General features: G+C 45.6%; 1 protein-coding gene across 1 annotated transcript; it reads left to right on the plus strand.

Moving 5' to 3' along the window:
* Positions 1-2,602: 2,602 nt before the first annotated feature.
* Positions 2,603-31,072, plus strand: LOC119173769 (neprilysin-1). Its single transcript, XM_075884924.1, has 7 exons — positions 2,603-2,746; positions 5,754-5,837; positions 14,639-14,946; positions 21,371-21,884; positions 25,624-26,202; positions 28,594-28,977; positions 30,809-31,072. Exons 1-7 carry the CDS (start codon positions 2,603-2,605, stop codon positions 31,070-31,072), a joined length of 2,277 nt encoding a protein of 758 aa, XP_075741039.1.
* The last annotated feature ends 28,244 nt before the right edge of the window (positions 31,073-59,316 follow it).

Genomic DNA, 59,316 nt, shown 5'->3' on the forward strand with positions numbered 1-59,316 from the left:
TTTCGCATACGTGTGTACGTGTTCACTCATTTAACACCCCCTCCTACAACCACGTTAACCAATTTAGCCATCGACCCAAGTAAGTCGCAATTTAACACCCCATTTCACAACCACGTTAACCAATTTAGCCATCGACCCAAGTAAGTCGCACTTTAACACCCCGTTAACCAATTATATGCTCCGCATCCTCCTCAGTGTTCCCCCGAGGGAAGCTGCGGGCAATTTTTGAGAAGACAGTTGCGTAGCAGGGTGTCTTTGGTGCGGCCGCATCTGACAAGGACCATGACCGAGAAAGTAGAAAGGATGAAACAGTCAGCCGATAAGCGCAGAGCGAAGCTGTGATATTTTGAAGTTGGTGGCCGCGTGTTGGTTCGTCTTGTGCGAGGAGAATCGGTGAAAAGGCTGCCGGGAAAAGTTACTCTAGTGAAGTCCCCAACTACGTATTTGGTTGTTATTGGAAACCAAGTGTGTTTTGTACATGCTGATCATTTACGACATTCTGTGCTGGACGACCGAACCCCACGTCGTGAAATAATGCCTGCCACACGCCTCCGAGGTCGCCTCTTCTCCACTGCCGGTGGTGCAACCAGATCATCAGAGTGAACAAAGGCCGCCAGACCCGGGGTTAACCAGTAATAATAATTAAATTCCTCTGAGACGGATCAACCGGGAAAGGCGACCTCCTGAGCGTTGGGGTTACAACTGTTTTTGATCTAGTGATAAAGAAAGTGTTGCGTTGCTATCTGCATTACGGCGCGTGAAAAGCATCGCCGATGAACAGTGTTAGCGACGTCACCATGTTATCGTACATGCGCCCGTGGCTGGTAGGCGTATATATTCTGGTTCTTGTTCTGTTGCTGTGTGAATTGTTGCTTTTGCTGCCAGCATGCAGTGTCGTTAATAAAGGTGTTCTGTAAAGCCTTGGTCCTTCTCTCTCGGCGGATGCAACAGAGCTCATAATTAAAATATGTGCGCTGGTGTCAATGAGCGCAGTAATGGATAGGCCATCCACATCTGCAGCAAACATGTTGTGGCTCGTACAGACAATTTTCAGATCGGGAATCCAATGCAGGGGAGGGGGGGGGGGGCTTTGAAAGCTGCACTGCTCACTTTTCCGAGTAAGGGCGTCCAGTATACGGGGCAACGAATAGCGACGGGGCCGAGGTGACTTGGAGCGATGATCATGCGGGGACGGCGAACGGCTAGAACGTCCGACCGATGTCGCAGGAGACTCATCGTCTGGTTCACCGCACGGGCGCCAAACATGCAAGGGCCGGTGGTTGTCGTTCCATCGATAGCCAGAAAACGAGCGAAGGGGAGAGGTGTGAGAACGACAGTAGCGGGAGATATATGCTACACCATGGCAAAGAGAACAGATCGGCTTGTCGTCCCGTGTTCTCCGCAGGACAGGGTCATAATAGCGGCAAAATTCTTCCGGTGCACGAGAAGGTGTTATGGTACTGATACGAGATTCTGTCAACGAACATACGGGCTGCAGTCCGGCATTCGCCAGCAAGACCTCAATGAAGTTGATTTAATCAGTAAATCATAGGCTGGCAAAAATTAAACCTCACTAAGATTCACTAATGATATATATCTAGCGCTTTGGACTCATTCGGACACTCCAAAGTTTTCCTGAGCTGAACTCGGCTCGGACTCATACTCTTGAAAATTTTCTTCAACCGGTCTCACTCGGATTCAAACTCACCAAAACACAACCCACATGGACTCACTCAGTCTAGCTCGCAGTTCGGTATGAGTGAGTGGACTGAAGAGCGTTTTTATTTTTAGCTTTTTGGACCATGGTGTGAATTTTTCACGTAATTCATGCTTTTCTCGGCGCCTTTTATTTTGGTTTACTACCTCCGAATACGAGTTATGAGTACTTGCAAGTCAGTAAGACCATTTTTCTTGAAAGAGATGACAAGTTATATTCAACAAGAACTTGCCTGGACGAATTAGTTCGGGGCGGGGTGAGGGGTGGGGTCAGGGCATTTTCTTTTGTAATTCGTGCCTCTGATCAATAAGTATTAAAATGGTATATGTGCCATATACTGCTTTGGATTACTTTTGAATATACATGACTACAAAGCTGAATGCAGGTGAGGCTGGTAGTAATGACGAAAATGAGTAGATGGGACCAAAGGTTGGCCAAAAGGAAAGTGGAACTCGCCCAGATTCACTCCAGAAATATATCGTGCCCTTCAAGCTCACTCGCTTGCGTCTCTCATAATCAGAAGTGGTTTTGGGACGTTAAACCCCACAAATCAATCAATCAAGCTCACTCGCACTCGGACTCACTAAAATTTTCCTGAGTCAAACTCTCACTCACGAAAATTTTCTGAAACCGGGCTCCTAAGACTCGGACCCACCACCATATTATTCACCTGTACTTACTAAGCCTCACGACTTCATTTGATCCTGAGTGAGTTTGCCGAAATATGCAGTCAGTATATCTTCCTGATTGCTATGAGGAAGAAAATGAAGACGTGGACCAGTGCGCGGCCGTGTGCTCGTGGCATGCCAGAAGAAGACAAGAAGCTGAGGAGGCCTGTAGCTCGTCCCGCTGATCTGGCTTGGTTTTCGTAGCGCATTGTCAACTATGGCCAGCGAGACCGAGCAGCGAGCTCGACAACAGGCGGCTCCGAAGGAGTCCCCACCTTCTCAGCACGCAGTCCTGGATCCGGCTGCTCGGTTATCGGACGACACTTCGAGCAAGCAGGTCAAGCTGGCCGAAAGCTCCAACGTGAGTGGCCTCACACCTTTTTCCACACCAAGTAGAGACGCGTGGTAAAAACTGAACTCGGAAGTCTACTGTTTTAAGTGCATCGCATCTTAGGGGTCCGGCTTGTCGATCTACTGTCTCATGTCACGTGCTCACGCAGTGGTCAATACAGGCAATAGAGGAATGAAACAAAGTTAGCAATGTTCCTAAACGGCGTAAAATAACTAAAGAAGGCCGGAAATAATATAAACTACAGAAATGAAAAAAAACTTTAAATACCGTAATTTACCTAAAATTGCGAAAAGTGTACCTAAATCATCCAGTTGATAACCAAGCTGCGCAAGAGATGGCGCCGCTGCCTCTGCGAGCGTGCGATATCAAGGTAATTGCTAAGTTGCCCGTGCTACGCGCTTCCTCGGGTTTCGCACTACATAGTCAAAGCTTATTTAAACACGTGTTTTACAACTACACCAGGACGTACACAATAACAGCGGTGGCTTTTATTTATTTATTTTCTATTTATTTATTTATCAGATACTGCCGGCTGCCTTTTGGGAGCCATGGCAGGAGTGGGTACATCACATTGCATCGTTTCAGTCGACAACCGATATAAAAAAAGAAAGAAAAACAGAACAAATGCACATATGTCTAATGATAACAACACATGCGGCCGAATGTGAACTCAAGACGCGAACATAAAAAACAAGCCTTACAGCATTTGCAATAACACACTGAAGTATGACACAGGAGCAATAACACGCACAGGATCGAGTGATTGAACACCCGAAAGACGCTTACAACATTTCAGAACATGAGTGAAACGGCCAACGAACCAAATAAGCATGTGAACCGAAGGACAGCTTACGTCAACAGAAGAATACCGCGAAATAAATGGTTACCCGCATACATTTCAAGCTGTAAAAGAGAAAGAATGAGAACTTTGAATGAGGCTTTAACTAACGCCTCAGGCCAACATTTTAGCGTCGGATTGACGGCAAAAAGTTTTTTTTCTGAGCACTTTAGGACTTCGGCGTAGCCATAAATTCTCCAGGGATGAGAGTCCCAACCACATTTTTTTTTCGTTGCGCATGTGTTTGTACGTATGCGTACACACATACAGATCCAAACCTGAAATATTTTGGGAGTACGCCTCGGTGGAACAGTAGCTAGTGTGCTCGGCTGCTGACCGCAAAGGCGTGGGTTCGATCCCGGCCGTGGTGGCTACATATGGTAGAGGCCCCTTTACTATGCTATATTATTGCACGTTAAAGAACACCGGATGATCAAAATTTTCGGAGTTCTCCACTGCGGCATCTCCCATAATCACATTATGGTTTAGCGGCGCAAAACCCCAGATCTTGTTATTAAAATTTTCCGTAAGCGAGGTGCATTAGGCAGTCCGAACAGTAGCTGTTGTAAGCTTATTTCCTCTACGGCAAATTACATGAGGCGCGAAGAGTCTTGAGCACTCGAGCTGCCGGAGTTTGCTGTCGTTGTTGCCTTTCACGATTAAGCTAACAGTCCCTTCATTGCTATTGACGTGCACCTGTGGGAAATACCGGTGCTTTTCACCTTCCCAGGTTTCACGTTAACGGAGCTGTTTTAAGGGCGAAGCTTCTTACGGTTTTGGCTTGTCCCTCGTAGTTGTCTGTCGTAGCCACCCCTAGTACTCGCATTGTGCACTAGATGGCGCTGGCATCACTAGTACAGAAATGGCTTCGTAGATGGCGTTGGGGTGCACTTGCTGCGTTGTAAACGCGTGCTTCTATGCGCGCTAGTGTGGTAGGAGATTGCTAATGGCCAGAGCTATAAAATTCGTTCACTCTTGGCGTGCTTTCTTTTTAACCGGCGGTCGGCGCTCTTGGGAGTACGAATGAAGAAGTCAAGGTGAAGCGGAGGCCCCGGAAAGCGGCTGCAGCGCGCGCTAGTCACCGTCAAGACCTAGTATTGGCAAACTTTTCACATACAACCCATCCAGGAACCACTCTCCCTTCATTTTGCCGACCATAAAACCGCTATAATAAAGGGTGAACGAAAAATTTATGGCTCACCGACACCACGTTTCTACAACTATTTACGAAGCAAAAACCACGGCTCTAGGTCTACTTAAGAATAACAAAACATTACGTTATGTATATACAGTGTTTGTCACGTCTTTACGTGATGATCGGCTTGGCACGATTCACGGATTATTCACGGTTTACTGATGTACCTCGGGAGCATCACTCACTCATCATCCTTCACCCCGTAGATATGCTGCGATTTCTTGTTGTAGACACTCTTGCCAGTCGGAGAAGTTCCACGGTAACGGCGGGACGTTGTGCCGCCGTTGCCGCCGTTTTATTTTGCGCCCTCAGGGAACAGTGAAGTTCGACGGGAACACGCAGCGGAAAGTGTGGCTCGAGGCGTCTCATGTAGAAAAGGGGGGGGGGGGGAGAGAGAACTTAGCAGGCGGATGCATCCACAGGTGTGTGTGTGGGGGGGGGGGTTAAGTAGGGTCGCGGCATACAGAACAACGCGCCTTTCGTTCACTACAGTTATACTGACGTGATATGACTAGAAATACTAGTTATAGTGTGTATAGTGTCTGAAATGTTTACTGCAAACCTTGAAGGGAGTTGAGACGGTATTGCACAAACCTGAGTGCGCTAATCAAGCCATGTAGCTTATTGCTACTATATAAAAATGTAGGGAAAGCCGCCACACCCCTGCGCCCTCCTCCATACGTTCATCGTCAGCTGCGAGGAGTTCCCACGACAAATAAGTTCTTAAGAAAAGCAAGTCACGAAGGTGAAAAATTTCATTCTTTTGAACACGGTTGATCTTGAAGATAGGGGAGGGCAGGTGAAAATTTGGGTGGCCGGGGGTGCGGTTGCCCTCCACGTGCGCACTACTGGTGCCGCTCCTACGTGGTATCACGTGCAGATGTGATCATCCGGGCCATCGTATTGTGCTCAAGCGTAGTATGTACGCCAATTTTCAGCCAAGTCTTCATCTACGCCTTGATAATGGGGATCTTTTTGCGCAGGCATCTGACCCGCAAGGCAGGAACACCAGCACCCAATCATGCAAGCCCAAGTGGCAATCGGGAGTCTTGTCGCCCAGGAGAAGTGTGAGTATAGGCGCTTGTTGTATTGCACCTAATTGTGTTTCATACCAAAATGCTTAAATCCATTGGTCTAAGATTGTTCAAAAGAAAAGGTTTACTTTCACGTAATTTTCATGAAGTTTTCTTTTCGGATTTGCAAGTAGTGTCAAATAGGCCATATTTACAAATCTTTAATGCAAGCTATAGATTCAATTATTCCGGCGAAACATGTATATTTTGATATTGACACGAAACCCTTATTCCTTCAGTTAAAAATATAATTTTTACTATCTTGGGGAATAAAATGTTTTTAAAACAAATGACGCAGTACAGTGACACGTATCAGTATTGCTATCGACTCTAGCTTGACGTTGCGGCGTGGTTGTAACTTTGTTCCGGGGTCTGCATCGCGTGGATTGGTCGAGTGAACCTTAGTGCTAAAATTCGCGGTGGAATCGAATGAACGTCAACGCTCGTGTGAATTAAGAATGTTAAAAGAAAACTGTTGCTTACGTGATTTTATACGTGTGCGTATTTCGAGTCGTAACTTCGCGTTTGGTCAGCCCAGGAAATTCCAAATGATCCAAGAGCTGCTCACGCTTCACACGCAATGCGGTGCTTTATTGATAGCACTCAAACAAAACTGTAATGACACGTCATCACGTGTCTAATAGCGGTGGGCTTCGCTTTTAGAGAGTAAAATGCGAAACACATTGTGAGACTGCCGATATGATAAATTGGTTTGGCTAAATGGCCACATTGTGATCCAAGTATAATACGCGGTAGAAAACATGGATGGGAAAGAGACAAAGACAATGACGTCTTCTACCACGTAGTATATTTAGATCATGTATTTCCAATTGGTCCAATCGTTCAGTTTGATTATACACATTGTGGATCCGTAAGCTGCCTTAATTGTGAGTCATTGTGCGTTCACAAAAATTAGTTCGCAAATAATATTCATCCGTGCGATCTGACAATAGCCCCAAACTCTTTCAACTATTTTTTTCAGCAGAATCACACGGAAGTGTCTCTTGCATTTGTCTTCCTCGAAACAGTCCTCTTTCAAGCAGTATAGTTTCGGTCATGCACTATGTCTGCAATCCCGACATCCTTTTGTTTCGTGTAGAAGGAAGCATGAAAACAATTCGTAATTCATAGATTGTGTATGAGAAACATAAACTTTATACTCCATGAAAAGCAAATATTTTTTTTTAGTCGGAGTTGCGCAACTGTTAATTATAGAACGGGCACCCATAGTTAGTCAACCTATGGGGTTCAAATAAAAGCACACCACCTCGATTATTCAAGTGCAAGCACGGATGCCTAGCGTCTGAGTAGCTTATGGTAAATACTACATGTGAGCACAAGTTATTTACCCGATTCTGCTTAAATATAGCACCAAGATATACGCAGGACTGCCTGCTAATAAAGCTGTCTGTTATTGGACAGAAGAGATTGTACTTATTGTGCAACTCACAAGGGGAAAGCGATTAAGGAGCCTTGCGTAAGTTTGCGTATGGCTGTCAGTTCAGTATCCGCTGAGCCTTGTTCTTTAATCGTGGCTAACGGAATCAGAGATTCACCTGACAGTGATCGTAAGATGAAACAAATTCGGCCGATCCTACGTACTTTGGCAGTCCATGTTATGCAAAGCATGTGGAAGAAAAGCGATGTTGTAATTTAGGTACGCACAGACCTATGCTGAGCAGTCGAATAGGTGTTTTATATAACCAGTTGTCTACATTTACGTAACGACGCCAAGAGTAACGTGGGTTTTAGCAACATCAGAAGCAGTGAGCTAATATAGCGCTTGTGCTCGCGAAGATGGTAGCCCTGGACGCTGCTACACAAATAAACTTGAGCGGGTGGCGCTTAATTACATTTAAAATTAACCAGACGTGACACCTGCTAATATAGGAGTATATATGTAGCATTTATAAAGTTAGACAACCAGCACTACAACCACCATTAACTTTTTACCAACATCACGCCTACATTAGGTCTTTTTCCAAAGCAGTCTTCATTTTTTAAACTTGGAATGGCTCTGGTAGAATACTTGATTGTCACACAGAATGTTTGGGCTCGACTCCGGCTGGGACCCTAATATTTATTATTTGCATTCGTTGGGTCATAGCTGCTCATGACAGTTTTTTTAACGCTCTCGTACTTAAATTACCAACGTTCGCACTTTTTCTGAGTACATTTCAACTGTCAATGTCCTGGGGCACATACTCGCTCATGATAAATGGATATATGTGCCACACATGTTAAGCGGAAAAGGTTTGACGACGTACATGACGGGATAGTTACATTACTCATCGCATACTCCTAAACCTGACACAAATTGGGACAGTTTCCCGAGAGGTTTCCCACCATGCAGCTGCCACTGGTGCCAACAGGTGGAAAAAACAGGCTCACCTTAGTTTTACTGCTCTCAAATCAAGCTGTAGAGGTCGGATAATGAATGCTAGAAGCACATCGGCTTAATATACTACTGCAGTGGTGTGTTCAAAGCGGCAGCCATGGATGCCATCGCGCCCCAAATGAACGTGGCTACCTGCCACGCACGGAATGTCGGATGCATCGAGTAGGAGTAAAACGCTGTGCGTCAGTGTACGTTTGTTCGGCGCCTGCAAAGCCAGTGAGATTGTATTAGCTCCAGGAGTGTTCCTTGCTTCCCGAGCTTCTGGCAAAAGAGTAGTTTATCACCAGTTTAGTTTGCACTACTTCATGTTTATGAAATTCAAAAAATCGCCGAACACTGGAATTGTGCTTAGCATAAACTAAACTTTAATTAAGCTAATCTTTATAATGGGCATGTCATTAGCGAAGCCGAAAGGTGACGCTAGAAAGGCATTGGCTAAGTATATAACTGCAGTGATATATTTAGCCGATATACGTTTCTGTATTTCCTCTAACAACCACTAGAATGTTTTTCGTCACATTGTGTCTGCGACCATCGCCTTTCGCAAAGGTGCAATACCCCAGTTAATTTGTTAATCCACGATGAGAACGTTTGCCGTTTATATATTTAAGAAATACTGCCAGCCTCACACACGAGGCCTTAGGCAGGGGTGGGTGATGCATAAAAAATAACTTATAGAAATACCAACAAAAAGAAAACGTACCACGCCTAGCTACACCATCGAGAACTATACAGTGCATCAAAGTGAAACCCCATTATTTAAACAATTATAGAGATTTTTCGCGTACACGCAAGAAAAAATATAAATAGAAAAAATAATAAAGCAACACAAAAGAAATGAGAAGCACCTGCTCATGCAAAAAAACAAAAAAAACGACACTGTCATATAATAGGGCAAAAATCAGCAACGTTTCAGAATACAATGCGTTGATAACAAGCATACCATGATAATATTTTAAGTATGTGAAAGGAGGGTGAAACAAATTAAAGCCTGTTCCGGATGTGTGGCATAGTAATAGAGGGTGAGGAGAAGAGAAAGATGAAAGCCATGTGGGATGCTGGTGTTGTAGTCTTGCCAAGAACTATTGAACATTTTCGTGGTTTACCAAATCCCCAGACAAAGCATTCTAATTAGTGACAGTGGATTTCTAACATGGCTTTCATCGTCATAAGTACACACTGCGCAAAACAAAACCTGTTAAATCTGTTAAGTGATTCGGCGATAGTTTCTTTGCTAGTAACGATAGCCCCATTTACATATAAGCTAAAAAACACTTCTTTTTCGTAGCAAAACGCTGCCACAATTTTGCCAGCAAAATTCTGGCAGAAGAAACAAGTAACAGTCACGTGGCACGAAACGCAGCGCTCACATCTGTCCCTATCACTTGCTTTTAAATGCGAAGCATTTCTTAGTGAACTTCAGCGACATCGAGCGTCTATCTATCTATCTATCTATCTATCTATCTATCTATCTATCTATCTATCTATCTATCTATCTATCTATCTATCTATCTATCTATCTATCTATCTATCTATCTATTTATCTATCTGTCTGTCTGTCTGTCTGTCATCTATCTATCTATCTATCTATCTATCTATCTATCTATCTATCTATCTATCTATCTATCTATCTATCTATCTATCTATCTATCTATCTATCTGTCTGTCTGTCTGTCTGTCTGTCTGTCTGTCTGTCTGTCTGTTTGTCATCTATCTATCTATTATCTGTCTGTATGTCATCTATCTTTCTATTATCTGTCTGTCTGTCATCTATCTTTCTATTACCTGTCTGTCTGTCATCTATCTTTCTATTACCTGTCTGTCTGTCATCTATCTATCTATCTATCTATCTATCTATCTATCTATCTATCTATCTATCTATCTATCTATCTATCTATCTATCTATCTATCTATCTGTCTGTCTGTCTGTCTGTCTGTCTGTCTGTCATCTATCTATCTATCTGTCTGTCTGTCTGTCATCTATCTATCTATTATCTGTCTGTCTGTCTGCCTGTCTGTCATCTATCTATCTATCTATCTATCTATCTATCTATCTATCTATCTATCTATCTATCTATCTATCTATCTATCTATCTATCTATCTATCTATCTATCTATCTATCTATTATCTGTCTGTCTATCTATCTATCTATCTATCTATCTATCTATCTATCTATCTATCTATCTATCTATCTATCTATCTATCTATCTATCTATCTATCTATCTATCTATCTATCTGTCTGTCTGTCTGTCTGTCTGTCTGTCTGTCTGTCTATCTATCTATCTATCTATCTATCTATCTATCTATCTATCTATCTATCTATCTATCTATCTGTCTGTCTGTCTGTGTGTCTGTGTGTCTGTGTGTCTGTCTATCTATCTATCTATCTATCTATCTATCTATCTATCTATCTATCTATCTATCTATCTATCTATCTATCTGTCTGTCTGTCTGTCTGTCTGTCTGCCTGTCTGTCTGTCTGTCTGTCTGTCTGTCTGTCTGTCTGTCTGGCCACCTATGACTTAAAGCTCTCCTGGCCGTTTCGATAATGGTATCGATACCAATCTCGGTATGGCATAACATGACTGTATGAAGAACATATATAACTAGCCATATTATGAAAATTATGACAAGTATATCAGGAATGTCATAATTTACATTTCGTTATCTTGTTGCTGTCGTGGTGCCTTCATTCACATGAAATTTAGGAAAAACCGGTATGGAATGACATGACTGCATGGCGAACACCAGCGACAGAACCTAGCATGAAATTCATGACATGTGTCATGCAATAACATGACTACAGGTGACACACATGATGTGCTCGCTGCCGTTTCGCTAGCTTTGTTTGACTAATTGATATGTGGGGTTTAACGTCCCAAAACCACCAAATGATTATGAGATGCCGTAGTAAATGCTCCGGAAATTTGACCACCTGGGTTCTCTAACGTGCACGTAAATCTGAGCACACGGGCCAACAGCATTTTCGCCTCCATCCAAAATGCAGCCGCTGCAGCCGGGATTCAATCCCGCGACCAGCGGGCAGCAGCTGAGTACCTTAGCCACTAGACCACCGCGGCAAGGCTCGCTAGCTTCGCATATACCAAATTCGGTATTACGGGATGTGAAGGGATGAAGAAGGTATGTGACTGATGCAAACATGATCATTAGATGCGTGTATAAGTACCGTGCGCTAACCAATTGCGCCACTGGGGAATATATATTAGATGCGTGTCATTTAAAAAGATGGCTACGTGCCATGCTCATGATGCGCTTGCGGCTGTTTCGCTAGCTTAACATGTACCAAATTTGATATTACGAGTCGCGAATGCATGACGAAGGTATGTGATTGGTGCAAACATGATAATAATGACATGCGTGTCATGTAACAACATGACTACATGCCATGCTCATGGTGTGCTAGCAGCCATTTCGCTAGCTTGACTTATACCACGTTTGGTATTACGGGACGCGAAGGAATGACGAATGTATGTGACTGGTGCAAACATGACAAACAGGACATGCGTTTCATGTAACAACATGACTACATGAAACACTCAAGGCGCCAAAACACTTAGATGTGACGCGGCGCGCGTGCGCGCCGGCGTTCGTTTCGTCGCGTCACGCCGGTGTTTAAACGCACGGCGGTGATCTGTGCTGCGTTGCTTGAACGCATGCGCGTTTGAGCACGCCCGGCGTCCCTCCATCACGAAGAGAGGCAGACGCAGTGCTGTCTAGGTAATAGAGAGTTTTAGTACTGCGTACGCTGTGTTCGTGGCGGTGTTGCGTACGCAAGGACGCCACGTTCTGCGTAGTGCGCGTGCGCAGACCGCAACGCGCACGTATGGCGTTACGTACGCAGCCGCTACGTACGCACGCATGAGATGCGTGCGTGCGTACGTATGAGGTGATCGCGCCGCTCTCGAACAAGTTCGCGACAGTGCGTGACTTCGTTTTGCAAAATGGCGGCATCGAAGGCAAGCACCGACCGGCTCTGTGGCTTAAAATATGGCCATAATCTGGCTATAACACTTGGATTGGCTCACATTGGCTGTCAACAACACGTGCTTGTATTTTGATCTACCAGATGGCGCAACGCGCTTTACGCGGGTACTACGGCGTACTAAAAGCCGATTAGTGGCAAACGACGCCGCGTATCGCAAGGCGCTTGCGTGATGCGTACGTAGCACCATTCCGCGGTACTAAAACCCTCTAACAACGCGATAGCGTTAGAGAGCTCCTGTCGCAGAAACCCCACCGGCGGTGTCGTCTCCGTTGGTTGTGAGCGAAAAATAGCCTGTGTGTCTGTGACCGAAAAAGCAAGTTGCCGAGATTGCCGCGGGAGGTCACTATTTGTCGACGCGTGCGCGCGTGATCACTCTGAAAAAGCCACACATTCAAAGAAAAAAAGTGCTCAAGGTCAGGTCACGAGGCCTGGTAGTTTTCTGTCCCTGCCAGCACTCCCTGCTTATCTTCCAGCGCTTTCGTAGGGACGAGAGAAGAGATAATGCAATTGCTGCATGCAACAAACCTTTATAATTTCATTCGCACAGGACGGATTCTTAAAATTTTTGCGGTGTTGAATTCGTGGGGCAATAAGCACTTCTAGTGAATTCAGTTCATGGTTAGCTGAAAAAGTGTTTCAGGGCCCCTTTAACGCATTTTGTTCGACAGGTGTCACGACGAAAACGAGACCAATTGGCGATTTGTAGGCCCATTTGGGAAGCCTCAAACTACGTTGAAAAAGGCCGGGATAGTGCAACCATTGCCGCTAAAAACAAACAGGAACTTTCAAAAAGCTCTAAAAATGTACAACTATGTCCATCTAGCGGAGAATATATCATGCCTTTCCAGAGGCGTTGATCAAGGAAACAGCAAACGCTAGATAATGTGCTGTTATCTGTGAGGCATTGTGAGGCTCTTTATGGCCTCCGAGATGGCGAGCACGCAGCGTGTATCTTGGATGCCATGTGACTGTTGCTTTAGAAGAAAATCCTGTATGTACCGTTCGCGCTAACACAACATAATAATTAGTATGCACTTAGTGGTCGAAGGGCACACTAGGGGCCGGATTTCGTGATCTCATTCAACTCTTTAAGGGTCCCCTAATTTTTTGGGCCCTTCATGATGCGTTCGCAGCAATTTCGCTAGCTCCACATATTCCAAATTTGGTGCTACGTGACGTCAATGGATGACGAAGGTATATGACTGGTGCAGTCATGATAATCAGGACACGCGTGTTATGTAGGTTATGTAGGAACATGACAACGTACCATGTTCATGATGCGCTCGCGGCCGTTTCGCTAGCTCCATATTTACCAAATTTGGTACCACGTGACTTCACTAGACGAGGAAGGTAAATGACACGTCCGAACATGATAATCATGATATGCGTGTCATGTAAAGCATGACTACATGCTACGCTAGTGGCATAAAGTGGCATAGCAACCTTCCTCATTCGTGCTTCGCATATCATCGATTCCCACAGTACGTGGCGTCTGCCAATTTTTCTTTTTACACGCCACTGGCGTTTCAGAGTTTCATAATACGAGTGCACTAGAAGGAAATCTTGCTCTAGTGCATTTGGCAGCTGCGCACATGATGCTTCAGCCAGCATGAGAATGATGAGTATAGTACAGACTGATTTGCCTAAGCTTCGTTCTTTGGGCTTCATGGGGGCTTCGTGTGGCCTGGAGCCGCTTTGTCGCATGACAAGGTTTCACAATTCAGCAGTTCCCACCTTGAGTTTTCTAGGCGCACCAATTCAAATTTCAGCTCACGGGGTTCACAACGAGCCACTTTTTTCAATTAAAAGCATGACAAAGCGTGATAAAAGTCGCAAGCGCGTTCGAAACCACAAGCACTAACACTGAGCAAATCAGTTCTAAAGCGCCCCGTACCATGCACCTGAACGCCAGAGATCCTTCTCGTAGAGATTGTAATAACAACAGTATTTTTTTTCTATTTTACGCCCCAAAACCACATGTGGTTATGAAGGAAGCCGTATTGGAGGCATCCGGAAACCTCGATCGCCTGGCGTTCTTCAGCGTGTGCCTAATTCAAAGTGCGTGGGCTGCTAGCATTTCATTTCCTTCGAAATGCAGCCACCGCGGCCAGGATTCGACCCCGCTATACCTTCGGAACAATAGCTTAGCAACATCACTGCTATAAACCACTCTCCCATCCGCTCGCACCTCACTCTCGACCATTCACTGACTGGGCGCCTCTCAAGGCGATTGCAGAAGTCGGCGAAGGCGAATGACTGATGGCAACGGTACCTTCTCTCGGCGCTAAAAATGCATTCGCATTTCCTCATGATTCCCTTAGGGGAGGTGAGGGCATTTTTTTCTCTTTAGTGTCACTAAGTTTGCTGACGACCATACGTCGCTCTGCAGCAGGAAGACACGACCCGGCGCACGTCCGCCGTGGAGCGGGCCCTTCGCTGGCGAACTGGCCTGTGCCTGTTCCTGGCTCTCGTGGTCTCTTTTTCGGCGCTGCTGTTCGCCTACCTGCTGTTCTTCAAGGATTCGCGCCGGCGCGTCGACTACTGCCTCACCGACGACTGCGTGGCGCACGCCGCCGAGCTGCTTAGTACGCTCAACCGTTCGGTCGACCCGTGTCAGGACTTTTACGAGTTTGCTTGCGGGAAGGCGCCAACCGGCAAGGGTGCCAGTGACCCGATCATCGACCGTATGTATCTCAGGTACGTGGTATAAGTTCTGAACTGCATGTGGTGTAACCTCAAACGCTCGTGTGTGAATGCATACACAACAGAACTGGCGGCGTGTTAATGAAAGCTCGTCTTATAACATGTGAAGAAGCGCACGGAGACGCAATATAAAAGGAAGAAACATTAATATGAAATGTCACCAATTTGCTCAACGTTCATTTTTACTGAACTTCACGAAAGTTGCCGTGAAAATGAAAACTCTGCACGGTAAATACATGTTGAGATGAATTTAAAGATTGTACCAAAGTCGCCTCACGGGAGCCATTCAAACCGGGAACTTGTTGTACAGTTCCTACGCCACTACGAGACGACGACATGGCTTAAGTATGACAGCTCTTGAATACGACAGTCTGGGTCCCTGAATTGTTCCGCACTAGGTAAAGGAAAGTTTATTCAACCACTATACGAAAACACTAGACACACACACTAGAACCTTCAAAATCTCGACAGTATAGTTTATACAAACGCTAGACGCAATTTTACAGACTTCAACACACTATTCGCGGCTATGGACCGATGAAAAAAGAAGCATATTACCTTTAAAAAACTGGAGAGAGAGAGAAAGTGGGGAGGGTCGAGCAGCATTGTGAGTTGGAGGATGACTTGTTACAATGATTTAACTCGCTATGCGCGACCAGGTCCAGGTTTCCCCCCACGTAATACGATAACCCAGTGTACCAGTTCCTTGAAAAGGCATCACCGCCTCTTTCATATACCTCGTCAACAATTTACCCAAAAACAATTTTACAAATGTATGCGAAACCGGGATTGCTGTTTGCTGTGACTGTAGACGAGTTTCTGCCTGGTGCAGACGTCCCCCTAGAGATAACGTGCATTGCTACTAAAAGTACCAATCGGGCAAACATGCCGTTAATTCTCTCCGATAGAGATGTAGGCTCAACTCCAAAGGTGCGCCAAACAAGGTGCCGTACAACCTCACAAGCAACGCATTCAAATAGTGCTTGCTTAGTGGTCTCAGATCGTCCAGAATTAGGGAATTGATCATTTGGCACAACGTGCCACTTCGCGAGACGCTGACTTGTCGGTAGCACGCTCCATCCTCTCAGCCAGTAAGTTCGCGAAGCACTTCGGGAACTTTGATGCTTTTACAGGTCTTCCATCTGCTTGGGTTCGTTGTTATTGCGATAGATATTATAAGGACAGTCTCGGCTGGTTTTTGCTGTCACCGCCACCGCCGGTATTCACGTATATGTATAGGTATACATATACGGGAAAGGATGCGGTAACCTCTTTTTTTCTGCGGAGCGATCATCGCTTTTCCGGCCGGGATCGTCTGTGCGTGCACTTATCTCGTGAGCGAACAAATGGGTGGGGGGCACTCATATGGTTCCTATGCTATCGCGGCAACGATCAGCGCGTAGCTCTTGCCCTCACAGCGGGAGAGTCTACGGGCTGCGCTCTCAACACGAAGAAACGGTGCCAAAAGTGTATCTGAAGTGACTGTCCACATATAGATGCGCTCTACACATAAACTGCCACCAGCGGCGACACATGACGTGTAGCCCTTAGTGCAGGCGCTGCGCACGGGAAGCGCTTTTCATCAACGCCGTCACTACACACGAGCCTTGTTGTGGTCATCTACTGTGGCCGCGCCGCAGGAAACTTGGTTACTTAGGAAGCGCATGTTTACTACAATAATTATTTCTCCTAAAATACTAGCCTAGCTTCGTAAAACATTCCAAAACGTTGCTATCGCATTCATCGAATCGCCCTTTTGGCGAAACTGTGACTTTTTTTATCTTCATCATCTATTGGCTCTTCAGTCAGCAAGTAGCTTAAATCTATGGACTCTAGTTCTTCCAACCTTCAACCCTCGGTTTTTCGATCTTCTGTGAGTTTAACGTCGCGTGCAGTCTTGTGAATGTCTAGTGGTATCTCAGGTTGCGATCCGGTGTCTCTCTGTGGCAGTTCATATGGGCCCTCAGACACAGAGTAAGGAACAAAAACATTTATAGACACTTACCAAAACACAAATACACACACATATACTTGCTGAGTACTGCTATATACAATTACTCTTCTCCTATGCTTCAGTCCTTACAGTCCGGTACGCATACGCGAGTATCTCTGCGTCTTGTCTGGTATGGAGTCTATGGGTCCGTAGACGTCACTCACGGTACTGACGGCAGTGCCGCTGACGCAAGATTGTAGCAGGGACGACTCGACGAGTGAGTCACGAGGCCACGAGCAGACCCGGAACAGTTCGCTCAGGCATGCGCAACACAGTGCGCTGGCGTAGCACCAAGGCCCCACCCTCCGCAGGCGGTTGCACGGCACGCACGCCAACTCGGCACCATGTCTATGGCTTCGGTCGCTGTTTGCGCTCGGAACGCCACCCACACAGAATCAGCTGCTCCCTCTGGCTCGCACGCTGGAACGGCCCGCAAGACCTAGACCGGAACACTCTCTCGCTGCAGGGAACTGCCAAGCTCGTCCCGGCTAGTCTGGTGGCACTAGTTAGGTCCGTTTGGTTCCCTCAGGCTGAGCGTACTGCGCTTCACGGTTCACCGACCATGCTGGCTTCGCCCATCCGCGTTCCAAAGCTCACACGCTTCACGTTGGTCTCGCTCTCGCGCGCACTACTTCGTTTTATTCAGTTCTGATTTTGGCTGTGAGTCACTGTGGTCACTGTTGGTCACTTTTACCGCACAATCTGTCGTAAAAGTATCCTTCAGAGTACTTGTCCAGTACACTAGAAGGCTCCTAACTAGGTATTCTGGATCACTGAGAGACATTTCTTTATTTAAAAAATTATACCATCTTCCACTAAATTTACTTGGTGATGCTCCTCAAATCTCTCGTAACACCTGCTCAAACGCACGAGGGCAAAATATAACGGTAACTAAAAGTTGCAGGTGTGTACGACACCATTCGCGTAACTAGACAGCCACAAACTCGGTACAGCGAAACTAATGATAGAGCGGTCGTTCAACGCTGCGCGTCCTACATACTTGGACATATAGGTTCATGTTTGAACCACATTTAAAGTCATTTAAAGAATAAATAAAAAATCCTAGCATATTTACGGAGTGCAAGATGATGAGTGGGGCGAAGCGTCCATCAGTCCATCCGCGCGTCCATCCTTGCATCCGTCTGTCTGTGTGTCTGTCCAGCCGTCCGTCCGTTTGCCCGCCTGTGTACTTGTCTGTCTGTCCGTCCGTGAATCCGTCCGTCTGTACTATCTCACATCTTTTCATCATATTGTGATCATATAAAAGTACCGCCATCTAGCGGACATTGCAAGAACTAAACTCTCCTGTGGCACATACCAAAGAGAGGTTGTTACTACAGAGGACAATCTGGAGACGCCTTAAGGAGCTCCGGCCGTAAAAGGAAATGGGGGTAAAATATGGCGTACTGCTGGAGAAAGCCGAACGCACGTTACATGTGCCATACGCTTTACCAAGTAAGGTAAATAACGCCGTATAGGATTACCGATGTGCTTCGGCGTGTGACATTTGCGCATGCCTGCGTGGGAGCGTCAAGTAAGTATGTTTTGGGAACAGCAAACTCGCCAATATAAGGTCATTGTTGGGTTTATGCTAAGCAGGGCGTCTCACGTTGAACGTTATTGTTCTTTTTTTTTGGAATCACCGGTGGCATGCGGCATAAATCTATAGCGTTGTATGAATCGTAGATGCGAACGATACTCACACTGTAGGTAGAAATTGATCTATTTACCTACAAGTGAATCTCACTAATATACGCAAGAAGCCAATCAATGAGCTATAGCACTGAGAGGGAAAGTACAGGAATTCAGAGTGTCACTGCAGAACAGGTACTCGGCTCTTAGTGAGGAAACCAACCTTAGCGTAGATACAATGAATGATAATCTGACGATTATCATTACAGAGTGTGCAGTGGAAGTTGGAGGCAGGGTAGTTAGACAGGACACTGGCAAGCTTTCTCAGGAAACGAAGAACCTAATTAAGAAGCGTCCAATCGTGAAAGTGTCAAGTACAACAGACAAAATAGAACTGGCAGAGCTTTCGAAGTTGATTAATAGACGTAAAGTATGCGATGTAAGAAGGTATAACATGGAGAGAATTGAACACGCTCTGAAAAACGGAGGAAGCGTCAAAGCAGTGAAGAGGAAACTTGGGATAGGCAAAAGTCGGATGTATGCCCTAAGGGACAAAAAAGGCAAAATAACTACCAATATGGATAGGATAGTTAAAATAGCGGAGGAGTTTTACAGAAATATGTACAGTAGCCGAGACAACCACGACCTTAATACTGTAAGAACTAGCAGTAGCCCAGATGACCTCTTCTATCATTACACCCCACCAGTAATGATAGAAGAGGTCAGAAAAGCTTTGTAGAGCATGCAAAGAGGCAAAGCTGCTGGTGATGATCAGGTAACATCAGATCTGCTGAAAGATGGAGGACAGATTGTGTTAGAAGAACTAGCCACCCTGTTTACGAGGTGTCTCCTGACGGGTAGGGTACCAGAGTCTTGGAAGAACGCTAACATCATCTTAATACATAAGAAAGGAGATGACAAGGACTTGAAGAATTACAGGCCGATCAGCTTGCTCTCTGTAGTATACAAGCTATTTACAAACGTAATTGCTGACAGAGTAAAAAAAACACTAGAATTCAATCAGCCAAAGGAACAAGCAGGATTTTGAACAGGCTCCTCAACAATTGACCAGATTCATACTATCAATCAGGTATTAGAGAAATGCTCAGAGTATAACAGACCACTATACATAGCCTTCATAGATTACGAGAAGGCGTTTGATTCAGTAGAAACGTCAGCCATCATGCAGACACTGCGGAATCGGAGCGTAGATGAAGTATATATAAACATTCTGGAAGAAATCTACAGGGGATCAACTGCTACCATAGTGCTTCATAAAGAAAGCAGCAGAATACCAATCAAGAAGGATGTAAGGCAGGGGGACACAATCTCCCCAATGCTATAAACCGCGTGCTTACAGGAGGTTTTCAGAAGCCTAGAATGGGAACAGTTAGGGATAAGAGTTAATGGAGAATACCTTAGTAACCTGCGCTTCACCGATGACATTGCATTGCTGAGTAACTCAGGGGACGAATTCCAACTCATGATTACGGAGTTAGACAAAGAGAGCAGAAAGGTGGGTCTTAAAAGTAATCTGCAGAAAACGAAAGTAATGTACAACAACCTCGGAAAGGAGCAGCGCTTCGAGATAGGTAGTAGTGCACTTGAAGTTGTAAAAGACTATGTCTACTTAGGGCAGGTAATAACCGCAGAGCCTAACCACGAGATTGAAGTAACTAGAAGAATAAGAATGGGGTGAAGCACATTCGGCAAGCACTCTCAAATTATGACAGGTAGATTGCCACTATCCATCAAGGGGAAGGTATATAACAGCTGTATCTTGCCGGTACTTAGCTACGGAGCAGAAACCTGGAGACTTACAAAGAGGGTTCAGCTTAAATCGAGGACGACGCAGCGAGCAATGGAAAGAAAAATGGTAGGTGTAACCTCAAGAGACAAGAAGAGAGCAGAGTGGATTAGGGGACAAACGGGGGTTTAGGATATCATAGTTGAAATAAAGAAGAGGAAATGGGCATAGGCCGGGCATGTAGCGCGTAGACAGGATAACCGCTGGTCATTAAGGGTAGCTAACTGGATTCCCAGAGAAGGGAAGCGGGTTAGGGGGAGACAGAAGGTTAAGTGGGCAGATGAGATTAAGAAGTTTGCGGGTATAAATTGGCAGCAGCAAGCACAGGACCGGGTTAACTGGCGGAACACGGGAGAGGCCTTTGTCCTGCAGTGGACGTAGTCAGGCTGATGATGATGATGATGAATCTCACTAATATGGTTTTACCGAACTATATATATATATATAGATATATATATATATATATATATATATATATATATATATATATATATATATAATGTGTGTGTGTTTGTGTGAATGCGATGCAAGAAAATAGTCCAGTAGTCCAGTAGATTTCAAAAGACCCATGAATCTGCAAAAATTTCGATACTAGCACGATAATTGTTGCGGTGAAAATGCACTTGTTGCAGTTCTTTAGGAAATTGTGCGTTTTCAAACTTCCCAAACGGATATATCGTGTAATTAGCCGGTGCCATGCTACTTTCGAAGTTGCAAAGTTCGGGTCGGGGCTGGTAATGCATCGTTAAGCAATAGACTGTACACGTTAATTAGCTATGCTTCATTTTTTTGAAAAGAAAGTCTTGCTTATTTTCTGTACAATAAATATCACCCGTCCCTCAGAAAGTAATCTCGCTAAACAATAGCACTCAGCTTTCTTACATATGCCACGTGGGATACTTTGAACCTTCCGTTAACTATTTAAAAAGAAAAGGCATCCTACAAGCATTTCCTTCAGGTGGTATCTGTGGCGACCCTTGGCGTAGGACTCTCGCCAGTGGCGTCAGTGCGCTCGAGGGAACAGAAGCCGTGGGTTCGAAGCTCACAGCCCAGCTACTCTACCAGAGCTGCGTCAACCCGGACCGCAGTGACACTGAACGCAACCTCGTCGAGTTCCACCAGTTTCGTGCAGCCCGTGGCATGCGCTGGCCCGAGGAAGAGCAGCTTGCCGACGGCGTGGACCCGCTAGAACTTATGCTCGACCTGGCCGTCAACTGGAACCTCAACTTCCTCTTCGACGTGCGCGTCATCGGTCTACCGACGGCTGCGACCATGGACGTCGCGCTGATGCTCTCACGTGGCAGGCTGAGTTACGTCTGGCGAGACGATGTCCACAGGTTCACGTCAGCGGCCGAAGAGTACGAAAACTACGTGAGCGAATACTGCCAGGTCCTGTCGGTGCCACCGCAGTCGTTGAACATTACGGCGGCGGTGCTACGGCACCTGGAGGACACCATCCTGAAGGCCAAGCGTAACGTGATTGCCGATGGTTCTCAGCAGGTACGAGGGATTAGGACGCGGGCTACTCGGGAACCATACTGCTAGTGGTCACAACAGAAAAGGAAGTGGAAGGTTCCAGCAAGTTAAGACATCAGCAGAACAGGAAAAATGCGCCAGTCCTGGGCGTTCTTCGTTTGTTGCTCGCGTCGTAACGTGCAGGAAACCTTCACTTTTCAAGTATAAACCAAGTGGCCCATAAAATCACCCTGCTGAAAGACAGAGATTGATTGATTGATTTGTGGGGCTTGGCGTTCCTCTAAACCACCATATGATTATGAGATACACCGTAGTGAAGGGCTCCGGAAATTTTGACCACCTCGTAGTTGTAAGTTGTAGTAGCCACTTCTAGTTTTAAGACTTGCTCACTAGATGGTTTTGTGTGTATATGTCCTTAAAATAATGGCGTTAGTTGTTTTCGATGATGAGTAGAGGGAAGCGTCCATCCGTCCTTACGTTGCGTGCTCTAGAACGCACGGACGGACGCTTTGCCCACTCATCATCATTCCATCCATGAATATGCTGTGAATGTTATTTTATATGTATAATGGCGTTAGTGCTGAAAAGCGACCTGTTGCTTGGCGCTCTCTCGCAGAACACACACACGCCCACACACGCTGGGCGAACGCCGTGTACATCTGTCAACCGAAAGTTACTGAAAAAAAACAGCATATCCACGGAGTGAATGGTGATGTGTGGGGTAAAGCTTCGGAGGGTTTTATCGGTAAACCGTTAATTTTCCGTTCGTCCATTCATCCATCTGTCTGTCTGTCTGTCTGTCTGTCTGTCTGTCTGTCTGTCTGTCTGTCTGTCTGTCTGTCTGTCTGTCTGTCTGTCTGTCTGTCTGTCTGTCTGTCTGTCTGTCTATCCGCACCTGCTGAGTCAGTCATAGAACTAGGCGGTCACGTACCAAGAGAGACATGCATGAATCCACCCACGGCTTAAGTAGCTTCGCCCCTAATACTAGCTAGATTGCAGTAGCCTATTGACGACTTCTATGCGCCTATAATGTCATCACACGAACGGTGGTATGGTGAAACATTAAAATACTTTAGGGACTTTAGGGGTGAAGCTGCTTAGGGTGTGGGTCGTTCTCCTGTTTGTCGTCGTCATCGTCGTCATCGTCGTTGTCGTCATCGTCGTTGTCGTCGTCGTCGTCGTAGTGGTAGTAGTAGTAGTAGTTGTGGTTATAGCAGCAGTAGTGAGTAGCCTTTCTAGTATATGAATCGCTCAATAGATCACGTTGTGTGCACATGCCCTTGGAGATAACACTAGATAGCGTTAGTGGTTTTCGTATAGTTGAAAGACACATATATACAGACAGATGGACGGACGAACGGATGAACGGATGGACGGAGATGACAGACTGATAGATAAACGAATGGACAGACGCTTCAGCCCACTCATCATCATTCATTCCGTGGATATGATGTGCATTTTTTTAAATTCAGGCCTGATCCGGCAATTCCAGGCCTGGCCTTGAAAATGTTGCGGGGAGGCTTACTCGAAGTGTTATTCATTGTTGTGAGGTAGAAAAAACAAATCCCCAGGCTGCATCTTAAATATACAGCAGGTAATACCAAAGAGGACAGAACATCGAACAGGGCAAAGCGAATTGAATATTTGAGGGGGAAGAATAAGCAGTAGAAGCGGACTCCACCCCAGACGAATCCAGGAAAAAAAAACTCTTGTTCTGTTTTAGAATGTTGTTCTTGCTGCTAACATATTTGGCAAAGTTTCATTCTTGGGTGTTGAATTCTCGCGATTGGTAGCTTGGGGCCGTTCTTGGAGTTTCTTGATTTTCTTGTTGAGTGTTGATTTAAACTTCTTTTCCGAAATGTGTGCTCTGCAAAAATAAGACTTTAGAACTAGAACTTGGGATTACTGCCCCCCCCCTTCCGCGCCGTTACTGTCAAGTTGGATTGGATAGTAGCTTGATGTGGAGTAGGTACGCGGAGTTGGAATTATTCTGGCGTTTTGTTTCGTGTTTTATTATATAAATATTTATATAGTGGATTTTAAAATAGATAGAATGTCGAGTTACTTTTAATATTTGTGGTTGATTTGTCAGTATTCAATAAAATTTTCCTAAACTTGGGAGATGTAATGGCATTATTTTGATTCTGAGAAAGAAAATTTTACGATCCTTGATAGAGTTCGGCTCTTCGTGAGTGCACAATGTATATAATTTTTTACTTAGAATCAAAGTTCACAGTTCTTGCTTGAAATTTGTGTTTTTTTTTCCTGTTTTTTTTTACTTTTTTTATTTAATTCTTTATATCTCAATTATTCTTGGCGGAAATGTTGTAGGCCCGTGTGCTCAGATTTGGGTGCACGTTAAAGAACCCCAGGTGGTCTAAATTTCCGGAGCCCTCCACTACGGCGTCTCTCATAATCATATAGTGGTTTTGGGACGTTAAACCCCACATATCAATCAATCAATTATTCTTGTTGTCTCTTTTTGTTTTTATTTTTATTGTTCTTGTGTCGTTCTTTTCTCGCTCTCCTGTTGTTTCTCTCTCTTTACTCTGAGTGATAACGGACTCGCAACCAAATAAGTGACTATAGTAGTTACCCCAATAGACGTGACTTGCATACGTGTCAATGCGAACGAGCCACTGATTGAAGACATGGTTTCTTAAGGCGCGCGTTTTGAGATTATAAGCTGTTGGAAATGTTACCGCAGTGCTTCACGCATGTTTTCTTTGTTGTGGCCTCACTCAATTTTGTCATATTCTAGGCATAAAAATGCAGACGCTGAAGACGCAAAGGACAGCACCAACGCGCTAATATCTCTGGAAAGAACCGTTATCAGTGTTAAGGATGTAGTTTGTCTCGCGCGCCTTGTGAATCGATGCCCTTGTTTACGCTGAATATACAGCGACACACTAAGATCTGCGTGGCCATTTTATTGACTTCTTGTGTGCTGCATAGCTTGACAAGCAGACAATCTACCCTATCACGTCACTGTAAACCACACAGCAACATACTGACGCCTATTTTGCAGAGCTAGATTGTACAGTCGTCAGCAAGCTTGACTTGTCTGCTGCGAAGCGTGTCCTGAAACTGTTTGATCTACACCAGCGCCGCGTAGCTTTGAGTATCGTCTATGATATGTTACGAATGCGTCTACATATTATCCAAGCAAACCAAGGTATATTCACGCCAGCAGCGCCCAGCTCCTCGCGACTGGTATCAATCAAACCAGTCGAGGTCCCACTTCGAGGTGTTCGAGTTAAACTTGATGACAACTGCTCTTAAATTTTTGAACAATTTCGTCCAGCGCCAGCCAAGAGCTCATCGCTAGAGGTTGGTGATTTTATTACATCAGTTTACGAACTGAGTCATTGACGAATCATTCTCTTCGGTAGTGCTACGCTCTTCCATGAACTGAAACTCTGAAGTGCGAACCGTAAAGGTAATCCAGCTGAAGGAAACACAGAGATGGAGAGGGCACTCATTCAAGTTCATCGGCGAGAAAATTGAGTGGCCATGGTGAAAAGCCTGCTTTGCGAGGGTCTCCATTCCAGGTTTGGTTGCACGATTCACGTTCTTCATTTGTGGGCGAAGTGTTGTATACTTAAAAAGTGACACCACGCATTTCCGTTGTATCTTCCTACTACATGAGGATGATGGCAGCTTTATTTCGCGAGCATTAATCCGCCTTGCGGGGCTGCACGAAACTGACTCGCCCAGATCATTCCACCAGTACAATTACATCGCGCCATTTCTTTTCGAACAGACTTGGTTCCAGTTTATCTCCCTGGGGAACGAGACGCCCTCAGCCGATCCGAGTGCGTGGCTGACGCTGCTCAACAAGCACTTCGCAGGTCAGTTCGTTTGGACCAACGAACACTGGGTCATCGTCGACGGACCGGCGGTGCTCAACCACGTCGAGCAACTGCTGAAGATATACGGCAAGCGCCTGCTAGTCGTGGGCCTCGCCTGGGTCTTCGTCCAGTCGCACCTGTGGGCCGTCTCAAACAAGCCCGAGCTAGTCTTCCGGGAGAAAGGCGTCGGACACCGCAGATACGCCTGCTTCGAGTACGCGGAGTCGCGGTTCGGTCTGCTGAGCGTGGTCGAGCTCCTGGCCGATTCGTTCGGCACGGAGGACTTGAGACGCCGCCTTACCCAATTCGAGAACACGTTGAAACTCGCCGCTTCTAGGAAGCTGCGTGATGCCGCATGGATCCAAGACCAGGCAAAGGAGAAGGCGCTACGCAAGGTGGACAGGCTGTCGCTCGTGCTGCTGCCACCGACCAAGTTCTTCGACAGCAGTTGGCGACAGATACTGGAAGACGGCTACGCTGCGGCGGAAACGGTAGGCTCCCTTTCCGGAGTAGTCACGAGGCATATATTGGGCGCGTGTCAAAGTCGCGTGGACGCATACATTAGCTAGGTGTGAAGCGAAACGCTGAATCAGTTTAGACCTGGTGATAAATTGCTCTTTGAGAGCTATGTTGCTGCTGGCTTCGCAGTTGTAGGCTCATCACGAAATGAGATGATCAAATTCACTGTGCCATTTTCGCATTTCGAGCCAGAACCACCTGTAAGGCTAATGCGACATCATGAACTTCAGTCTTGCCTCCCCCCACGTATATTTACTAGTTCAGATCAATGAGGTTGTGTTAAATGTCTGGCCCCTGGGAACACAGTACCGTTTATTTTTACGGATCAATAATTCAGTAGCCTCCAGAAGGTCCTGATCTTTATCGCGTCCTGGTGAGGTGGTGAGGGATATCAACGAAGCGTTGCCTCTGCATTTTCTTTTTGTGCATCGTCTGGCTTGCCATGCTTCTCGCTGAAACAATGGCAATTTTGCTATTGTGAAAGTCGCTAGAGTGCGCGTGGTTCCTTATTAGGATTGGTGCGAAATGTTACCGTCCCTTGACGTCATAGGTTCGGCCCCGGTGATATAGTTTTTTGAGTTTTTATTTGCTACCTGTTAGTGTGCATTTTACAACGTCCCATTCATAACGGGAACACGCCAGTGGAGCCGCGCTGCACTCCGGCACAAAGTATGTTCCTGTTAAAAAGCGAACAAAAAAGGCGATGACGTGCTTTCAAAACTTTCTGAGGGTGAAAATGGGAAGGCAACAGCTCTAGAATTACAGATACAGTAGTCGCCCTGGGCTGCCAGTATCTCATGTGTACAAGTGTATTTGACGCTCCGTTTCTATGTTTCAAGGTAAACCGTAAATTGTTGTGACAGTGTTACGGCCCCGCTAAGTGATGGCGGGGAACAAGCATTACTCTGTAAAGGGAGACTTAGCGCCTCCTTTAAATCCACCAGGAGAGGGGGGCACCTCTCCCCTCCTGGCACCCCTTGTGCGCATGACAATGGTGAAAGCGTAGTTCAGCAATACGAGAGAAATGGTGTTTCTATTCAATGTCCTTTCCCATAATCTAGAATAACGCTTGGGCTGTGTAGAGTACACGCACATAGTGGGTAATGCGTAGGTTCCTTCCCGTTAGAGCGGAAAGTGCGCGTTCCGTATGTGTAGACGGTTTCAAGGTCACGAACGTTGTACCCCCAAAAAAACTCCCTGCCATCTCATTTACCAGCTAATAACGGCGAAACTGAAAGCACGTTTTCAAGTTTTTTCCTCTTTTTTTTCAAGGAATAAAAATGTATCTCATGTTAGGTTCAAGGGAATCTCTTATAGTTTTTATGTAGCTCAAAAGAACATCTATTTGAATATATTGTGCCAAATAAGTGGAGAAAAGTGTATAAAATGAGCGGGATATTTTCTAAAGCTCTTCTTGCACATCGATACTCTCAAGGCACATGAATGGACGAAACCGGATGCCATCAAGAGTGTGTGTTTGTAAACAGGGAAAGGGTCTATAGAAGGCAAATGAGCATTAGGACCCTGATGTTGGGCATACTGTTCTAACTATTGCATTTGCTCGGCGGGGAGCGGAAATTGCCACTAAGGAGAAAGACCACGTGCGGGGGCATGCAGGGTTGAGTATGGCATATAAAGAGTACGATGGCTAACCCCGCGAACCTTGGCAGCATGGCTAATTGAGTGCCAGCTTTAGTAATACCTTCATTCTTATTGTGCACCTTTAACAGCTAATCGTTCCCCTCAGTTGGCACTGTTTGCTTAAATAGAAGGGCTGCACAAAACCTAATAAGTGCTGCTTTTTACGTACCGAAAATCCCGATGGCAATATGATGTTCGCAGTCCGGACGTGTGTATGTATATATATATATATATATATATATATATATATATATATATATATATATATATATGTGTGTGTGTGTGTGTGTGTGTGTGTGTATACATATATATATATATATATATATGTATATATATCAAACATGTGCTGTTCTTTAGCTTGCAGCTAAACTCAAATATACGGCCATCTAGAATTTCACTTGCTCCAAAATACAGACGCCATGGCCGCTATTTTTCCCCGTGACCTAGGCTCAGCACTGAAGCACCTTATGATAAGCATTAGACCAAACTCAGAGGCACTTTAATAGATTTATATTGTAATATTCATATTATAGTACGTATATTATGCAAACCTTTCCAATCTCGCAACTACCATTTTTGTGTATTTCCAATCATCTTGAAGTTACTTAGTTCCCCAACTTTTCTACAAAAGTACAGCGTCGTCATACTCGCATTTTCAGTGCGCTGAGTTTTTTTCAGCCTTCCTGCTTTACCCCAACTTTTCAATTTTCACGATCCCGCAGAATTTTTTCAGCAACCTCCTAAACGCCTCGCGCTCCTACCGCGCCCTTCGCTCGGAGAAGTTCCCATTCGACGAGGTCTACAGCAGGCGCATGTTTCCCAGCGAGTGCCCGGCCACCTACGTGTACCTCGCCAACCGCGCGGACGTATCGCTGGGTTCGGTCGCGGCGCCGCTCTACTACCCCAGAGGAACGTTCGCCATCAACTACGGCGCTCTGGCCTCGGTCTTGGCGGCTCAGTACGCCAGCAGCTTTGATCCGCGTGGCAGCGGGCTTGACGAATCCGGAACGCCAACGCGATGGTGGAAGCAGGCCGAGTACGACGACAGGGCGGAGTGCGAAATCGGAGCCTACGAGGACAACCACTCAGCGCTCCACGCGTTGCACGTAAGGGATGCGGCCGTCTGCGCGATTGCTAATTGCGATAGCAATTGTAAGCGAGAGTCGAGGCACGTTTGCCAATGCTGTCATGTTCCGTAAATGTGCAGCGTACATACATACATACATGCATACATACATACATACATACATACATACATACATACATACATACATACATACATACATACATACATACATACATACATACATACATACATACATACATACATACATACATACATACATACATACATAGCCCCGCCACGGTGGTCTAGTGGCTATGGTACTCGGCGGCCGACCCGTAGGTCGCGGGATCAAATCCCTGCTGTGGCGGCTGCATTTACAATGGAGGTGGAAATGTTGTAGGCCCGTGTACTCAGATTTGGTTGCACGTTAAAGAACCCCAGGAGGTCAAAATTTCCGGAGCCCTCCACTACGGCGTCTCTCATAATCAAATAGTGGTTTTGGGACGTTAAGCCCCACCAATCAATCAATCAATCAACATACATACATACATACATACATACATACATACATACATACATACATACATACATACATACATACATACATACATACATACATACATACATACATACGTACATACGTACATACATACGTATATACATACATGTGAACGAACTGGCGTCGCTTCAGCAAGGATGTATCGTACCGCTCGCTTTTGTCAGCATGGAGGACTGCCGGTGGGGGGCTGCGTCACTCGGGAAGCAACTGCGAACCTTGACCAAAAGAGCTTGGTCACGCGCGCTATAGACCCTTTCACTGTTTACCAACACAGGCCCTTGATAACATCCGGTTTCATCCACCAATGTGTCTTATTAGTATCGGGGGGCAAGACGAGCTTTAGAAAATACCCGGTGATTTTCAACAGTTTTCTTCGCTTATCTGGAAAATATTTTCAAATAAATGTATTTTTGAGCTACATAATATCATAAGATACTCCATTGCGGTGGGCACGAATGGCGGGCGCTGGCTCGTTCAGTTGTTCATTTGACCTTGAACGTAGCCAGACGATTCGGTCCGGGTCCCCTTCTTCGCTTCCCACACTTCGTTCTGGTTCCGAAACCTGGGAACGAACCAGGTCCCTGGTACCGAAACCCACCTGGTCGTCTGGCCCTCGACTTCGACAATGGACCAACTTCGAGTACAGCGCGGCTTCTACCAGAAAGCAATCGCAAAGGACATTTCGATGCTCGACGCCATTATGGCCGACTCAATGAACCCCGCTTTCAGGCTCCAGAAGCTCCTCGCATTTATCGTCCTGAAACACGCCCACCTTACGAACATCGACAGAAACATCCAGTTTACCTTCACTACGAGTACTTGGAAGCGGACCTTATCACAGCCAGCGACTTTCAGGACAAAGTAGTTTGCGCTCAAGAGAGAGATCGCCGCGCAACCGAGTCGTTTGTGCTCAAGGAAGAGCTCACCGCGCAACCAAGTCGTGGCCGCCAAACCCATCAGCATCGGCTGCCGTCACTAACACTGCACTCTGTAAGCCTCTCGCATTCACATCGCAGCCCGCCGCGACGTCGTCCTCGATCAGGCTTTCTACCCATTTCGCCTCGACATCGAAGCTCGCAGCTACTTCGTCTTCGTCTGGTCTGTCGACTCGTATCGCTTCGACATCGGAGCAGGCCACAAGTTCGCCTTCGACCAACCTCTCGGCTCCTCTCGTTTCGACATCGGAGCAGGCCACAACTTCGCATTGAGCTGACCTTTCGACTCCCCTCTTTTCGACGTTGGAGCAGGCTTCTTGACTCCTCTTGACTCCTCACAACCTCTTGACTCCTCTTACTCCTCTTGACTCTCACAGCCTCTTGACTCCTCTTACCTCGTCGTGGCAGCAGGCGGTGACTTCACCTTCGACGATATTCTCCACCTTTTTCGCTTTGACGTCGCAGCAGGCTGCAACCTCGCTTTCGACCTGCATCTCGACCACTCTGGCTTCGATGTCACCACGGGCCGCAACTTCACCGTCGACCACAATCACGATTCTTCTCTCCTCCTCGTCGCCCTAGGCGGTGAATTTGCTTTTGACGGGCGTCACGACTTTAACGCCAACTACAACTCCAATTAGTTTTGGGTACACGCTGAAAAACCCGTCACTTTCCACGTGATCTACTGCGCTTCAGTGTCAGGATTCGCCAGCAAGTCACGTCGTGGAGAGTTCGATGGCCGAGGGAAGCCCCGAGTTCGCCATGCGGATCGACTACAAGGACTCGGTTTCCCGCAGTCTGAACTGCAGCTTGCCAAGGCAATCCCTCGTTTCAGGTGAAGAGAGCAAAGTCACGTACTGTCTGTCGCACGGCCCCATGTGCCTGCAGGATTGGCCTAGTGAGCAACAACGCACGGAACCTTACTACTGGCCCTTAATGTTTTTCAAGCCCGATCCTGGTGGTAGCGTCTCTGCCCAGCCCAAGCAAGTCGATGACCGGTACGGCGAGCAGCAGCGCTTTTACGAGCTTCAATCAACCGAGAACATGGACTCCACGACTTTCTACGACGCCGCCAAATACCAGAAAGAGATAGCGCCTGACGCCGGAGACCTGCGCTGGATGTACGAGCGCCACAGCGCACAGCTCCAGCACTACGCCATGCGCATCATGCAGGAATCCGGCACAAAGCAGGCCTTTCGCAAAGCGGGATCCACCGTGATCTACCAGACGTCTGGAGACTCCTGCAGAGAAGTTTCCAAAAACACCTCCATAACTCAGATGGATACACCAGAAAACGTCAGCTGTACGTGCGCCATCACTCGCGATGCTGAGACGGACGCCGACAATCGGCTACCGGCCACAGATCACGTATCTATAGACGCATCTCAACTGCCTCCGAACGCGGCCGAGATTCCCGCTCTTGGTGACGTCATTGCCTGACGGAACCAGGATGCTTCGACGTCATCGTCATCCTTGCCGAACAAGGAAGAAAAATCGTCATTCATCTCGGAGTCTTCATCCAGCTTGGATGCACCTGCGAGCGAGGCACCCACTCAGTACTACCGACAACCGAAGTGGTCAAGCTGCGCATGATTGCACAGCTACTACAAATACTTCCGAAGCGATATCAACAACAGCTGGTGTACAAGATTCTGAAGAAGTACGCGAATTATCAAGAAGCCTCGCGAGTCCTCGAAAGCATGCTGAAAGCCGATTCTTCTTACTACAAGCGATGCAAGAAGAGCAAGAGCCCCCACTATCACCCCAAGATAACAAACAACGCGAGGGCGAAGTGATCTGCACGCAACAGTTTGAGTGGACGAACGGCCCTCCCGGAAGACAAACCACCGCCTCGCTTTGCTTCATCATCTTTCTCCAAGCCCTTCTGTCGCCGGTTAACACCTCCTCGCAGAATCGCTCAAAGTTTGCTTGAAACGTGCACCAATATGCCGGCCGCGGGAGTGTGTTGCAAATAAAGGAGAACGAAGGGGCGGTGGGCATGAGCACCAGCGGCGGACGCTGGATCGTTCAGTTGTTCCTTTGACCTTCGGTGTAGTCAGACAATCGTGTCTGGGTGCCCTTCTTCGTTTCTCAGACGACTCTCGTCATCGTTTTCTCTCGCCGGCAGGCCGACACTAGCACTACGCTACATTCTCAACTCTCATCTGACGGCTTTTGCGCTTTCGCATTCTCCAAGCGCTTGCGCCCTGTTAGCGCGGGGGTGTGGGCTGGTCAGCGCATCCCACTTCACTGCTGATAGCGGTTGTTTTCCGGAAGCTGGTTGAACTAGAGGTGTAGCGTATGTAGCCCGGTAACTTGAATAATGGTCAGAAACTACGCCCGAAAGCAAAACTTGAGACTGGATAGTTTTCTTTAGACTCAGCTTTTTGAAATGGGCTTTTACACTCTTTTGTGCACATTTAAGCAAAAACATCAAACCAATTATTTATAAACACTGTAAAACAACATATATGTCTCTTTTAAGCACTGCTTAACGCTGATATGTAAAATGGGGGGGGGGAATAGGAGTGAACAGAACAAAATAGACATTTGCTTAAAATTTGCTCCCTATTCATCAGCTGTAGGTATGTACAACGAGAAGTATAGAGCAAGGAGGCAGCATGCCGCTAGGTATCTCAGTGACCAAAAATACGGTGCCGTAGAAATCCTGACAATTTCTGGAGTTGTTAATACGTGTGTTTTCATCCTATAATGGTCTTTTTTAGGTTTCTTCTAGGCGCATTGAGTGATCTCGTATTTTGTAATGGTTGTCGCCTTTTTGTTGTCTTACGAAGCGCTCAAATCTCGGTGCGAAAATTCCTGCTCAACGTATGTCGTGATATCAATGAAAGAGGGACAACTTCTTGAAAACGGCCTAGGTTGCGAGATCGACAGTTAAAAATAGCGAAATAAGTATGCCCATTACGTCCTTGAGCTACACGCGAAATACTTTTCAGTGATATGATTGGTACTTCCATGATGTGTTACAACATTTGTATTGTTCAAAAATGCTATAGCTAACGTGTATAGCAAATAACGAAAGGTTGTGTTGATTCTAGCACATGAGACAAAGTGCACATGTTCACATCAGCGTGCGCTAAAGGACAGTGTTCAGCCCTCCATTCCTTCCTTTGTGAATGATCTGAGAAAGATATGCTAGCTGAAACGGCTATGAGAACATTCCTCCGACGTATATCTCAAGTTTTACAGCGGTACGTTGTGTCTGTGTTGGGCTACCATTACCTCCAAAAGAGATTGAGAGAGGAGTGGAGGGATGGACAAGAGATGGAAGGTGGTATGGTTAACCAATGTATAGTGCGTGATTGGGTATTCTAAACTACACTTTCGTTCAGGTTTACTCTCGAAGGTCTTACCTTCAGATTCAGTCAGCCTTTAGGAAAGAGATAAACCCTATAATAGGTGTCTCTGTTGTTGCTGAGGACTTAGAGTATTTTCGAACGACCGCAATCGCACGGGTTGTAATGCGCAACCGTGCAAAGCGGTGGGCAGACACGATCTCAATATGTGGCGCTAATTTTGGCTGTTTTGCAGGCGTTTCCGGCCTTGGTGGCGCTCGAGATTGCATTCGCGGCCTACAAACTGGCCGCCGATGAAGCTCCATCACGGGTGCGCGATTTCAGGCTGCCATACCTGGAATCCTACACAGGCGACCAGATTTTCTTCATCACATACAGCCACGTGTTGTGCGGTTCCAACTCGGGGAGAGAGCGCTCTAACGCTCCTCTACGACACTTCCAACCTTTTCTCAGTGCCTTCACGTGCCCACCGGGATGTCCGATGAGCGTATCTGAGAAGTGTGAATTCTTCCAAGCCTCCTATAGACGTTGACTACACTCGTTTACGCAATTTTTCGTTTTTTTACGCGATGTTCGTGCGCTGCTATGGTTGCGCCATTAATTTTGCTTAATTAAGCTGATCTTGCGTGGTTGCAAAGAACCGCTTGTTATCCGTTGTGTGAGTGTGAGCATGCGTCATTGAAGTTTGCGCGAGCGGATTGTCTATCGATGTATAGACAGTAGAAATACAACTGATCTATTCGACTGGACGGTTAAGCGATGCGACCTTTGTGGCTTTCTCTTGTTTGCTGCCGTCGACTAGTCTTGTAGAATCTTCCACTTTGGTTAGCAGCATTTTGTTTAGGCTGTGCATTCTTAAGCATGCGATCACTTGATCATTTGCGGTGAATGCAAGAAAAATTGAAACAGAATATGAAGGAGCATTAGGCGCGACAATGAAAGAATCATTGTAGCCACGATGGAATACCTGGTAAACGAGAAGACGTGCTCAAAAAAAGAGAAAGAAAAGAAAGGCGGTGACCGCACATTAAAGCTCTTGCTTATCCCGAGGTAAATCATACGTTTTGACGGCGTTATATTAACGTTTTCACAATAATTTGTCGGTAATGCTGAATAAAATTTTTATGCAATCTGGCATTGATCGAACGTGACCAAATGCCTAAACGTTTTAATCAAGTGACTTCACGCGCTGATATTCGGGCACTGAAGCTTCTTCGCGAACACAATAACATAAGCGTTTTCTTTTGTTGATTGACAATCAAGGACTTGAAAGAGCACGCGACCGAAACATAGCGCGTTTTCACTAAGTATTTATATTCTATTAGTTGTATTCGCCTCGAATTTTTGCAGTGGTGCCCTCGCTTGTGACGTCAGAGAGGACTCGCGCCGCATGTCACGCGCGCGCTCACTACGTGAAGATTGCTGGACTCTGTCGCTCGGTCTCTCCAGCCGAGTTAATGAAAAAAAAAATTAGTGGGCATGTTCATAAAGCAATTTGTTCGGAGTGTTCAAGCGTAACGCGCAGTGAAGTCTAGCGGAGTCGCTGTCGGTAGCAGGCAGCAGCGTCGATTGCTTCTGGTGTTGTCTGTAAGTCACCAACGTGCAGAACTGCGTATATAGCGAAGATTTCCTTTCGCGACTGTTCTATGGCTGCAGTGCGCTGAAAATGAAGTTGCAGCCTGATTTCGACCACTCACTTTAGGATTCGGGCTTCCTTGATTTTACGTGAATGTGCAATATATATATATATATATATATATATATATATATATATATATATATATATATATATATATATATATATATATATATATATATATATATATATATATATATATATATGGATATCACAAGCTGCGCGTATTCAGTTGCCAAGCCTGCTCCGTCAATTCAGTAACTCTGTTTTGGAGCTTCGAACGAGAGCGAAGAGCGACGTGCTGTGATGTCATTCAAATGATTTGAATGGTCGTCACGGACAACAAGCTTTGAATAAATTGAAGTTTTCAGCAGCTGCTGTGTAAGCGCGTCGTAAGCACCTGGAGTTTAAACGAAACGTGAAAAACGCTTGAGAGCTCAAGTCCAAAGGGTGCGCACGGCAGTGAGATGAAACATTTCTAGGTAGTGTGGTGCCTTCTATTTTTTTACAACATTTTAAACCCACCGCGATAAATTGACGTTTGCTGACTCGTTCACGGTCGTCTAAAAGAATGCTGAGAAGAAGTACGGTCGCTGCTCTGGAGTTTCCACGACCGCGCTGTAAGTATATCAATTAAGATAAATACAGAGCTTTCGCTTCGAAAGACGTGATAAGACGCATTTGCAAGAAAATAGTATAAATTGCAATAAAGGTGTCGTGTGATCACTTAACTAAAGACCCATTGCGTTCCTTATGAATTTGCCTAAGATCACAGAGTTTCTTATAAGAACACTAGAGGGAACTCGGGCACTAGTGTATATGGAAACCACGATGCTTCAGCGAGCATGGGAATGATGGGTAGTACATGAATTTGCCTAATCTATGTACTTTCGGCGCCGATTGGCTTCGAGTGCCTTGGAGCTGCTTTGTGACGAAACAACAATTAGGAAATGATCTGCAGTTGCACTTTACCACCCTAACCACTTAGGGTCACCAATTCGAATCGGGTCATGGAATTGATAACCGTCCGTTCTTTTCATTCGAAACAAAACCAGAACATAGCAATAAACTAATGCACATGTGCGTTCGAGGCCCGCAAGCACGAAGACTTGGCAAATCCATGTACTACCCATCATTCCTATGGTGGCTGAGCGATCGCAGTGCCAGAGTCCCCTCTAGTTATTTTTAGGAACTTTATGCCTAAAACAATGATGATGATGATGACCTCAGATGGATGGCACTCACCCACAAAGGAGTATGGGCTAAGAACCGGGTGGCAGGATACTTAAACCAAACTGAGAAATCGGTTTAGAAATAAACCTGGGAAAAATACAAATGGGTGCTGAGGAAGTGGTCAAACTATCTCTTGTTCCCGATTGACATAACTGCGAATTATAAACCGAGGAGCTGAAAACGTAAAGATAGACTAGCACGGCAAGCTTATTGTTGCCTCAGTGTAATCAAACACAGTAGAGCATACATACCTGCGGCAGTATCCTAAAGAAGTGCTGCCAAGTGGTAAAGATACTCTAGGATTACTCGAAGGTGACAGCAGTGTTCATTTTTTTCTTCATATGTTCTATTGCTCTTTCGCTGCCTTTCTCCAAATGCTTTGTGGACGTAATGCGCTTTTGCACGGCCCCCAGAATTGGAGGCGTTGGAATTTTTCTACACATCACTTGACTATGCGTTGACTCCATGATTGGCCCACTGATCAACGAGGCAACGCAAAAGGACGATGGGATATGACGACGCCGTCATTTGACGTGCATTACGACGTCACAAAGTTTGGTGGTCTGATATCGCGATGACGTGATATGTAGTGACGTCAACACGTGACAATTTTTGTCATCACTCGTCGGCATCGGCACCGGACATCGACAGACAATTCTCACGTTCGTTTAGAAATCAAATTGCCTTAAAATATTCATTATTGTTACAGCGTTGTAAACAATGCCAATAACCAGCCAAAAGGGCCAAAGTAATGCTCCGTCTGGGCATCTGGCGTGACAAGACCTCAGGTATGCTCAAGGCTTCAGAAAGCTGCGACATTGGTATCAATGTACCTCAATGAACAGGGTCTGAAAATCTCGGCAGCAAAATGCGCATTGATTGCTTTTAGTCGAAAGCTAATGCGACCACCATACGCTATATCTATCGACGGCCAAGTCATACCATATGTCAGGACGAAGATTTCTAGGCGTATTCCTTCATAGAGACCCCTGCTGGGGCCTACATGTGGCCCGCTTGAAGAAGAGGCTGACAGACAGTGCTAACTTATTCAAGTATATTGGAGGAAAACCCTGGGAAACATCAGTACATGCAATGATGCAATTGTACAGGACGCTTTTTCTCGGCTATATGTGGTACAGATTGCCTGTGTTGACCAATACTTGCAAAACCGGCATTCACACTCTCGAAAGCATCCAGGCTATGGCTCTGCGAGTTTGTCTGGGGCTACCGCGATGTCCGTCAACCGCTGAGACAATTGCGATTGCAAATGACTACCCACTCAAGACAGTGCGGCTTGCGATCATTGCTGCGATGAAACGATAGAGCACGTTCTCTGCCACTGCCCTCGTTACAGCGCGCAAAGATGGCAGTTAGCTGCTGCGTTAGCTTGCCTTGACGACAGACCTTTGTCAGAACAATCAGTGCTTGAAAGGCGACATGATCTGTCTTCGGACAGAAAGTCAGTGAAGGCCTTATTGAAGTTCTTGCGTGGTATTGGCTTACTGAATAGGCTATATCACTCCAGCTCCCTTTTTTTTTCGCGCGTCTATTTCGCTCTTCGCTTTCTTTCCCATCTTTTCCCCCATTCTTTCTTCCCTTAGCGCAGGGTAGCAAACCTGTTTCCCAAATTTCTGGTTAACCTTCCTGCCTTTCTATCCTTTTATTCTCTCTCTTGGAAGGGCCTTTCTTTTTCCTCCTTTATATGAAACCGTCGCCAATTTTTCCTGCTGTTTACCAAAGCTGTACTCACGATGTCAAATGAAATAGGAACTGTGGAGCACAGATTCGAAGCATTAGGAACTGTATGGTGCGCGCCGTCCTGCCATCGTCAACAGGCTGACACGGCTTGCGCGGTCGAAAGCATGAATGTGGCTTGCAAGCGACAAACCACATGAGTGTGTTGGTATTTCATTCGGAACCGATAGTACGTGTAAGAAGTTTTAATGCACATCCAACTCGCCCACACTATACGCTAGTTGTCCGCAATAATGCGCTGGTCTATAATGCTGTCAATTTTATTTTGTCTGGAAACATGTTATGAGCATCGATCCATATACTACTAAAGCTGTGAGGGGAGCGTTAATTTCCGATTGACTCAAGTCTGTTCAAACAACGCTAACTTTCTCAAACAAGGCGTAAAATTAGCCGCACTTCATTTCCAAAGCAGCGTAGACTCTCTTACGTTCTCGGCTAGACGTACGCGCTTTCGCGTAAGCTATATATTTCAACGTCATCCAGCCTTGTGACGCTGCGAACTCAGAGGCATGACCTTGGCCATGGTGGCTGTGTTTATCTATAGAAGATATGTTAAATATTAACCCTTTAGTGCTAGCAGTGATCCTATAATGCTAGGAGTCATCCAAAAAACTATCATTAGAAGAAAATAAGACTAGTAGTCAAGGAAAGCCATGTGACGCAATTGAACTAAAACGAAAGTAACACTGTTCTCGCCAGAACCTATGCCGGACAAAAAAAGTCAAATCACCCCTTTTGCGTCACTGGATGGATGGATTGATATGGCTCTACCCTGTAGATCGGGTGGCGGCTAACGCCACCTATAGCCGTAATACCGAGTGAACAAAAACTAGATTGATCTTTTTTCGCCTTTAAATAGTAAAGCACTGGCTCGCTGCAGTGAAGGATTTAATTTTCACACGTGCCTTGATGTAGCCGTCATTCAGATGACCTCCTCCTTGTTATTTCTACGGGCTTAAAGTCTATTTTACCCTTCGTGTTCATAAATAGCAGTGCTTTGAATAACACTGCTCCGCCATCCTGAACTATAGGGTGATGCCCTTTACAGAACGTTATGGAGTGTTCGGCAGATTCCTCCTCCTACTTTCCACACGCACTGAATACTGTGTTTACCCCTTCATATTTGTCCCGACAAGTCATGGTTCGCAATACTCCCGTTTTGGCCTTAGACAGTAGAAAACTACCGCGAGAATTATCATACATTCTTTTCTTGGCGATTTCCTGCTTAGAAGTTTGATATATCTCTAGTGCCAACTTCTAAATCATGCCTACACTCCACATGTCGGCCTTCGGTTCCTTCAACTTCTTAACCGAATGTGTTTTTTTTTTGGCCCCCTGCTGTTTTTTGAGTATTTGTCCATGAATTTTCTGGTTCGCTTACTCCATTTGGTATCGACATTTCTCATGTACAAATAGCTGAAAACCTTCCTAGCCCAACGTTCCTTCCCCTATTTCTCTCAATCGCCCCTCAAATTTTATCTTGCTGCGAGCTTCCCTGCCCTCGAATGATGTCCGTCCTATATCACCTTACACTCCTTGATTTTGTGTATTCTCGTGAGCTCCTAAGGCAAGCCTACCTATTCCACGTTGCTTAATTTCTAATCTTGCTTGAACTTCTGATCTCATGCACAAGACTGCATTGCCGAACGTCAAACCAGGAACCATGACCCCTTTCTAAATTCCTCTCACAACATCGTACTTTTTGTAATTCCACAGTGCCCCATTTTTCATCACCGCCGCATTCCTGTTACATTTAGTCGTTACGTATATTTTGTGTTCCCTTAGGTACGCAATTCCATTGCTTATCCATACGCCCAGATATTTGTATTTATCTGTTATCGCTAGCATGACCTCCTGTATTCTATAGCTCTCACTACCTTCATTATCGTTAAAAATCGTGACTGCTGATTTTGCCTTACTGAATCTGAAATCTAACCTATCTCCTTCATTACTGCAGATGTCTATTAATCACTGCCAATGCCCGTAAAGTCCCTTGATATTTTTAGGAAAGTACCACCATTCTTTTGACCGAGCCCCCGCGCCGCGCATACTCCTCTGCCGCCTCTCGGGCTGCGACGAGCATCGCACGTGTTATCAGCGTGACATAGAATTTTTTATAGGAAAGTGGCACGAGCAGGGTTATAGGGCCGGCGCCCACACGGTGGCTGTTCGGGAGAGGATATAGATTAGGTTTGGACACTTGGGAGAGGAGGGTCGGACACTTGAGAGGAGGGTTGGACACTTTGGAGAGGATATGCAGGAGAGTGTCGCTACTTTCTCTATATTAGGTGGCTTTAAATCCCCGCCGTTCACAGCGCCGCCATCAGTGTCACACGAGGTGATCTACGGGGTATCGTGGCCTCCGAGATGGCGAAAACCCGTTATGCGCCGGCCATCTCGGAGGCCATTAAGGTATGCAGGACGTTATCCACGAGAAGTGCTCACTGCGTGGCCGCCATTTAGAAAGTCCTCGCATTCACTGCACGCTCAAAAAAAAAAAGAAGGCAGATCCCACGTACAACGTGAACCGATGATATGCGAAGCACGAATGAAGAAGGTTGATATGTCACTTTAAGATTCGCACAACATTACGAGGCGGAGGTAAATTATGCCGTGCATGGCATTCACGTCACGATTATCATCTTTGGACGTGTCATTTGCCTTCGTCATCTATTCACTTCACCTGATACCAATATTAGTATATCTGGAACTAGTGAAACGACCGCGAGCACGCTATAAGCGTAGCGTGCAGTCATGCTTTACATGACACGCATATCATGATTATGATGTTTGGAAGTGTCATATACCTTCGTCATCCATTGACGTCACGTAACACCAGATTTGGTATATGTGGAGCAAGCGAAGCGGCATCGAGCGCATCATGAGCGTGGCATGTAGCCTTGCCGTTACATGACACGCACCTCATGATTATCATCTCTGCACTTGTCACATACCTTCGTCGCTCATTCACGTCCCGTAATACCGAATTTGGTACATGCGAAGGTCGCGAATAGGCGGCGAACGCATCATAAAGGGCCCGATATACTCCGACGTAACGTTCACGCGCGCGCGCGCCGGGTGCAGCGACGCTACTTTAGCAAAACGCCAGTTCTGACGCCAGGCGCTACCGGCACGACCACCGTCCGTCGGCGCGGCCCGGCGGCAATCGGCTCGAAGTGTAACCTGCTGCATTTCGCGCCTACAACGTCACCCAGACAGCACTGCGTCACAGAACACCTACCTGTCAGCGTCTGCCTCTCTTCGTGAGGGAGGGACACTGGGCGCGTTTGAACGCGCAAGCATCAAAGCAACGCAGCGTGGGGCGGGTGGAGTGTACTAGAACACTGTCGCGCAGGCCTGCGAGTATACGGCTGACCAATTGGCGCCTGGCACGGCATCGCCGGCGTGACGCGACGAAATGAAGGCCGTCGCGCAGGTGCACCGTGTCACGTCAAGGTGTATTGGCTCCATGAGTGTGGTTTGTAGTCATGTTATTACATGACATGCGTCTCATGGTTATCATGTTTGCACCAGTCACATACCTTCGTCGACCATTCACGTGACGTAATACCGAATTTGGCATATGTGAAACTAGCGAAACGGACGCGAGCGCGTGATGAGTGTGGCATGTAGTCATGTTGTTACATGACACGCATCTGATAATTATGTTTGTACCAGTCACATACCTTCGTCATTCACGTCCCGTAATTCCAAATTTGGTATAAGTGACGCTAGCGAAACGGCAGCGAGCGCATGATGAGCGTAGCATGTAGTCATGTTGCTACATGACACGCATCTCATGTTTATCATGTTTGCACCAGTATCATACCTTTGTCATCCATTCACGTCACGTAATACCAAATTTGGTATAAGTAAAGCCAGCGAAACGGCCGCAAGCGCATCATGATCGTGGCATATAGTCATGTTTCTACATGACAGGCATTTCATGATGATCGTGTTGGCATCGGTCACATACCTTCGTAATCCAATCACGTTCCGTAATACCAAATTTGGTATATGAAACGGCCGCGAATGCAGCATGAGTGCAGCATGTAGTCATGTTAGATGACATGCATGTCACGATTTTCATGTTAGGGTCTGTCGCTTGTGTTTGCCATGCAGTCATGTCATATCATACCAGTTTTGCAACATGTGATCTGAACGAAACTACCGCAAGGGCAGCAAGACCATAAAATGTAAATCATGAGATTCATGACATACAAGTCATTTTCGTGCTATGACTAGTTACTTATGCTAGTCATACAGTTATGTTATGCCATAGCAATTTTGGTATCGATACTATTATCGAAACGGCCAGGAGAGCTAAAAGTCGTAGGCGGCTAGATAGACATACGCTCAAAATCGCCGAAGTTCGCTAAGCAATGCATCGCATTAAAAAAAAAAAAAAAAACTCTCTGCACGAGCTTCGCTTGACATCTTTACGGCAGCTTGGATGACTACAGACCACTGGAACACTTCGTGCAAACCGACGGACAGCACGGACAGCCCACAGGAACGGACCTAAAAAATGGCTAGGCGATCTTGTTGCCGTCTCGATGCTTAGTGCATACCCACTACAGCGGAATAAGGAATATACAGCTCAACGGTTATCTTTACAGTCTTTTATAAAGATAAGATGAACAATGACAGAAAACGATACAATACTTTGAAATGAGCTCCACAGGTCACATTCGACGGAAATCGTGGCACTTTCAAACGTTACTTCGGAATAAGCTCGGCCAATTTGGCTCCTACGGTGCCATCGCGCACGTCAGCAAAACGTTCGAAGAGGGAGTAGTTTAAAATTTTCGGGTCGACAACGAACGACTTCTCCGATAAGTACTGGTACCACTGCTCAGCGTTGAACGCCTTGGGCATTTGGCCGATGTCTCTGGGAGCATCCGCTTCGTCGACCGTCTTGAGCGCAAGCGGAACAAACGTGCATCGCCACTTCAAGTGAGCGTAGGCGAACACCACAGCATTGATGGTCGCATCAGAGAGGTCACATTCGTGCGTGATTCTTGACTTTTGAGCTTGTTTCACACCGATCAGTGAAGCCACAGCGTTGCACCAATAGTGAAGCAAGGGGTTTGCCGTCGCCGAGTACGGAGAACGTCGCGAGAGGCCGAGGTCACTCAGGTAGGGCGCGTAAGAGTGCTCCTCGAACAGCTCTTGACCTTTTGCACCAGTCACACCTATTTCGCCCACGATGCGCTCCAGAAAAACCCACCGGAATAACTCTGACGGTGTTAGATGGGTTACTTTGCACAGACGTCTGATGTCGTCGAGAACGGCACAGTGCTTGTATCTCGACACATGCGTTCCGGCCCTCAAGACCGCCTTATCGTGACGGCTAAAACGGTTGAAGAACATGTCCAAAGCAGCGACCATTGACAGGTAGGATCTGTCTTTAATCCAGTGGCCGAATTTGTGCTCTGCGCGCTCCAAATACGTACTACTGCAGCGAAAAGTCTCCAAGATGCATTTTAGGTTGTTGTCCCGCAGGCGTTGCATGTAATTTTGCCTACCACCGTGGCACTTGGCTACGAGAAGGCGGTAGATGCACACTACGAGAGCGAGGAGACCGGCGCGATTGGGCGCGTTGTCAACGGCCGTTGTTTCTGTGTCGACAGGGTATTCCGGTCCCATCTGTTCCGTGATGGTCAAAAGGTCCCACGGCGATACTGTTTCTCCTGCGCAGCCGATGGTCACGCCGAACGACTTCCAGTCTTCTGTGAGCGTGCCCTTGATCTTTGCCCCTTCGACGTACATGAATTCGACGACGTATTCCACTTGCAAGCTGCCGGCAGCCAAGCCCGCAGACACGGCTTTCGCGAGGCGCTCGTCCGATGCGAAGCAGCGTTTCACGAGAGCGATAGGCTTCGATCCTGGATGCGCCGCAAACCATTCTGATGGGTACTCCGGGGGAGGACGAGCTTTTGGCTCGCCCAGTGCTCGGGAACACTTCGAAACATCTGCCGGCAAGGCCCAATCTTCTTTGCGATGATCACTCGGGGCCATGTCGGTCGCACTCCGCGCATACGCCACGTGGCAGGGAGTGAAGTGACTGATCAAACCAACGCCTCCTCTAGGAAGATGCCTGCCGAATGAGAAAAAAAAAACAGCTGCCACACCCTTTTCCTCCTTCATTTCGAAATGTTCTCGGTCGCTAGCGTCACTTGTGGCGGACGGTGCAACAACGCAACACTTTGCCATGACCTACTACACTCCTGACCTGTTCAGATAGCGGGGTTCCTATGGGAGCGCGTGTCCCCGCTCTCGTTCAATCGCTCGCCGTAGGTGGCGCTACCTATAACCTGTTCGTCTGCTACTGTGCGGCCGGCAGGAGGGCGACGGACTGATACCATGCGTCTGCTTCTGTGACAAACTGCCTATACGTGTGATTGTTTTTTGCTGAAAAGGCTAACGTGTGCTATGTGTTACATTTTAGTAGTTAGGCTATACTGGTTGATTGACTTCTAAAGCTGTATATTTGCGTAGAAATGTCTTGCTGCATGGTTGTTTTTGCCATTCCAGCCTAAAAAAACTTCAATTTAGTATTCATAAAGCTTTTGACTAATAATGTACTCATTGGTAATAGAATATCAAACTGATTTTAGGTTGTTTAGGACGCGTCAGGTGAAACGCAGTGCCCCTGTTGAGCACTTACCTTGGACACTCGCCCTCGACAGGTGTTACACTTGTAGTCAATTGATAGAAGAGAATAATGCACATACGCCAACGGACGCATATCAAGGAGAGACACAGGAATTGAAGCTTTAACTCTTACTGTGACCTACACAACAAAAATTGTGCGTCAAATTTCGCTACGGGAGTTTGTCTGCTGGAACGGGGAGCGCTGGCCGATGCGCGTTTCTATGATTTTATATGTCCGTGCGATGAGACGATATGGTAAAGGCAGTGATGTGCCTATCGAGGGCAACACATTGCGACCCCAATAAAGTTTTTATCGTCATCATTATCATCATCTTGTCGAGCATAGTTAATAATAATAATAATAATAATAATAATAATAATAATAATAATAATAATAATAATAATAATAATAATAATAATAATAATAATAATAATAATAATAATGTTTTATTTTTCATCAATAGTTTGATGAAGGACAGCGGCAGGTAAAAGCTGCTCTTCGAAAGAGGCAGCTTGACATAGGCCCACAGACGCCTTTAGCACGACAGCACTGGCAAACAGTTAGCAATGTTATCTAAGCAACAATTACAAAAATATCAAGTTCAAATTCTAAAAATAAAAATAGCAACCATGATAACAATGTAGCAACTGCAAAGAAATCTTGAAAACTATACATGTGTATATCGTGCAATTGAGTTCGGGTACAGAGTAAGAAATCTATGCCAGCTTTCACATATTTATCAATTAACGTAGAAACTGTGTAGAACAACCTATCTGTGGAGTAGTTTGTTCTCGAAGTTTTTATTTTCCATGTTTCTTTATGTCATGTTTCGAACAAATTATTTGGCTGCAGTTTCGAGAGGTCGTACAAATAATGTCGACTTTCTTGAAATTGACGCCTGACCACCAATGCTAACTTAAAATCGTAGAGACGATGTAGGGGTGGTATTCCAGCCTGTTGAAACAATTCACTTCTGCGAGCATCATACGACCAGTAAAAAATTATTCTAATATACGTCTTTTGCATCAGGTACAGTTTTTGTAAGCGCGTGTTAGTCGTAGTCCTTCATACCAAGAAACAATAAGCAAGATGCCAACAGAACAGTCATTTATAAAGTAAGAATTTTACCTTGTATAGTAGAACAGTTTTGCCACTGTACACCGTGCCCTCTACGCGAGATAACTGACCCAGCACACTGTAAATGCGATCGTTTCAAAGCATATTGCTCGAAAATGTAACTCCAAGAATTTTTATACAATTTACTAACTCAATAATAGTATCGCCATACTTGAAATGTATGTTTTCATTAACAGACTTATTTTTAGGGCGGAATAGTACCGCCTTTGTTGTACTAGTGGTTATGTTTGATTGATAGCGCCCAAGGGCGACACCCGCAGTTGGGGCGCGTACACATGCTGAAAATGTGCCATTATACTCGTTTGTCAATGAAAAGCAGATCCCTCAAAGTGATATCAAGGTTTCTGCTAAAAGAATTTGGCGAGTGTATGCGTGTGATTCGAGCAATGTTACAGCACTTCAAAATGAAACAAAACACATTTGTCGCTTTACTTATGCGTGCCACAATATGCCAGTTAAAGCTGATGTTTCAAACAAAGTTTCTGCACTTTCGAAGAATATCCTACTTGCTGGCACACAGTGACGGCTTGTGTCTGCAATAAAGAAAAACATATGTACGCGTACAGAGCTGCGTGCATTTGGGTCATAGTTCAATAAAATGTGCTAGCAAGGTTCTGGGCGCGTACATGATACAATGGAGGCATGCAACTAAACTTTTAAAATCTTGCGAGATTTTGGCTTTTCGGCTATTCTCTTTCTCTTTCCTTCTTTGGCTGTTTTGTCCCGCACGTAGTTTGAGAAGAAAGGACGGCTAAATTTTTGCAACACTAGCCGCGCCATGGCTTCTCGGTGCTCGCTAGTAGCGCCTTTATGGCTGAAAAGAGGGTTCAAGGCCACTGCAGGTAGCACAGTTTGCACAAAAAGTGCCATCGGCCTCTTTTTGGAAATGGCCAATGGCGCAAATGCTTCCGCGGCCCTTTCTAGAGTGCTCACAAAGGAAAGAAATGAGATCGTTGGGTATGAAAGCCCTCCCCTGTCTAAATTAAATATCACAGCAGTAGCTGGTCCAGATGAGCTGGGAGCCTTGATTTTGCCGATGCAGTCGTCGCAAGTAATGCAATCCTCAGCTGCTTTCACCAGGAAGCCCGCTATAAGGCCAAGCGTGCTGGCCCTTATGCCTGGCTGTGGGGCACCTGTGGGAAGGTAGAAATGAAAAGTGTGCAAGAATTTTATCAGTATATAGATAAGCATGCATGATTAAACCGACACGTGTCCGTATACAAAATATGAGAAATATATATATATATATATATATATATATATATATATATATATATATATATATATATATATATATATATATATATATATATATATATATATATATATATATATATATATATATATATATATATATATGGATGTTAATGCGCTTTCAGATAACAACTGTTGCCCCACCGCGGTGGTCTAGTGGCTAAGGTACTCGGCTGCTGACCCGCAGGTCGCGGGACCGAATCCCGGCTTCGGCGGCTGCACTTTCGATGGAGGTGAAAATGCCGTAGGCCCGCGTTCTCAGATTTGGGCGCACGTTAAAGAACCCCAGGTGGTCGAAATTTCTGGAGCCCTTCACTACGGTGTCTCTCATAATAATATGGTGGTTTTGGAACGTTAAACCCCACATATCATCAAGATAACTGTTCATTCAGCCGACGTTTGCGTCGGGAGAGCCCCGTCTTTTTCAAGGTATAATAATATTTACACATTTTCCGCGTCGATTTATAGCTTGTCACGACAGGAGGGAAGAAGTCCGGAGAATAGTATAAACAACAACATAAAAAAAACTGAGGGAGAAACGTTTAAAAATAAAAAAAAAATCTAGGAGAAGAAGCAAGAGAAAGACGACGGGATTAGGAAGGGACAGCATCTCAAGAGAGTAAGGCGAACGCAAACGAGCCATGCCATCATCTGTGTGCCAGTTATGACAGTGATTCAAAACCGCCGAAAATTTCTTCCCCGATTGCGGGAAAGGGACGTCGGTTAGTCGAGTTGTGTGGGCGCCTGGTGAAAGCATGTTATATTTTTAAATGTAAGCCATAGTACCTGCTTGTACCATGGACTTATCGTTACATACATACACAGTATAACTGATTGAGAAGCATGTTTTCATCTACATCGTGCACTGACGCAAACGCTGCCTCACGCGGCTTGCATGTAACACAGTAAGCAGCGCAGAGTTTATAATATATGCATAATATCGTATAGTGGGGAATTGTTGGACGGTGTGTAATAATTTTTAAATAATGTAAATCATTCCATTACACGGAATCAACGAGATATGAAAAGCGCACCACGGCAAGTCTGCAGGGCTTCTAGATGTGGCCGCATCGTCTGGGTTATAGTAGCAGATGTCGATGCCGCGCACTCGCCTGACGACCCTTGATTCTGGTTTACTAGCGAGTGCATTTCCAGAGGTTGTCCGGCTTGCTTTACTGCTGTGGAGCACGACGCCTGCCTTGCACTGGGCGATCCAAGAGGAGACGTTGTTTGCTCTGTACTGCCGCTTGGTGATGAGTGCGTCATTCCCATCACGAGGACTTTCTGCAGTGATGAAAGCGCAGCACGGGCGTCTGTCTGATCGTTGCTTCCTTGAAGCTGTCTGATGGTGGAAAAAAGTGCTTCGACAGGGTCACTGGAGAATTTGGCAGTCAACACGTATAGGAAACCTGAACGGATGAGAAATTGTGTGCACTGTACTGTGGACATTGTGGTCAGTTGGAGAGCTTCGTATGTTTCAAGAGATATGAATGCCCTCTTATGTGGTGCCGCGGCTTTCCATGCTGCGAAAAAGGGCAGAAATTCCTGCTCCAGCCATATCAACCTGAAAATAAAGCAGTTTATTGTAGAAAATATGAAACCTAGCGGGATAAATGGAATGTACCTGTCATCATCTGGGGAACTGAACGGCATCCTGTTTTGGTCCCGGCTTACTACGTGGAAGGTTGTATTTCTTATGTTGTGTATGGTGAACCATTTAAATATCATTTCCATCAGCTCGATGGTTGGCAGGCAGTCTTCAAACCCGAAAATGCCAAATCTGCGGCCGTATTGTAAGAGGTATCGTAAGGCCGATGTCACCTAGAAACCAAGGAGACGCGACATATTAAAAATGATCGGAATTATTTAGAGAGAGGTTTCTAAGCTTGGACGTTCGTATACAGCAAGTGAGACGAGTTACAAGTGGCACTGCAGTCATCAATAACGTGCACTTTTAAGTGAGTTTGTGTTAGTGAACATATATTTATAGAAGCTCTAATGATACGTAATTATTGTGTGGTAAGCAATACGCGCAGGTACATTCGTTAAGAAAGGGAAATTGTATGTTCAGATAACCATGCGCTGTTAGCAGCAGCAGTAGCAGCAGCTCATGTGCATGTTTTTATGTGACCATACTGATAAATATGTTAGCAGTTATATACGTATTGAATTACATTTTCACCATTTGCTTCCGTTTGGGTTCTACAAACAAATAAACCAGAAACTAACATGAATATTCACGTATCGTTTGCGGTGAATTACTATTAAAAGGCAGTTTTTGTACTGCTTCATTTGAACGAAAAGCTGCAAAATTTTTTCTGCTTCTGCATGAACATTCACTTGACGTAATATGATGTAAAATGAGTTGTGGCGTAATATTAGCGCATAAAAGTTTGCCCGAGCGCGCCAAAGAATTTGAGAAGTATAAACGTCACTACTGATAGAAAACTGCGAGCATGATTCTAGCTCAATTAGATGTATTTTTTTGTGTAATACAGGTTGCAGGAAGCATACATAATTTACAGCTAACGAAAAGGCATTTCCTGCATGACCTGTGTGCGTCACGCATTGTGATGTCTACAAGGAATACAGAGAATCTGGGAGTGTGTGACACTAACGCTAAATGGGTTTACACCTTTTCTTATACATGCCTGTGGAGAGAACACTTCAACGGCCCTCTTCACGCTTAATTTCTCGAAGTTCGTCGGGTAAACGTGCTTCTGCGTAAGGTTCCGAACAAGCTTGAACGACGACTGTTTTTCTGTTATGTCCAGCAACTTTCTCAAATACGTGGGGCTGTAGTAATGCCCATTGTTGAACAGAACGCGTTTGGTGGACAACATCTGGTTGCGGAGATTTTTCAGGATGTGGCAGTGGTCAAAAGAAAGGAAGAGCCTCCGATTCATATCCATTGGATGTCTGCAACAACAACAAAAAAAAATGAATAAATAAATTGGAGAAAGGCGGGTTTTCTGTTTTTTACCAAAGTAATGTAAATGTTAGCCATTCGAAGGACGTGTGCGTTGTTAATTATTACCTTATTATAAAATTTCTCCACTCATGCCATGATCCTGCAGGTCTGTGTGTGTGTTTTATTGAGATTACCTACACCTTAAATCTTCCGAAACTTTAAGTATACTCACCCATTCATACAGTCGCATGCAGGTGCGCATACATTACGCAAACGCGTAACGTCAATTGATTTGTAAAGACGGGCTATTTACAGCGATTGTACTGTTGATAGCAATCTTGTTATGGACACGGCTTTCTTATATGGCAGCGCTGATTAAAAAAAAAGAAGGGGGGGGGGGGCTCTGATGCTGATACAGGCTTTTTTTTTTGTGCGACCAAGTCTTTTTTTTTTTTTTCACTCAAACACGGCATGCATGCGCGTGCATACATTGATTGATAGATATGTGGGGTTTAACGTCCCAAAACCACCATATTATTATGAGAGACACCGTAGTGAAGGGCTCCAGAAATTTCGACCACCTGGGGTTCTTTAACGTGCACCCAAATCTGAGAACGCGGGCCTACAACATTTCCGCCTCCATCGGAAAAGCAGCAGCCGCAGCTGGGATTCGATCCATGCATACATTGAGGGCACACTGCGAATACATATAAAAAAATATTTACACTAGGCATTGCGCACAGCTTAATGCGAGCTGAGAGCAAAAATATATACTTAGCAACTTACGGCACAACTGGCATCATACGACCATTCCCTAACATGGTGAACATCTTTTTGTTCGAAGCGTGGTTGTCAGCTACAAGTCGGACCACTTGGAATCCTGCTTCTTCGATGGACTTAATTACTTCAAGTGTTAGTTGATGCAGGTGGTCTCCTTTTACTGACTGCGTGAAATAATATCCCACGGGTAGCCTGAAAAAGATAAAAATTAGCAGTATTCTGTAGCGTCGGTGTCAGCTGGGCTTAAAATCTCACTCCGTTGGAGAGAGGAGGAGAGCCAATTGCTCATCTCGAGCGCTTGTCAAATAAGTGCACAATGCTAAAGTTGACTTGCCGGGGGAAAGGGGGGGGGGAGCCCTCCTTAAAAAATAGAAGACGACTCCCCCTGCCCCTCCCCAGACTTTCAGCCCTGGTCGCGGAATAGCACATCATTGGTTAATTAAAGACAACGTTTTCTTTTTATATCTATAGGTGGGGTTAGTCTTTCAGTCACAGCGAAACGTATAGTGATAGACAAAGTGATGATTCACTTACGTGTAGTGCGTTGATAAGCCTACAAATACAAAGGCGAGAAGGTGTGTGGCCAGCTCGTTCTGAATGCCCACTTCTTTTTCTAGGCCTCCCATTTCGACTAGGCCATGGACTTTGTCTCCTTTTTTTTCGTACGTCAGTGCTTGCTTTAAAGACATTTCATCCACAATCAAAGAGCCCATTTTTTCCTAACAAAAAAAATGGGGGGGGGGGAATTCACTGTTAACAGACATGCGTTATATATCGGCGGAGACAGTTAATTATATAAATAACCTTCTTTGTTGTTCCGTACATGACCCATAATTTAACAGAAATGATTAGGGTTTAGAGCAAACATAGCGCACTGCCGTATACTCTTAAACAATACATCTTACGTTCGAGTAATCCTTGCCACAGGTCTGGTCCCTGTTTATTCACTTTAAATCACTTTTCATTCGGCTATACTAGCATGTATTTTGATCAGTCAAACACTGCCGCGTGCGCTGCTTCCTTCGTTATTCGCGTGCATATTGTAAATAATTCTGATCGAAGTAACGTACCCGTTCGGACAAGTGTGTGCTTTCCGTGTGCAGCCTTTGCTTCATTAGCGACGAAACAACTGCTCCAGTACAGTAGCCAATGTAACGCTTCAGTGTCATGCGACTTGGAAGGGTGAGGCACCCAGACCTCCGCAACATTTCGTACCCGCAGGGTGATTTAGCTTGCCACATTATGGCCTGCCTGATGGTCACCTCTTTCCAACGGTGATTTTTCTCACGCAGGCATTGCAATTGCTCCTTCAAAAATTCAGCCTTCTTGTCGTTCTCGTCCAGCATTTCCTGATGATGAAAGGGCAGTTGAAATGCGTAAATCACGCGCAAGATAACATACTGGAAGAAAGCGGAAGTGCAGGGGAGAATGGAAGCTTGACCCGCTGAAACATCGTAGAGCAGGGAATGCCGGCGCATCCAACAATTCGACATTTACGTACTGGACTTGCCCTTGTCAAGACAAGTTTAGATGTTGTGGGAGAGTGAGCAAACGTTCACACACACGCTACTAAAGGAGGCTGTTGCTGTCCTGACAAAGAATAGTGCACCTGATTGTCGAAACCTTGCATTTGGCATCATTCCTTATTCAACAATTCATAATCGCGAGAAAAGATATGCGTTTACTCTTAAGACAATAATAGATGTTTCATGTCACCACGTGGACATTCAATTGCAGCTATGCTACATTAATGAATTGCGCAACTTCAGACTTGCGTCATGTTCAGTAACCGGCCACCGACTCACACATACGGACTAGCGGAAACTGTTCACTTACACTTTCCAAACCATTCCTTCCTTTTTGAATGCAATGCTGCTCGCTCAAGTTTATAAGGCAGACATCACATGTGCGTCAAGCGTGGCTTCCTGTACGAGCATAAACCGATCGGCCCATAGCACCAACACAACACAGCTTGCAAATTACTGTCTTTCCAGTTGTCAGTCCAATGTCCTTAATTGTTTGCGACGACAGAAATTTGAACTCGTTGTTCGCAGGATAAAGGAATAAACTCGGGGTGCGCCAATCACGCAAGGGGGTACACACCGACCTTCGTATCTTAAACACTTGCTCATGTGCGCGCTTACCCACCAACCTTCTTTTATTCCGTGTCCTTATGTCAGGCCTACACCTTCGTATGACCAGAAAGATTGCCAGCATCGGCGTACACTAAAATGTCACGTAAATTTATATGAAGAAGAAAATCTATAAACAGAGTTTCTCTCGAGCAGACATCATGACAGCGGACTTGTCATCCTTAAGGCTATAATTGTATTTCAGTCTTTCAGAAAACAAGCCTGCTTGTCGAAACGCCGGCTCGAAACAACTTTGCTAAAACTACTGATTAAGCGAGTTGGTTCATGATTATTTTCAGTGTTTGTGTGTGTGTAAACAGCGATTAAAGAATGGGAACAACCCCTGTTCACAGGTTTTTTACTGCAAGCTTCCATCCTCCCCTTTCTGACGTTTCTTACAAAAAAGTATAGGGACACTAAGTTAATAGACTGATAAATGAGTACCTGATAATTCTCTATCGTTCCTGTTCCGATCATACGACTATTAGAACAGAAAAAATTAAGACTAGGTTTAATGTTCTGAGTTTGGCGAACAATCTTCGACACGTGCACGTCGCTTTATGTTGCGTCGCTCCTTGTGTACTTGGCCGCATTGGCTGAGAACATTTCTTTGAAACTTGCTACTTCAGACCTTGCATCTACTAACACAGCAGTCTTAGACATTACCTGAGGCCGTCAAAGTATGACGTCACTGCTAGCCGATGCGCGAGAACTTAAGGGTAGCATCGCCACCTTTACAATCTCTTATAGTTTCGAGAATTCCTTCGCTCACCGGACGTCCTCTCGTAGTACGGGTGATGTTGATAGAATTGACTTACTCCTAAATTGTTATTATGTTCAGAGTCATTTAAAATTAAGTGCGAATATAAAAGGATTAATATAACATTCGTCCACTGACGTAACTGCGTACCTGCAGCGTTAGAGCGCCATTCGCCTCGGCGAGGGCTTTCATCTCGAAAAAATCTTTCTTTAGCTTCTCTAGCTGTGAATGCAAATTACTGTTCATTTCTTTCAGCCTGCTGCACTTCCGCCGCAACGTCTTAGTTGCCGCGACCAGGGAGCGCATCTTCTTCAAACCGATCGACGTTTGCGACGTCATGGAGCGCCGCACTGGCCTCTTCTGGTGTTCCCCTTGTATAACTGAACTACAGTCCTCCATGTTGTCCTGACTTGATGGAAAATGCAACCACTCGGCCTCTTGTGCAGTTTCAATTGGGTTTTCAGAACTATATACTTCCCCAGGCTCCGCTGATGCTCGCTCTTCTTGAGAAGAATCTGCGTTGGACGTTCCCCTGTTAAGCCGAAAAAATAGCGAAGCATGACAGATATATTGTCCCGCTAAACGCATAAGGGAATACTGCTAACATTATTCTTATCCGTTGTTGTGTTAGACTTCAAGTTTTACTTACAGTATTTTTACTTGTATGGGTGCCAGCGTTGTTTCCCCCTGCGTTCGTTTTAGCCGCTTTTTCCGCGGCATTGGATCTTGCCCACGTGGATCAGGAGAAGCGGGAAATAAGGAAGGCACGGCTGTGGGCTTCAACATCTTCCTTTTCGTCACTGTTCTGTAATCTTCAGCGGTAAAATGCAGGCTGCATACCTTCGACCGGTCGCTGGGCTCCCAGCGATGCTTTCCTGAACCTTCATCAAAGGTAAAGGCGTATACGCATGGCTAGCAAGATTGCAAAATAACAGTCCATAACACCTTTTTTGTAATTAATTTTTCCAAAATGTAACAAGCCAAATGGGGAGGTTAAGAAAAAGCATAGCCACGATTTTATTCTGGGGAAGTACCTGTATACCCATTTAGTGCATTTTCATATTTTCTCGCAGCCTTTGTAAATGTCTTTTTAGATGACTACATTCGTCGATTGATGTTTAGTGATGGTACGTGGTCGAGTCCAGTGGCATACTTGAAGCCCTTTATTCGAAGAGCTCATTGGCTATACAAGGTTTCATAACAAAGCTGAATTTCCTAATGGCTGCTCAGTAACGAAGCGCGACCCAATACGACAGAGCCGAAACCGAGGCGCACTTGAGCGCCTTGGTCTTGGTTTAGAGCGCAAACCTCTAACCTGTACAATGACTCCGCCGTTGACGACGATGACTTCAGTGGTTTTTGTTCTTTTGCATTCTCCAAAACGAATCTTTGTCATGCATGATGTAATCTCAGATGCAGCACGCACATAAATAGAGTATCTGTCGCTGATTATTCCAGGTTCCTCATTTCGGTTTCACCGGCTGGGTCTCTTAACCCTCACAGAGCCGATGGGCTCATTGCACGAAGGACTTCAATTATGTCATTATACCCGACCGCCTGCCAGCCCTATATAGAGTGAACAGTTAATCGCCACATTTCGTTACCGGCGTAACGTTTCTAATTACCTTAAGTAAGCTTATACAGAAACGAACAAAGCTGTATGGGAAGATAGAAGTTTGAGATGAGAAATACATTTGACCAAATTCGGTCGCTAACTTCAGTGACACCCAGTGTTCAAGAGTTGTCCATCGCTAAACACACACACACACACACACACACACACACACACACACACACACACACACACACACACACACACACACGCACACACACACACACACACACACACACACACACACACACACACACACACACACACACACACACACACAGAGAGACAAACTGTGGAGGCAGCACGTAAATATTTCATATCATTAATTTTTTTATGGATTTCGGCGGCATTTGTTGAGGCAGCCTTCGGGAAGGGTGCTCGAACCCCTCGCAACCCACCGCTACGCATTTTTACATAATTTACAGATTTCGTATATTTACTTTTTTCTTGTGTGCTATATTTAAATTTCTTGGCACTATTTGTGGAGCCTGCCATATTAGCCGCGGTACTTTAAAAAAGCTTTCATGTTTTTTAGCTCAGTGAATTAGCATAACACACGGAAATAAAGTTTACTAAAGCACCCTGGTGCTTCTTGCTAGCTTGCAACTCGTTCTGAATTGAAACGACTCTCAAAAACACAAGACTCACCTTTTCTTCCAATTGCCTCGATCCATTCTTCCCGTATGTCTGTGGCAGGAAACTCGTGAAAACTTACTTTACTTTGTTTGCCTTGTTCCGATTTGCAATATGGCACGCAGCAATACACCATACTTACATTTGAGGTGTCAGCTCATCTAAAAAAAAAAAACTGCACGCGGCCACTATTAGAGCTGACTACTGCAGCTATCTGCCGTCTGCAAGTTTCTGCACACGACCTACTGTGTTTCTGCGTATCTTCTGCAATTTGTGTATGCGTATCGTCTGGAACCATCGTGATTCAGTGTGAACAATGAATGCCTAACAATAGTTTTTTTATCTCGTTGGACTACGTTTTCATTCAAGAAATATTTTCATAATAAATTTTCCTTCATTTGTAGAAAAGTTCCCGTCTGCTTGCCACTGTGACCCTTTGTGTGCTTTTTTTACGGTTCTATTTCTGCTTCAAACGTCCACACGAATGCAGCCAACTCTGACGAGGAATCATATCGCTTTATTTGCCATATTTTACACATTCATACACAATTCATGCACAATAAGAACGATTTGCACTGCCACAGCGATGGCTGAAGCAGACGACAGCGAACAGGTGCTGCCTAGCGCCACGCCGCTCGTAGGTGACGGCCCTAGCGGCAGAAGGTATGAACTAGAACGTGGGCGCTGGAAGAGGTGCTCTCTGGGCAGGTCAGGAGTGTAGTAGGTCATGCAAAGGCTAACATCACCCTAAAAACGGCCGCTCATGTAGGCTCCCTACCAGCCCTCGCATGCGTGCACCGCGCTGCGTTGATTTGAAGCATGCGCGTTGAGTCGAAATAAACAGGTTTTCTGGACTCGCTCTCCCCATGTATAAGCGGACGCGTCGGGGCGGAGAGTCGTCGCGGCGAGTCCCGTCGACCCGGAGACAGGGGGTAGGTTGACCGAACTCGCCGCGCTCAGAAAGGGCATGTATAACCGGTCGCGCTGAGTTGACGGCTCGTGACCGCCCGTCACGGTCTCCGCTTCCCCATCACTCTGACGTGATGGGGACAGGGGAAGCGACCATCTGCGATTACACTATAAAAAGTAATGGTTGGTCACTTTACTACACTATTCATTTTTGGAACCAATTTTCTAAAAAAAAATTTTAATTTCTTAATTATGGTGGCACTTAGGTTGCGACGAAACTTCGAAAAAGTTAAATATCATACGCAGCACGGTAAAACGATTCCAGTCGGTAGGAAAAGAACGGCATTTCCTTGTTAAAACGCATTCACCACTAGTGTATGTTGATGTGCTTTGCGGGGAAGCAATGCAGTGTTCTTGACCAATATCAGAAATTTTTACAGCTTTTCAACTTTTCCAGAGACAACGCAGCTGCATAGCTTGCTTGCATTGTTGACGGTAAGTGGGGGAAAAGCCCGAGTCGCGAAGACAGTAGTTTGGAAGCGCTGGCACATGAACTTTGAAAAATTTGCAATATTGCTCTTGTTCAGGCACTTATCGGTCTGTGTGGCGCTCCATATAAAAATATACACTTTGCATCATTTCAAAGGGTGCAGAAACGATACTTATTTCTGTAAATTTAATACGAATCTTTGTTTTACGCGAGAAAATATTATTTATATTGAGCTGCCTCCAAGGCTGTCAACGGCGGACCGTAAGCGCACTTCACTGCACTGTGGGTTCTTCGGCAGCCTCCTAAATGCACCAAAGCCGGCTTGTTGATTCGTGCTCTATTTTCCTGCGCTCACCGCCAGTAATAGAAACAAATTATGCAGCTGCATTATCTCATAAGAAGTTGTAAGAGCTGTAAAAAATGTTTAAATATTGCCCAAGAACAACGCATTGCTTCCCCTCAAAGAACATCTTGTTACAACCTAGTAGCTGTGAACGCGTTGTGCCAAGGAAACGCTGTGTTTTTCCTACTCACGAGTTTTTTTCACAACCTAGTTATTGGGCGCTGCCACGATATTTAAATTGCTCTGAGAGTTGGAAAAAAATTCCTCCGAAAACTGGTCTCAGAACAAAAATGGAAGACGGGCTTTCGGCTCGCCTCGACGCAAAGCGTCGCTGCGATCACCGCTCACCTTAACTCGTCCGTGCGAGTTCATATAAACTCGGGCGCATCGAGGTAAGCTGAACCCGCCACTCAACTCAGCCCGCCCCCGTCGCGTCCATGTACACGGGGCTTATGTCACGAAAAGAAGGAGGTGCAGCGTTGTCTGGGTAAGGCATCGGCATAGAGTAATGTTTCTCTATGGCATCGGTGTGAAATGCAGCATGTCGCATTTCGCACCGGTTGCCATCGGGCGGCGCTGACGGACGCTGGTCGCGCCTGGCGTCAGACTAAAGAATGCTTGCGTTTCGCCAACGTAGCGTCGCTGTGCCCAGCGGGCGCTCGCGTCAACGCTATATATACTGGAGTACATTGAGCCTTTCATGATGTGCTCGTGGCCGTTTCGCTAGCTCTACTTATACTAAATTTAGGTTTACGTGACGTGAATGGATGACGAAATACATGGCTGGTGCAAACATGGTAATCCTGACACGCGTGTCATGTAAGAACATGACAACATATTGCGCTCATAGAGTGCTTGCGCCCATTTAGCTAGCTCTACTTATACTAAATTTGGTATCACGTCCCGTGAATAGATGATGAAGGTAAACGACACATCCAAGCATGAGACTCATGACACATAAACTATGTACGGCATCATTTACCTCCACCTCGTAACGTTGTGCTGATTTTAAAGTGACAAATCAACATTTCTAATTTATGCTTCACATATTATCGATTCCCATTCTAAGTGGGGTTTGCCAATTTTTAATAATCTTGGAGAGAATTGTCATTAACTCCGTAACTTAGCAGCGTAAGCTCCCGAACAACGGTACGCGTTCGAAAAATTCACTAAGTCTGTTTCTTGTGAGACCAGCGTTCTTCCGACGAGACGAAAATTCTACGAATAAACCAGTAAACTTGGCGGCATATTACAAACCCTAATTTCACGCAGATAAACATTAAGACAAAAAAAGCAAAAGGAAGGCAGGGAGGTTAACCAGGTTG

This window comes from Rhipicephalus microplus, unplaced genomic scaffold, assembly GCF_043290135.1.
Source record: "Rhipicephalus microplus isolate Deutch F79 unplaced genomic scaffold, USDA_Rmic scaffold_56, whole genome shotgun sequence".
NCBI lineage: Eukaryota > Metazoa > Arthropoda > Arachnida > Ixodida > Ixodidae > Rhipicephalus > Rhipicephalus microplus.

Excerpts from the sequence above, each read along its gene's own strand:
- LOC119173769 (XM_075884924.1), top strand. The coding sequence starts at position 2,603 with ATGGCCAGCGAGACCGAGCAGCGAGCTCGACAACAGGCGGCTCCGAAG. Across the intron at positions 14,947-21,370 it reads ATCGACCGTATGTATCTCAG|GACTCTCGCCAGTGGCGTCA; the intron begins GTACGTGGTATA and ends CCCTTGGCGTAG. Across the intron at positions 21,885-25,623 it reads TTGCCGATGGTTCTCAGCAG|ACTTGGTTCCAGTTTATCTC; the intron begins GTACGAGGGATT and ends CTTTTCGAACAG.